The sequence below is a fragment of the Girardinichthys multiradiatus genome, chromosome 3 (genome assembly GCF_021462225.1).
Source record: "Girardinichthys multiradiatus isolate DD_20200921_A chromosome 3, DD_fGirMul_XY1, whole genome shotgun sequence".
Lineage (NCBI taxonomy): Eukaryota > Metazoa > Chordata > Actinopteri > Cyprinodontiformes > Goodeidae > Girardinichthys > Girardinichthys multiradiatus.
Window position 1 is genome coordinate 12,181,523 of NC_061796.1, and position 60,948 is coordinate 12,242,470.

Sequence of the window (60,948 nt, forward strand, 5' to 3'; positions counted from 1 at the left end):
ACTGGTTTGTCCCCTTTTCATGTTGTGTTTGGTTTCCAGCCACCCATGTTTTCGGTTCAGGAGAGAGAGGCTAATGTTCAGTTCGCCCAAGCGGCTGCTCTAATGTGCCAAAGAATATGGAGAAAGGCCAGGAGGTCGATGATCAGAATGTCACTGGTTCAGTCAAGAACAGCCAACCGGAGACGGACCCCTGCCCCTAAGTACCAGGTGGGGCAGAAAGTTTGGCTCTCCGCCAAGGACCTTCCATTAAGGGTAGAATCCCGGAAATTGGCACCCCGATTTGTTGGACCTTTCCCAATCTCCAAGATCATCAACCCTGTCGCTGTACGACTGAGATTACCCAACTCCATGAGGATTCACCCCACGTTCCACGTTTCTCAGGTCAAGCCCTTCGTGGAGCCCCGACTTGGCACTTCTTACCTGTACTGTGGAGCTCACCGCCTGCCGCCCACTGAGGTTTCCCCTCTGGGTTTCAAGTTCCACTCAAGACAAAAGCAGGTTAGTGACTTTTCTGATCCCTGCAAAATCTGGAGAGACTACAAGTCACTAATCCCTCTTTCTGCCTCAGTGATTCCTGGAAGCTGTGAGGAGTGTTACCTGTGTGACGTTTTCCTGTGGCTGAATAAACCTTTTAAACTTTCAGTACTGTGTCTGGCTGAATCTTGGGTCCGCCTTTTTCTGATTCATAGCAGTTTCTTATGATTATTTCCACTCACAGATAATACAAACACATTTAAAACTAGAATATTACATCAGACCAATTACAAACATTTTTAAACAGAAAAGAGAAAGTATGTTTAATACTTGATTAAAGGTTATTATTGTTACTAGTACTTTTAATCTGACAAACAAGCCTAACGGAACGCATACTCTAAATGATTCAATTTATCTGTATTTAATAGACCTACAAACTGTTGCGTTCTGAGGTTTAGAGTGACCAAAGCACAGACAAGAGTTCGGCAGCTGTATGTTTAAAGGAGTCTTCTTCTTTTATTCAAAGATAAGTTAAAAAAGGTTATCCAAACATAGCAAGAACGTAGCAAAATCACTGCAGATACAAGAAATCCAAAAAACTGCAGTTGATACTGCAAGAACATAGTAGGCAAAGTACATAGACGAAGGTAGGTGAACGGAGATATGAACGGGGATTCGAACGGAAGGAACCAGCGAGGAACAAACAAGAACAGAGAGCTTATGAACAGAGCGAAGTGGAGTATGGACCAATGAGAATGAGAGATAGAAAATCTGGGGAGATGAAATTCAGGTGTGGACTAGGCTGTAGAGAACTGAGGGAATGTGAATAGTTGCTAAGGTGACATGGCTAGAAACAAAACGAAACACGAGAGCTAAACCATAATGTAAATCCAGAGGGGAAAACCTGAGGGAAGCTAGACAAAAACATAACCAAAGGAACCTGACTACAAAAACAAAACTATAAATGACAAAACGAATATAATAAACCAAAATAAACATAAGAACCTAGAATAATCATTAACTAAAGCAAACTGAGAAACTAAAGGGAATAGAAGAAACACCAAAACCTAATAATTAACAAAGAATCCATAAAGGAACCCTGACTGTAAATAAACAAAACATAAACCACAGAAAGGGAACCAGGACGAGGAGGAACAGAGAAAATAAACTAATAAACAAAGAGCGCAGGTGAACAAATACCAAAACATAAATAAACACAGATATACTAAATGGGAAACTAAACTAGAAACTACAAGGAAGACAAGGGAACTTGAAAAACAACAAACATAATAATAGTCATAATCATAAGAAAACCATAAAAAGTAATAGAAAAGAAACCACTAAAGGAACTAGGAGCGAAGGGAGAGAAAACAACAAACACTAGGAGGCAGGAAATAAACAATCATAACTACAAAACCAAACTAAAGTCAAAACATAAAACCACAACAAAGTCCACAGATGTCGCCTCACAACACAGTTAAGCAGTGCATTTTAATATGCAACAATTTGTACAACCACCCTTTTTCTGCAGTTATAAGTGTATGTATTGTGGGGTATGTCTATCAGCTTTGAACATTTAGGAACTAAAAGTTTTCCCCATTTACCAGAAGTTTTCAAAATAAATGGCCGACCAGCACTCCTTTTGTGAAGTTTCCAATTGATAGAGTGTCTGTAAACAATAAACATGAACTTAAATTGACCTAGCAATTCAAAAAAGATAAATTTTACATAAAAATCTCCTATCATAAAATATCTCATTCTGTTCAACTGTTGTGTGTCAATATCTCAAGTTCTGTCAAATTAAGTGGATGGCATATGTGAATGCATTATTTTAAGTCTTTGCCATGTCAATTTTATTAAGTCCTGAACTCTCAACTTTGACTGGGCAAACTATAAACAATACATCTAATGATTTCCTTTCAATAGTGGCTTTTTTCTTTTCCCTCTTTGAATAAGGTGAGATTTGTAGACAGCATGACTAATGGCTCTGTCAGGTCCCTGGTAACTGTGCAGGAGTAAGTTACCACGGTCACAGGTAGACTCTGATTAGGTGATTTTTGAAGGCAAATGCTTGTACAGGATTTTATTTAGGGGTCAGTTAACAGAGAGGGCTAAATGCAAAGACATGTTTCATATGTTATTTGTAGAAATGTGAAAATCATGCTTACTTTCCCTCTACTTAATAACTATATACAAACACCTTTGTGTTGGTCTATCCCAAAAGAATTGAAGTTTGTAGTTGCAACTTTAATAAAGCATGAAACGGTTCCATTTGTACATTCGCAAGACACTGTCAGAATCACATGGGCACAAGTCTGACCAAAAAACAAGGCTTAAACCAAAAACCAGCAGCAGAAGAATGATTCGGTCACTGTGAGATCATGAAGAAAACGTCGTTCTTCATGTGCCAGGGAGCATCAAATGTCCCAGCGAGTAACTCCGCTCTCAGAAGCACAAGAATTAGGGAAATTCCATCATAACACAGCTACGTAAAAACTCATTAGTTTATCATATGTACTGATGTGTAAGCCTCACTGGGCTTCCCCTCACTGCTGTTGCAGGAGCTTCTTTTTTGATCAAGGTTATATGTGATCAAGTCTGTTATTAATGCACTGCCAAGGTTATGGTTCTACTGCCATCATTGTGTCCACACGTCCTATTCCCATTGGAATTTTATATGAAAGACCAACATAAACTGGTATTTAATTGTGAAGTGGAAAGAAAATTATAAATAAACAGAAAACTGAAAAGGGCATTGTGCAAACGAGACACACCAATAATTTCAAAGACCCACTTTGTGCAAGCCACTTATCAAGGTGGAATTTAAAGAAACAGAATCCTTAACAGCAGTGTTTTACAAAAATGGGACAATGCACAACCACCACCTCTGCCACCAAATTGACATCTAATGCCCAAGGCATCACGGAACATACATGGATGTCTACTGTCCTTGCTGACATTAATGGGATGATTTCCCTCCACAAAGCAGACCTACGAAATGTAGCTTCACATGTAGCTGTCACAGCTACTTCTTTCCTTAGATCTTACAGTCTGACAAGACTTGAAAATCTAAATAAAATATTTATAGTTGGAAAATTAAGCATGTGTACAGAGTATTTTTTTTTTGTTTTGTTTTTTAACGAAGGATGGGTTGTGAAGGTAACCGTTAAACCAAAACATTTTTCTCCCCAGAAACATTCTGCAGTTCATCCTGGTGGGTCCTAGAGCCTTTCCGGGACGCTTTGTTCAACAAATTCTAAGTATTTCACTGAGACTTCTCACTTCCAGAAATCCTTTAAAGGAAGGTTTCAACAAAACATTCTAATCAGATGCCTGAACCATCTCAGCTGACTCCTTTTATTGTGGAGGGGCCAGCAGCTTCTCCAACAGGAAGTTGGAGCGAAACTGCACAGAGGCAGCTGCTTAAGTAATGCTAACTTTGGGGTAATTAAAGATTCTAAGACCGTCTAAAATGTCAACTTGTTCATTTGTTTTTTGTTTGTTTTGTTTTACAAAAGCAAAATCTTGTTTTCCAATAAATGATTTCACATGGGATGTGCAGCTATATATATATATATATATATATATATATATATATATATATATATATTATATGTAAATAATAAATGCAGGCTAGAAAAAATATTTTGTCGTTCTTAGATTAAAACGGATATATAGAATACAAGCTTCTTTTTCCTTATCAGGGGAGTCTTGCACAGCGAGTGTATAAAGGCCTTTGTTTTTGAGTGTATTACTTATTGTTTTCATGGTAAACACTGTAACTGCTATCTTCATATTTCGGAAGCTGTGGGAGTGCTCCTTGGCTCTTGGGCAACTCTTTAAATGATTATTTTTGACTTCTCTGTCAGACATTTTATGAGGGGCACCAGAAATTGACTGGTTTCCACTTCCAGACTGACTTCAATGGTGCTCATTGAAACATTTAAAAGTTTAGAAATGCAGCTGTATCCATTGCTATTAGAATGTTCTGCAACAGAAATATATTTCTACCATTGTGTTCATATAAAACCAGAAAATATTGATTTGCACATAGCAGCAGGAATGCTTTCTAAATGGTGACAGATTTCAACTGGCTTCTTGGCTTTCTATGCCACATCCCTTTCTTCATGTTTTCAATACTTATACCCTGTGTCATTTGTGGACTAACGTGTTTAGATTTTTTATGTGTGTATTGCATCTAGTGTGAATTTTATTTCAATGGCCCTATTAAAAATATATGACTGAAAAAACATTAACATGTTCAAATCTTATTTTACCCATTGTAATTGCTGTGGATGAAATGTTATTGTTAAGGACATTTAATAATAACTAAGCTTGAAGTAATTTAAAATTAAACAGTCCTTGCCTGAAAGATAAATAACTGGATCGACACCCACCCACACAGAGAGAAATCAGTGAAGCCAAGACAGACATCTTACTTCTGCTGACATCACCACACAAGACTGAGGATGTCTCTGCACCGTTATCACGCTGTCAAACTGTCAAGAAGAGATAGAGGAAGACAGACAGGCAAGAGTGGAGAGATCAAGGGTGCTTGACGGACTGGGAGAGAAAAGCTATGACTTTTTCCTGAGATAAAAATGGCAACAGCATGTGATCTTCAGAAGGCAGTCATATTATACTGGCTGTTTGATGTTTTTGACAATGAACAAGGATATGCTGATCACCAACTGGCTTCATCAGTTAATCAGCACAACTGCTTCAATACAAGTGTTCAACTTGAGATCAAAAGATGAGCACCAATAAACCAGTTTGTGGACCAGTCTTTTTGGAGGTGTCTCATTTGTTTTATCTGTTTCTATTTTTATATGAACTTACCTCTCCTTACCTGTTCTGATTCACACCCACCTTGCTGTTTTTCAGTAGCCTATCTAATGGGTCAGTTTATTGCGGTCCTCAGAAATCCTGGTCTTAATCTGTGGCAAAGAGCAATTTTCAGTTATTTAGTGTTTTATGCCTACATGTAATAAGGGTTTCTTTCGTGTTTATGACATTACTGCTAGAATAAAAACAATAATACCAAACCCAACCATAGGAGGGCAGTGGTTAAGGTGTGAATCCTAACATACCAGATTTATTGACAGAAAAACTCAAGGCAAACACTAGGAAATTCAGCTTTCCAGAGGCTTAGGATTTCAAATGATCAATATCAATATTTCAGAACTGAAGTATCAGAACTTGTTTGAATTTTGACACATTTATGGTGATCATTTCATAGTAGAAATTTGCAAGCTTTATAAAAACACACTAAATTTAATAAATACGAATATCATTGAAAAGTGCATTTATTTCAGTGATTCCATTTACTAGGGGAAACACATAATAGAGATTAATTACACACAGATGTTTTCAAGCCTTTATTTCTATTAATTATGATGACTTTCCACTTACACATAATGAACACGCAATATTTAACAGTAAAATATTACATTAGACCAATGAAAAGTGCAATACCTACTTAAACGTTGGTATTTCGGAAAGGTACTTTTTAATCTGAGGAGTCTCATTGGAATGCATATTGTAATTTTTTTAATTGTGACCACACAGCCTAACATCATCTTCCTAGCACTTTCAAATACAAAAAAACATGCAATGTCCACCATGATCTGGATTTGTAAAATCTAAAATACATTAATCTAAAATACATCTATGCTATCGCAGTAGTATAAAAAAAATTATAACATGAAAAACAATTTAAAAACCTATCCTTTAACTTCAGTAAATGTGTTCAGTGGTTATAAAAAAAAAAAAAATCCTTTGAGTAAGAAATAATTGTTTTAACAGGCGGTATAATTATTATTTCCAAACAATACCTTTAAAATATATTAATGAATTAGCATATGCATGCTGATGAGGCTTGTTTGTCAAATTAAAAGTACCCTTTGAAAATAACAACCTCAAAGCAGGTATTAAAAATATCTTTCATTGTTCTAAAGTTATATTCTAATCTTAAATTATGTTTTCATTAGCTGTAAATGGAAGATTATCACAATTATCAGAAATAAAGGCGTATAAACATTAGTCTGTGTGTAATTAATCTACAGTGTATAATGTCTTTCCCTTGGTGAAACTCTTCAGTAATATTCTAATTGATCAAATGGGTCTGTATATTACATGACACTAGACACAAAATCTCCACCTAATTCAAAAGAAAACCTGTATGGTGAGCTGAAGAGAAGACAGCTTGTGAGCAGAACGAGGACTCTCAAGGATCTGGAAATATTGTGAAAAAGGATAATTCCAAACTTTACCAAAGCTAGCAATAAATGTGGCCGGCACTATATGCGCCCAAAACAGTCAAACACATAAAAAGATAACAACGTTTTTCAGGAGCTTATTCATCACTTCTTAAGTAATTAGGAATAAACTCTTAAAACAGAGCAGTGAAAGTCAAGTTGAGCATTTGAAAGCCCTTTAAAGTATTCACTGTAATACTGAAAAAATAAAGTGCTTTAGAAGAACCTATATTTTCAGCATTTGCTTTGAAAATCTCAAAGGAAACAAGCACTGAAATAACATTGGGGCAAACAACACTGCCCAATCTTTAAAGCAGCGGAAGGTTTTTTATAAGATGGTTAAGCTCACAGAGTGTTGTTAGGACGTCATTATGATGGAAAAGAAAGAACAGCGAGGAAAATGTGAGATAATCACAACCAATATTGTCACTGCAAAATTTAACAACAGTTGCATGTTTCCTAACACAACAGCCCTTGTTTCTGTAATGAATACATTAGCAAATCTCCAACCTAGAGAGGAAAAAACAGCCCAACAATGAACTCCTAAAGAATGTGTAAAGCACACTGATACAAAGGATGGATGGATGGATGGATGGATGGATGGATGGATGGATGGATGGATGGATGGATGGATGGATGGATGGATGGATAGATAGATAGATAAGATAGATAGATAGATAGATAGATAGATAGATAGATAGATAGATAGATAGATAGATAGATAGATAGATAGATAGATAGATAGATAGATAGATAGATAGATAGATAGATAGATAGATAGATAGATAGATAGATAGATAGATAGATAGATAGATAGATAGATAGATAGATAGATAGATAGATAGATAGATAGATAGATAGATAGATAGATAGATAGATAGATAGATAGATAGATAGATAGATAGATAGATAGATAGATAGATAGATAGATAGATAGATAGATAGATAGATAGATAGATAGATAGATAGATAGATAGATAGATAGATAGATAGATAGATAGATAGATAGATAGATAGATAGATAGATAGATAGATAGATAGATAGATAGATAGATAGATAGATAGATAGATAGATAGATAGATAGATAGATGGATGAAAAGTGGACTCAAATACACTATTTCTCTGATGCTAACGAAAGACAAAAGGTGATATTCTTGGAGCCTTTACACCCAAAACGTTGACTGCAGTCAGTTATTCACAGCATTTCAGAGGTGAAGTTAAGGCCTCAAGCAGTGTCTCTGCAACCTGCAAGGGCAATCTTAATGAATAGTGAGATACATGATAAATGTGGCCATATGGTGGAGCCGGCTGGTCAAGACAGGGGTGCTAGCAAGCTCAGTCACACAGATACACACACACAACAAACACACACAATGTAACTGTTGTTTCACAATGCGCAGTCGTCAAACTCTCCATAGCTAAAGACAGCGGCAGGTAGAGGTCAATGGCCCCTGGGTCATTTAGATGAAGCATAATGGACAACTGTGAAATCACAACTGCACTTCCTGTCAAAAGGTTTCACGGAAATTTAAATGAGGGCTTAAACTGATTCGACGTTGTCCAGATTGCCACTTAACAGCAGCGACTTTTTATTTCAAGACACTGCATATGCCTTGCTCATGAATGTAAAAAGTCTTCCTAATTTATATTTTGTCTCCCTGTTATCTCACAGCAGATGAAGCCATATGTTGCCTTGTCGTCTTCCTGCCTCCTCATCCTCTGCCTTGTGCAAGGCTCCTATCTATTATTGCTATTCAACACACACACTCCATATGCTGTGGCGACAGAAACACGCAGAGTATCACTAACTAGCCTGGAGACACACCCACGCAAACTTGATGCGTATTTACACGCTGATAGCTGTGACTAAAACACACAGCGAACAAGCCACTGTTCTTCTCTCACAGCAGATGCTATCTTTCTCTAATTGGCTCCAGAAAAACAAAGGAAAGGCCATGGATGCACCGCCGCAGCCACGTTCTTTTGGTCTACAGGGATGCCCTCTGTTGTGGTGAGGCCCATAACAGGGTCCTTGGAATATAGCTGACCTTTCTGTTGTATAAAGGCCAGTTCTTGATTACATGGCACAGTTTCAGGGCCTGTAATGAATCAGATAGCAGAAAACAGACTTCATTTCAGAGCAGTTTTGAAGCATGGTATAAAAAGAGAACAGAATGACCTGTAAATGTTTCCTGAACTCTACATGTAAAGATTGTTTTCAGGCTAGTGCAATACAGTGTTTAGTTGAGCCGTCTATGTCCCTCGTCAAAAATAGTCCTTTAAAATCCACCTCAAACAAAAGTTTATGACACCGCTCCTCCTTTTGCACCTTCACACTGCAGTTGATGGGCAATAAGCCTTCACAGCCTGCGATTTGCAGCTGTCAAACATCCCCGGTGCCTGGAAACTGAGAGTGAGAAATTCAACTGTAGGTGTAATTTTGTTGGCACAGTTTAGTTCAGCAGTGTGAAACAACTCTGAGACAGCAGTGTGATATATGATCCTACCACAGGCATCATTGATCTTAACTTTAACTGCAGTGGTGTGGTGGTACTTGATGGAGTGTTATATTGCAGAGAAAGAGACTGTAGAGGGTACACGCTGACCTCGCCATCCATACGTGTCTCGATGGTGATTAATAATATGCGAATAAGTTCTACTTTAACAACGTAAATAATTCCATTTGCTCAGTCAGTCTAGTCTGTCCCATAATTTCATAATGTTCAGGATTTTTATAAGACATGTATTTTAGATTGCAACGTTGAGTTACAATATCTCTAAATCTGAATCTGATATGCCTTACAGTATCTAATGTCATCCTTTGGTGTTGTTTAGTCTCGTATGATTCATTCAAACAACACAAAACAGCACCCTCTCCTGGTAGAAAATGCTCATAAGAGCCTCCTTCTGATAGTCTAATCCTGGTTCCATGAGTCTAAACTCATTGGCAATAGAAAAACACCACTCAGTGCTGAAAGTAGTTGACTGCTGCATCCAAATTCACACTCCTCCCCACCAGACGTTTTCTAAGATGATAAGGGCCAACTCACGGAATAGTGCTTGAGTTTTCCATGTCCGCCAACATGTAATTACAGGGGTGCAAACATAAATAATTCATGCCACACTTTGGCAAAAAAACATGACAATCAACAGTCGATCCGCACCTTCAGTCATCTTTAATTCAGCACCCGCTGATTGCTTTACAACCACTCAGGCTGATTGCATGGTGCTTATTATGAATCTACTAAGAACGTGTCTGACTCTGAACGTTACATGTCCAAACAATTAATTTTTAAATCCTTTCCCCTTATTCTCATAAGGAAGAAGGCCATTTATCTCCATGGCTTTGAATGGTTGCTTATTTAGATTCAGCCCTTCTTTGCGTTCCAGTGACTATGGCTTGCGGCTTAACTAATTAGATTTTTTCAAGTGACCATTATTTCTGTAATATATTATCAAAGAGCTCACTCTTGAAAACATATCCCAAGTGCCCCTAACAATCACTTAATTTAGACTCTGAACAAGCACATGCATTAAAACAAATTTATTTGCATACATCATGTCTGTTTAGCATGTTAATGCTTATTAAGTTCTGGCTTTAATTGTTCATCCAATGTTCTAATTGGGACTTTGTTAATTGTTACACTGATGTTTTGACACTTGATTAGCCCTCTGGCAGCTCTCATTTGTTGTTCTCAGAACCAAACAGTTTACAGGACCTTTGACTGAAGACAAGCTGAGATTCGCTGTGGCAGAACTGATTCATTCAAATAAAGCTACTATGTATGTTTTTGTTTAATTCCCTGTCAAACAAATGATGCAATTCATGCATGAATACATTAAATGTGTGATTGAATAGTACAGCAATGCTGTAAAACCATTGGTTCCTAAACTGTGGAACAAGTATATATGGTGGTACATGGGCTGCCTTTTATGGTACTCAGAAGAAATTCTGGCATCAATTATTTTTAAGGTAAATATGAATAAGAGCTAATAAGCAACAGTCATGTCATGATCTATTGGACCTGTTAGGTTCTTGTGTTTTATTTCAGAGCACCCTTGTGATTTGTGTTTAGTTATAATCCATCTATAATCCTATGTTTATCTTGTTTAGTACTTTCCCCCTTGTCTTTGTAGTGTTTACTTGCCATCTCTAGCCATTCTTCTTCTGTACATCATCACGTCATGCTCTGCCTCAGCTGCAGCACATTCCATTATTTAGACTCGCCTGTTCATTGTTCCACTAATCATACCTCCCAGTACAGTCATGTAAAAGAATGGGACATAACAGTACATAAAGGTGCACAAATCGATTTCTAATCGTATCCATCTCTGGAACAAAAAGTAATTTAATTGCACTCAAACATAAATCTTGTTTTACTCATTAAATAAATCATGTCAACCAAAAATGTATTTTCTATCTAGAGTTAGGACACTTTATGTAGTGTTACCTGCTTTAGCCGAAATAAATTCAGTGAGGTGCTTCTGTTAACCATTTACCACTCTCACATCAGTCTGAGGAATGTTTGACCCACACCTCTCGGCTGTAAGATGTTTTTTGGGTTTCTTGCATGATCAGACTGTTTAAGTCTCCCAAGAGCATCAATCTTCATCAGATTGAATGGAGGTAATGTGTATGCAAAATTTAGGTTTTGCCACAGATGTTCAGTTGAATTTATCTCTGGTATTTGACTGGGCCATTCTGACTCATGAATATTCATTGATCTAACTAATTCCCTTGTAGCTCTTGCTTAAGGTTTAAGGTTAACATGCAACCAGGGGTGGACCTCCACTCCAGAGTCAAGTCTTTCAAAACGTTCAGCAGGTTCTTTCCTGCATTGGCCTGTGTTTAGCTTAATCCATGTTTCCATCTGCGCTGACCAGCTTCACCTGTCCAGTCTGAACAAAATGCATTCCTACAGCATGAAGCCGCCTCTACTTTGTTTCACTGCTGTTTCAACTGTTTAAGTTGAAATTGGTAAAAAAAAACTATAAAAAACATGCATATTTTTTTTCCACTTCACAATATGTGCTACTTTGTGTTGGTCTATCACATAAATTCCCAATAAAATACATAGAAGTATGTGAATCGGGCTTCAAAAAAATGTGAAAAAAGTGGTATAAAAACATTTGCAAGGTACTGGATGTCTTTATACTATCAAAGTTTTATCTGAACCCCCCTAAATTTGTGCCATTTGCCACTATTTTACATAAATAATAAAAACAGGCCAGGCCAGTATTTTATGAAGGTAATTTCTTTCATACAAGGAGAAAGAAAAAGGTTTTATTGCAACCATAAGATTTACTGGGCTAGTAACAGTAATAACAGATGCCTACACAGCATTTGTCTCTTAATAGCTGCAGTATCACAACAATACAACATGAAAAAGAGTAACCAGTAACAGAGGTTTGCAGATAAATCTTTAAAAAAAAGGCCAAATCCATATCTGAAATACATGACAGAGCAAAGAAAAGTACAAAAAAAAAAAAAAAAAAAATAGCAAAAACACATTTAACATTTCATTTTAATGCAATAAAACTGTGGTTAGGATTTCAAAAAGTTTTAATTGTAGGTTGATTATGATGAAAAAGTGTTCATCATCAACACCAAATTAGAAGGTAAGTACAAAGTACTTACAAAATTGTTCCAAACAGTTGAGTTGTAGATTCAAAATGGTGTCACAACACAAAAATACATTTCTCAGTTGGATGATTTAGAATAATAATGCAAAGTCATTTTTGTAAACCTAAACAATGAAATACTAACTGTAAGATAAAATAATCCAACCTGAATAGAGTATTAGAAATGAAACAACACGGAGCAAAATATGAGATCAAATTCCGACTGATAAGTTCAAAGATTTGAAACAAGGTAAACTCAGCTCTATAATAACCAAGTAGTAACTCAATTGATCACAAATCTCAAAAACAGTTTAACCAATCATGTAGTACACTTCAGCTTAATTCCTTACCTTGTTTCACAAAGAGTTATACATGACACAGGGTAACCCTATTTCTAGCATTATGTTACTTTTTGTATCATCTGAGCCTGACGATGCTGTGGATCTGGTGTTTATTTCACTCCAGCCTGTGAAATCAGCTTCTGCAGGCCCTCTTGGCTTGCTGCGTCCACAAACCTGAAGCCCTCTATGACCAAGGTGTCTCCGTCCCCCTTTATGTCTGCCTGACCGTCCTGCAGAATGCATCAGAGCAATAACATAGGCACAACAGACACGATACATTATGCCTCAGCACATAAAATAATGAGGTCATTTCTATAATCACCATGCTGACCTCCAAATCATCAACAGTATGGATTCATCTGCATACAGCAACATGCAACCTGAAATGTTCTGGCCTCAATAAAGACTGAATTTAATCATCTGATATTGTGTGGAAGCAAAATAAAATTAAATAACATGCACCTCTCTTAGTGACCCATAGTGTAAGAGCAGCAGACAAAACAGATGACAACTATAAATTCCCTGAAGTTTATCTGATTGAGCAAAACTACTTGATCAAGATTAATAATTGCCTGCATCACGTTCAAGTCATTCTGCAAGGTTTTACTATGTATTTATATTCCTGGAATTAAGCATACCACTGCATGCCATCTGCGCCTGGAGGGGGTGGGTTTTGTAAACCATACGAGCATCTCCTCTATGTTTTTCAGAAGCGACTCGGCCTCTAACAACACTGCAACGACAATGACACAGAAACCTTGTAGTAGTACTCCTACAATTCTTCTTTTTCAACACTCCCACTTAAATCTTTCAGCGCTTTGAGAGGCATGCAACCACTCCGCAGCAAAGCACACAAGGACACTCAGAACTTTCCAGATTGTTTCAAAGCTGTCAACAGCCGCTTTTCCACCGAAAGCCGCAGGATGTAACGCCTCATATGTTTTGTGATTTTAAAATGTAAATTCCAGCATTGTTGCACTTTTGAAATAAATGCAAAACAATGTGTGTACAAGTCAGCATCATTCTTTTCTTAGTGCAAGCTAGGCTAGGCTTTGACATTCAAAAACAGGTTTGAAAAAAAGAGAACAGCGTCAAAGATCAAGAATGATATGTGCTTAAGTTTAACTTACATTGCTGTGTGTTTGAGAGGCACATCTCCGGTTCCTCCTGACATGTGTCATTGATCTCTGTAGCTTCTTTCAGAGAAAAACATTAATATTACCACATGTCCCACTCTGTTATTTTAGCACCATATGTTAATGGTTATGAGTGGGAACTTCTCAAAGAAACACAGTTGTGCAGGAAAGACTTTACCATCAATGAATTCTTTTATTTTATCCACATATAAAATCCCACACATTAACTGTCTGTCTGGTACAGCCCCTTCATATTTCTGATTGATATTAGCAATGACAATTGTTTTTTAAATTTGACTGAATTGCATCTAGTTAACACCTGTATGACATTTATTCCCAGTGTAAAGTGGGATTTATTTAAAATGGACTCTAAATATATGTAAAAGTTATATTAATCATAATTACTGTTTCAGGTTCTAACATACTGAAGGCCAAAAGTGCCACAGTCCAATACATAAGGAAGTATTATATGTGATAGCAGAAATAAAAATGGCCACATACAGATTAAGTAAATGTACCTATAATAACATCTGAATACAGTTTTTGATTAAATACATAGTAAAATAAGGTAATCTTATTGAAATGAAAGCAGGATAACAAGATAAATTTGGGGGCAAAAAGTCAAAAGATGTGAGTAAGAGCCAATAGTAGTTTCTGCTTTTGTTTAGTTATTTTGCACTATTAGTGTCATGAAAGGTGACGTTTGTTATGTAACAAAGTGCAGACAAGGTCTAATGCTCACCTTTTACCAATAATATACTTGGTCCTGTCTTTCAGTGTTAACCCTGTCTCTCTCCTAGACATAGCTACTGGCTGAGCTTCTAATGTGACTAACTGTATGTGCTCTCTTTCAAACTATAGCCTTGTAAACTGGCTCAGAGTTCAACTGCTTAGCTGTCTTTCTCTCCTAGATGAAGCCACTAAAGAACATACAACCATTCTTTCCCATGAATCAGTGCTTCTGTGTTCTTTTTCTTTATCTGCTCTGTTCTCTCAAACCTCCAGTTGGTCATAGCAAATGGTCTTACTTTTCCTTCAGTGCTTCTTTGTTCTCTTTGTGTCTCCGCTCTTTTCTCTAAATCCCCCAGTCGGTTGTGGCAGATGGCCGCTCACACTGAGCTTGGTTCTGCTGGAGGTTTCTTCCTGTTAAAAGGGAGTTTTTCCTCTCCACTGTCTCTACATGCTCCTCCAGGAGGAGTGAATGCTGCAAGTCACTGACTCGATGCAATCTGTTGGGTTTCCTTAAATAGCACAACTAGCACTGTAGGATTACCAAAATTGGCTTGACTTTTTGCAAAAAGTTGCATTTCAAATTAGATTTCTCAGTTCTCTAGAACTGGTATCATTTTCTGCAGTTTAAATGTTTGGAAGTTAAGTTTGTAGATAAACTGCAAATATATAGTTGGTTAATAATAATAATTATGTTTTACTAGCCTAAAATCTTTGTCATGTGTTTCATTGAGAAGGTATTTGTTATCGGTAACAATATTGACAATAGTGACCCAGTATTTACTTGGGAATGGATTTGATCTTGATACCAAAAGTTGTAGTAGCACCCGCCCCACAAGGATGGATGGATCAATCAAACTTCTTTGTAGCGGCACATCAAGAATTTATCTATCAGCCCTACTACATCAAAGTAAATGGGCAGAGCTAACACTGGAAGATGATTGGTCTACAATTAAATTGTTGTGCAGGTTAAAAAATCAGACTTTAAGAGGTTTTAGCAATAGTTTAAATTTTTTAATGGACTGCAGCATAGAAAGCATGAAATAATTAAAGAAATATTGAAATAATTATACATTAAATTACCCTAAAATGTCATTCTAAATTGAATCAATGAACAAATTAGTGATACTTTTAAAGTTTTTCAATGTAATTTATTCATTACAATTTAATTTGGACTAACATATATTTATGTAGGTCCTGCGTTCGACTCCCGGCCGGGGGTCTTTCTGGATGGAGTTTGCAAGTTCTCCCCGTGCATGTGTGGGCTCTCACTGGGTACTCCAGCTTCTTCCCACAGTCTAAAAACATGACTGTTAGGTTAATTGGTCTCTCTAAATTACTCTTAGGTGTGACTGAGTGTGTGCATGGTTGTTTGTCCTGTATGTCTCTGTGTTGCCCTGTCCAGGTTTTGCCTCTCGCCCATAGACTGCTGGAGATAGACACCACCACCCCACCACCCAGTCGCCCACTATGGAATAAGCAGTATAGAAGATGAATGAATTAATTAATAAATGATATACAAGGGTTGGACAATGAAACTGAAACACCTGTCATTTTAGTGTGGGAGGTTTCATGACTAAATTGGACCAGCCTGGTAGCCAGTCTTCATTGATTGCACATTGCACCAGTAAGAGCAGAGTGTGAAGGTTCAATTAGCAGGGTAAGAGCACAGTTTTGCTCAAAATATTGAAATGCACACAACATTATGGGTGACATACCAGAGTTCAAAAGAGGACAAATTGTTGGTGCATGTCTTGCTGGCGCATCTGTGACCAAGACAGCAAGTCTTTGTGATGTATCAAGAGCCACGGTATCCAGGGTAATGTCAGCATACCACCAAGAAGGACGAACCACATCCAACAGGATTAACTGTGGACGCAAGAGGAAGCTGTCTGAAAGGGATGTTCGGGTGCTAACCCGGATTGTTTCCAAAAAACAGAAAACCACGGCTGCCCAAATCACGGCAGAATTAAATGTGCACCTCAACTCTCCTGTTTCCACCAGAACTGTCCGTCGGGAGCTCCACAGGGTCAATATACACGGCCGGGCTGCTATAGCCAAACCTTTGGTCACTCATGCCAATGCCAAACGTTGGTTTCAATGGTGCAAGGAGCGCAAATCTTGGGGTGTGGACAATGTGAAACATGTATTGTTCTCTGATGAGTCCACCTTTACTGTTTTCCCCACATCCGGGAGAGTTACGGTGTGGAGAAGCCCCAAAGAAGCGTACCACCCAGACTGTTGCATGCCCAGAGTGAAGCATGGGGGTGGATCAGTGATGGTTTGGGCTGCCATATCATGGCATTCCCTTGGCCCAATACTTGTGCTAGATGGGTGCATCACTGCCAAGGACTACCAAACCATTCTTGAGGACCATGTGCATCCAATGGTTCAAACATTGTATCCTGAAGGCGGTGCCGTGTATCAGGATGACAATGCACCAATACACACAGCAAGACTGGTGAAAGATTGGTTTGATGAACATGAAAGTGAAGTTGAACATCTCCCATGACCTGCACAGTCACCAGATCTAAATATTATTGAGCCACTTTGGGTTGTTTTGGAGGAGCGAGTCAGGAAACGTTTTCCTCCACCAGTATCACGTAGTGACATGGTCACTATCCTGCAAGAATGGCTTAAAATTCCCAAACCTTCACAAAATGATTTTATATTTCCCATTCCCAAGACGAATTGACGCTGTATTGGCTGCAAAATGAGGCCCTGCACCATACTAATAAATTATTGTGGTCTAAAACCAGGTGTTTCAGTTTCATTGTCCAACCCCTGTATAAGTATTTATTAGACAAATGATGTATTTCATAGATTGTGTCACTTTTGGCCTTCTATGCTAATACACTGGTAGTGAATGAACCCGATCCAAACTTCAGTTTTTATCAGGACTTTTCAAATGTTGATGCTAAAGCATATTAATTTCTAAAATATAAACAACCTTTTGAAGAATGCAGTTTTTTTTTTTTTAGCTTTAATGGTTAATGCTAGCAGCTAGCTGCTTTAATATTTCTTTAAGCTGTTTTAAAGCCAGAAACATGTCTTGCATATGATATGATAAAAAAAATGATTACTTTTTTTGTGTGTTAATTAAAACTAAACTCACCCTTAGGCATATTGAACTTCTACATTAGACGTCCACTTTAACGTAGAGAAGTATGAAAAAAATAGTCAACAGCCTCGGGGACCTACATTTGTTTAATACTTTTATTTTGAAAGAATCTGGCCAGCCAAGTGACTCCCGGAAGTTTTTGTTTCCTCACCTGTCAGCTCGGACAGGCACTTGCGAGTGTCAAACCAGCCCCGTCCTTTTGTTTTTCGCTTACATAGAGGCTCTCCTTTTTTGAGCATAAATGGTAGCTCTATGTGGCCAGCTGACATTTAACTGAGGACAGCTTCTAACACGGTTAGTACGAGTCGAGAATGTAAAAATATTGGGCTCATTTTTCATTCACCTAGCCAAGACTTTAGCAGAGCTTAGCTAGCCGTTATTAGCACAACCGATCGGCCACGTTTATTAGTGAGAAATGTAATGTGTTCTTGAGACTCGTCATTACATGATTGCGTTATATTGTTCCGCATCATGTTGTGACGCTGTCTATGTTATATGTGTGTTTTTTTTTTTTTTTTTCGGTTTGTTTTTTGAGTGTTAAACCAAAGCTAACATTATAACGTTAGCAACATCATTTGTAGACGAGTTTTACTGATTGTTTACATCAAGATCGAGTCAGCTGTTCGTTACCTTTGTTATGAAGATGTCCTTATTTTTTAGTGAATAAAATGTTTTCCGTTTGCTCTTCTGTTTCATTAAATGAAGTCTGACAAAATGACGCCTCCTTTCTAGTCACGGATCACTAACGTTTACTTTCGTTTTCTCTGCTTGTTGGATTTGCTTTCTGTTTATAACCTCTGGGTCGAATATGAAAAGTAAGGCTCTGCTTCTGTGTTTTGCTTTCCACTTTTTAGCTGCAATATCCTGTTCATTTATCATGCTGAAACGTATTTCAACGTAAACAGTTGACTTTATTTGATAAACAACTTGGTCCATTTGTGTTTGCTGCATCATAGCGTGGTGACATCATCAGCTAACATTAGCTGCAGTCTGTCTGTTGCTGAAGATAACTGCTTTGAACTGCTGCAGATCTTGGTCAGCTCCTGTTGAAACATTCAGACAGCATCTTTGGGTAGATATTCCCCTGGTTTGATGTGTGTGATTTTCTGAAGCAAACCACTAAGTGATGACACTGTTTCTGCTGGGTATCAAAACTATGATTACTGTGTTTTTATACTGCAACAAATGAGAGATTTCTAGAGATGCACCGATCAATCGGTAAGAGATAAGATAATCTGCTTGTTTTATTTTTTTCTGATCGAGTCTTATGATCAGCAGGTCAAATACTGAAAAATCGAATTATTATTATTATCTTTTTTCAATGAAAGCATTAAAACGAAGAACTCACATTGATTGGCCTCTAAATACATCTACCTACAGCATGCTTTATTGCAGTTCTTTGAATTAAAATCAACTAAGAATAATTTAAAACAGCAGACATATGATCTGATGCATATAATTGTATGGGCCCAGATCAGTTTCTCTCTGTAGACTATAAAGCGTATAAAATTGAGGCTTGTCCAAACGGGTATGAAACATCCTGAGGAAGACTGCACCATTTCATACCTGAAAAGGTCAGGTACAAAACAACTAACACTGTAAATGTATTAAATGGTGAAAGGGCAAAATGCCAAGAACTCCTGTAAATGATTCACTTTTCTGTTGGATTTAAAACTACTTCTATCAGAGAACTTGCTGCACCTTTTTCTCTTTGTGTGTTTTAGTTCTTAGGGAAAAAAGTCTAAATCAGCAGGGCAGAGCACAGTGAAAATAAAAATAAACGAAAACTCTGTCTGCCATCTTTCTCAGGTCTTCCCCTCTAAGGATTAGACCTCTGTCAAGACATGGAGACCTTGGCAGTAGACGATGACATTTGCATCCTTAAACACGAGACAGCCTTCACGTCCGCCGGAGAGAACCCTGTGTCGGTGTGTGCCGGTGATGAGTCCGTCGCTTCTCATTTCGCTTTGGTCACAGCCTACGAGGACATAAAGAAGAGGCTCAGAGACACAGAGCGGGAAAACACTTTGCTGAAGAAAAGGGTGAAGCAGTTAGAGGAAAAGGTACAAGATATACAGTATCTAACAAAGGTGACTACACCCCTCATGTTGTAAATATTTTATTTTCTCTTTTCATGGGACAACATTGAAGATAGGACACTTGCAATGTAGAGTACAACTTGTATAACAGTGTACATTTGGTCTCCCCTCAAACTAACTCAACACACAGTTGTTGTTTCTTTGTGCTGCTACGTCAAATCTATGTATCTATCTTTCTATGAACCACTGACAACAAAAGTGAGTACAACTCTAAATGTCAATATTTTATTTGGCCACTCTTATTTTCCACTGCTGCCTTAACTTTCTTGGCCAAGGAGTTCACTAGAGTTTTACAGGTTGCCACTGAAATCCTCCATGACAACATTATGGAGCAGGTGGATGTTCGAGACCTTGCGCCCCTCCACCTTCCGTTTAAAGATGCCCCACAGATGCTCGACGGGGTTCAGGTCTGGAGACATGCTTGGCCAGTCCTGCATCTTTTCGCTTAGTTTCTTTAGCAAGGCAGTGGTGGTCTTGGAGGTGTGCGGCCCAGAGGATGATGCTCTGCTCCAGGAAGTCACAGTACATGTTGGCATTTATGGTTCCCTCTGTGAACAGTAGCTCCCCGCAGCCGGCAGCACTCATTCAACCTGACATCACGACCTCCCACCACCATGCTTGACTGTAGGCAAGACACACTTGTCTTTGTGCTCCACCCCTGTTTGCTGCCACACACACTTGACACCACCTGAACCAAATAGGTTTATCTTGGTCTGTTCAGACCACCTCTTCAAGCTCTGCAGCAATGCCAGCAACACTCACGTGTCTGTTTTCAAAAGACAACCTCTGGATATGAGGTCGAGCACCTGCACTTTGATCGACCATGACGAGGTCTGTTCTGAGAGGAACCTGTCCTGTTAAGCCGCCGTATGGTCTTGGCCACCGTGCTGCAGCTCAGTTTCAGAGTGCTGGGGGTGTGTTTACTTTTGTTGCCAGTGGTTTAGACATTAATGGATGTGTGTTGGGCTTTTTGAGGGGACAGCAATTTTTCACTGTTATACAAGCTGTACACTGACTACTTTACATTGTATCAAAGTGTCATATCTCCAGTATTGTTCCATGAAAAGATATAATAAAATATTTACAAAAATGTGAGGGCTGTTAGCACTTTTGTGAGATACTGTGGATGTTACAAAATATGGTTTAAGATGATAGTTAACAAGAAATCAGTCAACAAACTCAACACCACACAGCCTATTATAATTTGTTGGAGTCTAAACAGCATCTATATGAAGTGTGAAGTAAAGCAAGTATTTATAGCCCTTGAGTTTTTACACATTTTGCCGCATCACTACTACAAACCTCAATGTATTTTATTAGGATTTTATGGTATGGAACAACAGAAAGTATTTTGTATTTGTAAAGCAGTAGGAAAATGATACATTGTTTTAAAAATGTTTTACCACTAATAACCAGTGTGGGGGGCATTTATATTCAGCCCCCCTTAGTCAGTCCTTCGTAGGAGCACCTTTCTCTGCAGTTACAGCTGTATGTCTCTAATAGCTTTGCACATCCAAACACTGAATTTCTTCCCCTATTCGTCTTCAAGAAATAGCTCAAATAGCTCAAACTTCTAAAAGGCTTTCTTCTAGGATGGCCCTGTCTTTAACTCCTTTCATCTTGCCCTCAACTCTTACAGCCTCACTATCCCTGCTGAAGAGATACAACCCCACAACATGATGGTGCCACTATCGTGTTCTACCACAGTAAGGGTGCGTTCATGGTGAGGTTCAATGATCGTTTTCTGCCACAACCAGTACCCAGGTCTCAAATGAGCAGAGCACCTTCCTCCATGTTTGCTGTGCCCCCATACATGGCAAACTTTAAGCAGGACGTCTCGTGTCTTTCTTCCATAAGACCAGATTTGTGATTACGGTAATAGTTATACCTCAACACGCCATCCGACCAGCGCTGTAGATTTCTGCAGCCCCTCCAGAGTTTCCACCGGCCACTTGCCTGCTTCTGTGATTAATGGTCTCCTTGCCTGACCTTAAATTTTCCTACTCTGACCTTAAATTAAGTTTCTTGGTAGCTGTGCCATACCCTTTTCATTGTTGAACCATTGATTCAACAATGCTCCATGAGATGCTGAAAGCTTGGGATCTAACCTAACTCCTAAACTGCTCCACAATTTTATCCCTGACTTGCCGGGTGTGTTCCTTGGTCTTCACGCTGCTGTGTATCATTTTCCATCCAAAATATGTACTTACTGTTGGTCTGTGAAAAGAAATACTTTAAAGTACCATGACATTTGTGGTTGTGACTTATCTTCCCCAAAATCAACTTAAAGTCATGCTACAGAGATGGTATTATACATCCGAGCTGAGAGAGGACAAAAACAGTCAATGTCATCACAAACGCAACAAAGGATTAGGATAGATTAAAAACTAAGATGAATGTAGGACAAAACACAGACAGGAGCAGCAGTAGAAAGTCTAAACACACTTAGTATCTGTATCTGTAGTAAAGTAAAGCCACAGGACCATTTCTTAAGAATGCATTTTGTTTTTCTTCACTGTAGCTCTTCAGGCCAGAGGCTCCTCCGTCAGAGGGTCCCCATTATGTAAACAAGGCCTTCAGTGCTTACAGAGGAATCTACATCGAGAAGGAGGACCTGCAGATGGAGCTTAATAAACTGGTCTATTTACTTTCTAATTATAAACCTTCACAAAATGATTTTATATTTCATTTTTGTTTTACATAAAGAAAGTCAAACATTACTTACTCTTACATTTACATAGATTTAAATACTTCTTTTCCTCGTGACTTACTTGTAATATGATGTGCCAAAACAGTGAGAACAGATAACTCTATATATACTAGACAACAAGTCTTTACTTCTGACTGAGAGAGAGACTTTGGTGCACTGGTATCGATACTGACTCCTTCCACCTCACCGCCCTTTTTCATTCTGTATCAGAAAAAGGAGAAGAGCGAGAGTGAGAGGTTGCTGACGGAGCAGCTCCAAGCCAAAGAGTTAGAGCTGTTTCAGCTGAGGACAGAGATGGAGACCACCCAAGGTACAGGTAGAGGACACAGGCATGCTTTCTGCTCCACATACACAACAGAAGAGAACTGTATAAAAAATTCCAACTTTTTTTACGCAATGAAAAACAGTGATTTGCACTTTGTATACCTTTGTGTGGCGTTGAAGATGAGATTATATGAGGCACACAAAGGTATACAAAGTTGTCTGCCATAAGATAATATAATGCATTTCTGCTCTGAATTTACCAGTTGGGTTGGTGAGGGCCCAGTGCACGCCAGAGGTCACAATACGATGACGCCATCAGAACCACATTTTTTGCAGAACTGGGCTCTGTCCTAGTGGACACCATACTAAAGTTACACAGTGCATTTTTAGTACGCTTGGAGGCTGTTTGTTTTCTTCCAATCAGAAAAAGAACTTTGTGATTTGAATTTAAAATTAGAGTTAACTTTTTTATTTTATTTTTCATTAAAACTACTTTTGATTCTAAAAGTTGATTTCAATTTTATTGGATTGTTTTTATGATGTCAAGGGTTTTTTATTTTAGTTAGTTAAAATCAAATAAACGTTTAACACTTACCATAAGTAATGAAATACATAAACATACCAGATGGCTTACTTTATTAAAAACACCCTTAAAATGTTTTTATTTAGTTACTTAGTTACTAGCTTCTGTGTTGTACTTTATCAAGTGATGAAGAGTCTGAATAGCCCTCAAGACTGCAGGCAGGTAGAGAGAGTCGACACTGATCTGGAGATCCGCAAACTGCAGGTGGATCTCGAGAGGGTGATGCTGGAGAACAGCCGACTGCTGGAGAGAAGCACGGTGAGTGAGGTTGGGGCAGAAGGTACTGGAGAGAAGAGGGTGCTGAGGTAAGACAAGGGAAGTAAATAAAGTAGAAAAAACACCTCTATGGTGAGTAACACTGGAAGGCAGTGTAGGTTTTACAGTAAAGACAGGGTGAATGTGATTAAAAAGTTAAATGCTGAAGAAAAGACTGAGGGGGTAGAAGATCTAGACTGACGCGGCTTAAGAAGGCCAAGGGATGTTATGCTAAACGTTGGAAAAATAGATACCTTTAAAAGTCCATTTTTGCCCTACAGTGGGTAGGAGGATGAGCTTGGAGAGTTAAGGCTCTGAGCAGCTCCTTCAGTGGCAGATTGATACATCCCGAGTGTAGCAACAAACTTTATTCCCACTTCTGTAGGACTGTACAGCTCAACAGTTTAGTTCTGCTTTGGTATCTTCTATCTGTACACAGGAACTGTACAAAACACAATGTTATTCTATTTTTTTATATTCCGTAGCATATTGTGATAGATTTCCTTCCTTCCTTGATTTCTCAAAGCTGCTTTAAAATTGTATTTTCTCTGCATCTTCTCTAACTTACCTCTGTTTCAGGAGGAATCACAAGACCTTAATGGACCAATCATGAACCAGACATGTGACGGAAAGCATAGTGCAAGGTAGAGTGTTTTTGGAATAATATGAAAAAAGTGCTGAGTGCACTCGTGTGGACGTACATTTCTTATAGTTCATTTTTGACACGATACCGTTTTCGTCTTCGTGCGTACTATATGTATGTATGCGTTTTTGGGGGATTTTATGTGATAGACCAACACAAAGTAAACCATTGTGAAGTGGAGGCAAAATTATACATTGTTTTCAAAACCTATGGATTCAGATTAAGCCCAGACCTCCCTCTGCCGAAGAAGCATGATGCTGCTACCACCATGTAAATAGTGTGAGATGCATGTCAACTCTGACCCCATATTCTATTGGTTTTCTACCTGCACATAAACTGAATGATTGTAGCACTCATAAAACCTCACCCGCTCGAAGTTTAGGTACTGTGGAAACATTGTACTTTGTTGCTCAAGTCTGAAATAATATTTCAAATGACACCACTATTACTGTGTAGAATATAAATAACTCATTCATTCACTGCTTTTGGCTAAAGTCCAACTCATTCTTTAAAATATATATAGTAAATAAAGGAATCAACCACTAATGCAGTACAATCTGTAAGCTCTCTCCCGCTGTGCTTTCACAATAGAGTGTACTTGTCCTGTTTGGCCACTAGAGGAGGGTGCAGCGTAATTCTACACCTCATCACATTCTGCAAAGCAGTCTGTGTTATGTACATAAGCACTAAAGCAGCTAAGTGTTTAATTAGATCATAACAAGCATGGTACCAAAGGTTAAGCTTTGATTTAAATGTGCTTCTGAGTTTTGTTTTTTTTATATAAAAATCCACAATATCTCAGGATTTTACATTTTATGTCCGTCTAAATTGGACTCATGGGAGCTTTAAGAAATTTCCCAATTTCTTCCTAAATAACAAAAAACACCCGTGTTGGCGTGACTTTGAAAAGACAAACATACATTTTTAATTTTTATTAGTTTGGAACCTTTTTTTCTAAAAAAAACAAAATTCAGATTCCTTGTGATTTAATTTTGAAAAAGTTCAAATGAAATTTGGATATCCTGTAGTGTATCCATGGAAACGTGTCTTGTATTATATATAAAACCAACAGGCTGACCCTGAAAGCTGAGGACAGACATGCAAACTAATTGACTTTATTGTATATGAATTGATTTTTATTTATTTATTGCCAGTTTGATTGCTTTTGCTCTCTGTTGTCAAAGATCAGGAAAGCATAAGAACTTAATTCAGTTATGCAGTTTTCATGTGTGTACTCATGCATTTGTTTTTGATATTTAAGGTTGTTAACTTTGTAAACTGAGGTGATCAGATGCTGATATATAGTTCTTCTGTCATCTTTACATTTACTAGAGATAAGACAGTAATTATTCTATATTAATATAGTTGTTTTTTTCCCCATATTTTCATCAGTTTTTGTCTAAGTAAAAAACATCTATATATATATATATAATATAGATGATTTAACAGATTGATTCAGTCAGTTTTCTTTAAATAACCATCATTCTTAGTGTTTAAAAAATTTAAATGAATTTCTGTTCTCAAACTGGCATGTGTTGAAATCATTATTTGACTTTATTAGTGGCACACAATCTTGGTTTTCTCCACAGGCATTAGTAGCTAAATGTGCTTCTGTCTGAAGAACAGTAGTACTGCAGGGCTGCGGTACTATAAAACGCACCATAATTGTTTTCGTTATTTAGGCTTTTTGTTTTGTTTTTGTTTTTTTATTCATGTTTTGTGGCTAAATAAATTAGCATTAAATCCATCAGTACAATTTAACCATGGCATGTCTGTTGTTGGTGAGGAATCGTTTTATTTCTCAACTGTTTCTCATTAAATTGAACTTATGTTGTGAGGTGATTATCCTCTGTGCCATCCTCAGCACCGTCGGTGATGGTGTTAAATATGTCAGCGGAGATACAGTTATCACAAAGAGGGCTCCCCAGCAGCAGGACATTTCATGAATAAATTAATTAGGCTTTCTTTACAGGTTTTTTAACCATATTCCTTTACCAGGAGCCAGTTTAAATCATATGAAGGCATTTTTGTTTCTACACTTAAGGACAGGGTTTTTTTCTGGCAAAGGGCTGTCCCTTTAATATCACCAAACAGTGCACAAGATGCTTCCCGAATCTGGATATTGCGAACCCCACAGTGCGGCTTAAACTAAACGTCCCATTCGATCCGTAGGGAGAGGACCGTCCAGCAAACATACGCAGCTTTGTGCTATGAGGTCACCCGTCTCCATTCAAAGCTGAAGCACCAGACGACCCTGATTAAGAAGCTCAGGCCACTGATCAGCGAGACAAGACAAGGTAAGCAACTAACACCCAAAAGCAGAAGGCATATTTTATCCAGATCATTCCATGTTTGATTTTTTTTTTCTGCATATTGTATGTGATATCCTACATCTCTGCTCCCCTCGTTCATTTTCACACCACCTGCAGTGTTGGAAGCTTCCCTCTGAGAGAGAATTAGCTCAGCCTTGAAGCTGTTGACATTCAACCTGTTTACTTTTTTATCAAATACCCAAAGTTTTACTCACACACAGAAAAATCTGTGGGCAGTGATAGAAAACAAGAAGAATTAAATTATTCATTTAAATGTTATTTGTTTTCAGTCAATGATGATATAGCATCATTGGAAAGTGAGATGATCTGACATTTTATGTATTTTATGTCACCTCTCAGGTAATGTTTTTTTGTATTTAGGCACTCACATTTTAAACCCTGCATCTCGACACAGAAACTAAGAGAAGAAGAAAAATTGAAGGAGCCTGGTCACTGCTGCGTCTGAATTTCCAACAGGTTCTGCCTAGCTAAAATGCAGGCTGTGTCTTGTTTCAGTTTCTGCAGAGGTGTCATAAGACATGCAATACCACTCAAACTACTGAAACATTTTCTAAAAGACATTTTGAAAGGGTTTATTTTTCCGTTCCTCTCCTTCCACAGCCATGCACGCCGCCGGCTGTCATTACCTCTGTTGTCAAGTGTCAGAAGAGGAGAACATGAGGTGACATTTAGAACGAAATACAGCAGGAACATAAACCTTGCTCTATTTATTCCACTGAATAACAGAGTAATCCTGTGGCTCAGATGAGGCAGAGGTAGTAAAAGATGCAAAACAAAAACGACAGAAGGGGGAGGAGAGTGTGCAATGTTATTTATTCACTCGTTCTGTGCATCTGTATTCTTCTAATGTTCCGCCTTTGGAATCACTTTTATTCAAATCCTAGACTCAGGAGACCATCTCATGGAAGCATAGCAGGGCAGAGATGGATGGATATATGATGTGTGGATGGAGAGAGGTATGGTAAAATTAATAACAGAGAAAAATGCAGCACAGAGTCTCATTTAAAATTCACTATTTGCCCATGTTGGTGATTTTGAAATTAAAGCAGTGGTGTGTGTTTCAGATTAGGATCTGATTTGTGTATGTCAATGCTTTTTCTGTACAGAAAAAGCATTTGGTTGTGTTGCAGAGAGGTTAGTTTACCAAAAAAAAAATACTTTATATATATTTTAATATTTACTTACTGTGTTCAACATTGTACAGATATTTCACAGTAAATTCTCTAGTATTGTACATGATGCAATTATTTACCTTCCCTCCTAGATTTACATCCAATAGTTACAGGATACATTTTCTTTTATAAGCACTTCTTAGCAGTTAGTCCAAAAAAAGATAGGAAACTTGCTTATGAAAATCAAAGAAACAACATTTTAAGTGAAGCCCATTCTACAGTTAAAGATCTTGGTAAAATTACCATCCTATGTGGATGCGTTTCTTTTTTTTTTTTACTTTTATTATTGTTTGTCTCTCTTAAACAAGTTGCTTAAACCAGATTTTTTAGATCTTAAAATGCCACAGATTCAGGAACTCTTTTTAAGTCGTACCTGAGTGTTGATCCCTTGTTAAGATGTTCACCAGCATTAAAATGTCTGCATCCACTCATCATTTGCATGAATTCTTACATTTTTGGATTCAGGTGAATTGGGACCATTGCAAGCAATTTTAATGGCTTTTAACAGCAAGAATCGGAGGAGATATTTGTAGATTTTCTCTACAACAAATGGGCTAAAATATAGACATACACCCACACTGATATTTTACATTTCCTTTAGCAAGTTCTACAGAAATTACACAGTTTTGGTAGCCATCCATAATTCATTTTGGATGGTTGTTTGACCAGTCTGATTATCAGAAAGGGTACAGTACATTTAAATTTGTGGGTTCCCTAACATGGACACTGCTGATCCCCAAAGTTGCAATAGCATTGAGGTCAGGGTTGTTCCAGACGCTTGTTGTTAATCTGCTTTACTCCAAACCCAGTTTTGATGTGTGTGTTGGTGTGTGTTTTACTTTGTTGGGAGGCAAAGTTGGGCTCAAGTTTTAATGTTCTTCCTGTTGATTTGGAGTGAAGAATCTAGAGAGGGTCCACCTTTATTATTCCATCCACTTTGTGCAGTAATACACTTTTATCACTGGCAGCACAGCAGATTCTCAGCATAATGCAGCCATCTCCGTGTTTGACAGGGTGTATGTTTATATTTCACCCTTTCTGTAGACTTTTGACATTTCAAAAGCACTGTTAAAGCCTTCAATTAAAATGACATAAATGTTTGCATATTAATTTTGACAGATATACTGTCTTAAAGTGGGTAAAACTAGAGATCTCAGTATAATACACTAAAACTATCCCAAAACATTAAACTGTTAGATTTTTAGTTCTGATGGTAGAGTAGCTCCGTAGTATATTTATATCAATATTAGAGCTAAATGTGTTCAATTTAAACATTTTAATGAATAAAGAGGAGTGCCAATGTTTTAAAAAGAGCTCACGGAACATTATTGCAGCAGGTTTTTTGTATCCATTACTGACATTGCCACCATCACAGTGTTTCATTTTATCATTTCTCATATGAGAATCTCTTATTATGAGTCTTTTATTCTTTATTGTTTTTGTCATCCCTTTTTTCCTCACAATCTTTATCTCTCTCGGCCTTTAGCTGCCTCAACTGTCCCAGTCCAGTGTCTCGACGATGTGGAAAAGAACAACAACCTCCCAGTTATTCGGGCGCCAGTGCCTCGCCCCCCTAGTGCCCCGCCGGTCCCCTCATGTTCTGGCCGTCCTTGTCCCGCTGTCGGCGTCCCGACAGGCCCCCCTCTGCCAGATAGCTTGAGGGAGGACTGCTGGTACAACGGGCCCTGGCCCTCTCAGAACTGTCTGGTGGAGGCGCTGGTCGGCAGTGAGACCGGTGCCATCATGCTGCCCCCGCCACCCCTTAATCAGGCCTCTCTGGATGACAGTTCGCGCTCCTTCCCCAGCCCCCCCAAGCCCACCGATGCCATGTTCTGGGAGGGACACTCCAATGCATCCAATTTGTCATCCTCACTGGGAAACTTCACTCCAATGAGCCCTCCCAATGCTGAGTGGGCCAAGCCGTATTGATTACACTGATGAGTGATAACTGGGTGGAAACAAAAGAAATATAAAACCAGATGAAGTCTCCAGCTCGGCCACATAACTACCACCTAACCTGCCTTAAGCTAATTCATTAGAGGTGAACTTGATTGGACCTGCTTCTTGTGGGAACTACGGCCAAAGGAGGCCTTTTTAAGGTGAAAACTCTCATCTCGCACGCCACATCAGTGAACATATCCGACTTTACAGAGAAATGGCTGACCCTTAAGAAACTCCAACTCATATCTCCATTCATATGTATCCTTGTGTGCACATGCATTTATGTGTGCAATTTTGCATACAGGCAGTTAAATCTGAGTGTTTATGGTTGCAAATGCACATAAAGCAATGTGCCTGTGAATCCAGAAACGATGTGTGGGCATCTTCCGCCTGCCTTTATTTGTATCTCATCATAATAGGGCTCAGAGGGGCCTCTTTCTTCATACATTGTGGCTCCAGATCACTAGAGCCACAACACTGTAGAAGAGTTTGTATAACTATAACTCTGCGATGCAATTCTTTTTATTTTATGTTTTTTTTTTTACATTGGATCAATGTAAATTGTATAAGGTGTGTAGCCCCTGTTCATCTCATCATGTTAGGGAGGATATATGTCGGAATGAAGACTGTACAGTAATGCAGATGGATATACAGGAGCAAATGTAGATTTTTGTTTCAGCAGTTACCAAATTAAAACTGACCTTTTTGCCTCCGAAAATCATTTTTATTTAAGACCTTATAGACATATTTTGAAGTACTACTCATACATACTGGATCTGTCTGAAGATTTTAAGTATCAAGAGCAAAAATGTTCTTAAAATCCAACCTGCCTCCTTGAATCTGCCTGTGATTATATTATTTAAGGAGTTGTTAGGGTGGAGTTATCAGCCATACCGTGAATGTGCAGCTCTGTTTGGTTGGCCACCTACGACTCTGAACAAGGACCCATACACTCCTCTTCAGTTTTAAAGGGTATATATCATCATTTTTACAGCTTCTTCTTTTTAGTTGTCTTCAGGTTTGTAGCTCGTGTTAGTTAGTGATGGACGAACATAAGTAGCTGAGCTCACACATTGTCCACCTAAGACAAACGTAGTGAAAGTGAAGGCCCCAGCACAATTTTGAGTGCATGGAGTGATGTATATGATGATTTATCCAGTTTTATCTGAGAGAAATAGCTTGGAAATCTATCAAACCAGCACCCTACCCAGGAATTTACAAGCTTGGTCTGCTTGTATTTCACCACAGTGGCATATGACCACTTGTGACAAAAAAATGAAATTCAAAATACTAACCTCCTGGCAGCATTAAGATAAATTTGTTAACTAATAGTTAGATATTGTAATCTTTGCTCTGGTTTATGTGAGCATGCCACATAAGCCACTGCATGGTTATCCAGATCTCCTTTTTCTCCACATAATCAGTCTGTTTTACTAGTGAGGGTTTACCAGCACTACGTGTAGCAGGCAGAACGTTATTCCAAGGACACAGTTGCAGCTAAAGCTAATTATCATGGCTAAAGATGCTAGGAGATATCTTTGGACAAAATGTAAAATCTCTTTAAGAAAGCATTTCCCGACTTTCCAATAAACTTTATGCTCACAAATAACAGTTGTGGTCACTTTCTTGATCTGGCTGTTTACTCTATTTTCTATTATCAGGTTTGAGTTTTTTTCCTTACCCTAAATCCTTTCCACTAAGCTCATCCATAGATCCATAGATGGATGATCTTTGTAGCAGAAATGCTCACTTAATTCTCTTTTTCTGTGTTGCAAATACGCAATCACACATCCATTCCACATAGTCCTTATTGAAAAGTATTTTGGTATCAAGAAAACACTCCGTTTTCTATGCCCAACAACAGTCCATCAGACACGATGGATCCAGGAAGACATCAATGTATGGTTCTCACTTCCTGTTTATAAGAGGCAAAACTACAATGGCTTTTTTCGTTTCAAAAAGTGCTTTTAAAGTGATCTTTGAAAAACTGAAAAGGCTGAACGTGGTTTATTTTGTTTTACTTTCAATATTTCTCAGTTTTACAACTCTTAAATGTGATGATATTTGCCCTTTAACATCTGATGAAAGCTGAGACAAGCTTTGTGAATATTTTGAAGTGTATCTAATCTTTGCACTGTGCTCTTTTCAATGTTGCTGTTAAATTAAGAGAGAAGTATAGAGGTGATTTCTATGGGACAGATGAGCCTAAAAAAGGTGTACAAATGCAGAACTGTGGAAATATAAGAAACAGAATGTGCATATCTGTACAAATGTAAATGGTGGGTTTCATTACTTTGACAAATGTGATTCTGCACTTCATCCATTTTGTAGTTTTTTCCTCCTTGGACACCAAGACCTCTGATTTGATTGAGAGCCATCTGTGATGGCAGATAGACAGTAATATAATAACCTTAAGAAGTGTGAGCTGGGACTTGGGAAATAAGGTGCACAACAGCCTGTGGTTGTTAAAATGATTGCTTTTATTTTATTTTTGCAATTTTCTTTAATCAGTTTCCAGGTTTTTTTTTTCTTAATTTGTACTGAAATGTTGTTTTACAGCTGTACTTTCATACTTCTGGAAACGATTTGCAAACCAAAATGCAATGTATAGTAGATATGGATTCTATTTTAGACTTACCGCTCTTCAGACTGTTTGTAAATATGATTAAATAAATAAATGAATGAAAGTGAGTTGAGCTACTACAATGCTGATGACATTTTAGAGACATTAAGGGTCTAAAGAATTGCATGCTGCTCTTAAAATAATGTTTTATGTTTATGTCGTTCTGTCTGTCAAAGAAATTCAATTTGCAAACACTTCTAAATTGTGACTATGAAAGGCAAACTCTGCACACATTACGTGCATCGCATCCTATTTCCTAAACTCACATGGAGCCACTGGCAGTTCTCTGCCCAGAAACAACACCGACCCGCCACTTTTGAAGATTTTACACCTATTTACCATAACTGTTATGACGTGTTCTTGAACTACTCGCTTTGTACTCGTGATAAGGCGCCTGAAAAAAGATTAGAGATTTACAGTGCCTTGCAAAAGTATTAAAACCCAATGAATTAAACATGCTGTAACCACAAACATCAGTGTATTGGGATTGTAAGATGGACCAACACAAAGTAGCACAGAATTGTAGTAGAAGGAAAACTATTCATGGTTTTCCAAATTTTTTACAAATAAAAACTTGAAAAGTGTGGCATGCATTTGTTTTCAAAACCCCCCTTGGGTCCATACCAGAATCAGCTTTTGCTGCAATTATAGCTGCGGGTTGTTTGAGGGAATATACAGTGGGGAGAACAAGTATTTGATACACTGCCGATTTTGCAGGTTTTCCCACTTGCAAAGCATGTAGAAATCTTTCATTTTTATCATAGATATTCTTCAACTGTGAGTGATGGAATATAAAACAACAATCCAGAAAATCACATTGTGTGATTTTGAAGTAATTAATTAGCATTTTATTGCATGACATAAGTATTTGATACATCAGAAAAACACACTGCAGCAGGGATTTTGGACCACTCCTCCATAGATTTTTTAGGGTTGGGGCTGTCGCTGGGCAATACGGACTTTCAGCTCCCTCCAAAGGTTTTCAGTTGGGTTCTTCTATATGCTACACAGTGAATCAAATACTTGTTCTCCCCACTGTATATCTGCTAGCTTTACAAATGTTTTTCCATCCACAGCTCCACTCCTCTCTGCCTCTCTACTCTGAACAGAACCTGTTCTGTTCCATTGGCTTATTGACAGCTGGAGGTATGGCATGAAGCCCCACCTCCAGTCGTTGTTGTGTGCCGCGCCGCTGTTAACCGTTACTGTTTTATGGTTCAAAGCCTATAAAAACTAACACAGCAGGTCCTCCAAAAGTGACTTTTAACCATTGATTGTTTTGCTTTGATTCGCTCTAGCCACTTTGGTCCTTAATGTTTTTGTGGTAGCTCTTGAGGTTTTGTTTAGCTTTTCCAGCACTGCGGCATGCAATAAAATCTGTGGTTTGTCATTCTCTTTACTTGCTCAGCCCCAATGGGACATACTGTCGACCAGGTACCAAGAAAGCCAGTACCGACCAGAATAGGCAGCAAAGAAAACGGTCGCAAAACGGGTGAAGTGGTGCCAGCCAAAGTGGAGCCCAGGTTAAGAGACAAAAGAGACTGAAATTTTGCCCGTTCATCTTTGTAAAATAGCTTTATCTCTGTAAGCAGTTTTTAACTCTAGACACAGATTCTTATTTGACTACCACCTGAACATGCTTTGACCTAAACTATTTTATTGTAACTGGCTACTTACGAGTAATCTGATGCTGGAAATGGCACATTTGCCCCTGTCTCAGATCTTCTGTACCCACTGACAGGTTTTAGAAATTTTGAGTTCGCAACTAACAGTCATGTAGACATGTTCGCCCACCAAAAACCTCTTAGCTGCCTCTCTGATTGTTCACATTGCCAAGCATGTCAATATAGTTGGACATCTAAGTCTTGGTAGGTTTATAATTGTGGCATTCTTTCCAGTGTTGGACAACAGATTGAACAGTGCTTGCTGAGATGTTGAAAAGTTTGACCTATTGCTTTATATCCCAACTCTACTATAAACTTCATCACAACTCATAGCTCGACCTGTCTGCTGTGTACCTTGATCTTCAGATGCTGTGTGTTCAAAAATGTTTTCTAAAAACTGCTGAGGCCTTCACAGAACAGATGGTTAAAAGTTTTTAAACCCAGTTTTATTTACCTTCCACTTTACTATGTGCTACTTTGCGTTGGTCTGACAAAATCTTTGGTTGTAAGGCTGATAAAACACAACACCTACAGCCAGGGAAGTTAATACACGTTACAGTGATATTTTTGGGAAGAATCAGTCCATTAAAACCTTAGCTCTTCCACTCATAGTCTAGGTAAGATGTAGCCAACATGTTCAGTCATTTTTACTCATTTTTCCTAAAGGTTTTGTTTTCCCAACTTCACTTCAGTCCATCTTGGGTCAAGAAATGTTTAGAGCTTTGGTGTATCTTATTTCCAAATGTTTTACTTTAAGTAGCATTTGGGTGTACTTTTTTAAAATATCCTGAATCTCATTCTAGGCGTTGGTTCACAGTAAAGCCTTGTGCAATACCAAAAATAATTCTCTTTAATCAGTGATTTTTTTTTTTTATAGTAATCCAGGGAATCATCATCTTCTCTGTGATCTTCCCTCTTTTTGCCCAATCAGGTCATGAACTGGTTTAGACCACCATCCCAACATTTGTTTTTAAACACATCGGCACGCCAAATACATCGGTTAAATTGTCATATTTCTATTTATTTTTATTGACATTTCACGCAACAATCAGAGCAAATCTAAAATACTTGATTTCAAAGTAATGGCAGATAATCAGTCAAACTTTGTTTCCTTCAAGCAAGTTGCTCAGAATGCAGCACCAACTAAAAATCACAAAAAGATATTTAATGAATTCAATCGTAACATTTATGAAACTGAAAAAAACCGATTATGTGGAATCTCTTCTCTTTCTGAATGTGTTGAATTTACAAATAGTTGCAGCTGTATAAAGTCAATTCTTTTTCCCAAATTGTGGAAAATCCAAACATTTCTACAATGTTCTGTTTAGATTCTGAAGCAGATCTTATTTATTTCTCTTAAACAAATTAGAAATACATCAAATCTGCTGACATTATTTTTTGGAGCACAATCAGTGGCCATAGTATATTTTTATTTATTTTTATTTCTGGCAAACACACCTTTTGTTCATGTATTGAGGATACATCACAACATCATATAATTACATGGGGTTGTTTCAGGCGTTTTGCTTTGTAACATTCACATATTTTTCCGGATCTCACATAAGTGACACCATTTCTTGTACCGACTACAAGGCAAAAGCAACAAAGCAGAAACTCCAATACCACTGATGCAGTTAAATTAAGTCCCTCATATTAAGAGTTTGCAACATCGACTGCAGTCCCTGAAATTCTTCAGGAGTGACGCTAAAGCCATTTTTTTTATGACTTTACAATGCAACACCCGTGGCCTATTTTACACATGGACTGGACATTTAATAGAATAATTTGAATATCAGCCACTTACAAACCAAAAGAAATTGTATCTATTCCAAATATCTTCACATAACACAATCTTGTAGCTTTCTGAACAATTAACTTAGCCAAACTGCCTCCATATTTTATGCAGTCTGAGTCTGGACACTCAAAAGAAAGACATTTGGTTATCATTTCGATTATTACATGCTGGTTGGAAGTTTCTGGGTCCTGTTCTTGGTAGGGATCCCCGTCCTCTCAAATTCCAGTTTCTCTTGAATGTACAATCGCTTGCACTCTTCAAAAAACGCAGGATCCTGGTAGCTGGTGGAGGACAGAAGGTACAGTATCACCAGACTGATAAGCGATCGGACAAGTTCTTGGAATGCTGAGATTTGAACAGGAACAGTGGTTAGTAGAAGAAAGTAGGAAAGCCTCAGTCAGAGCTATTGGTGGGGTTGCACGTGGTGCTATGACACCTTAACGTGCGAAAGCTGAGTGTTGGAGAGACCTGTGCAAAATACTCACTGTTGGGTCAGGCATTCCTTCAGGGCTGCGTTTTCCTCTCGACACCTAAACACCATTAGGAAGCCGGACTCTTTGCAGCAGCTGCTGAAGGCTGGATGGAAAGGAAGGAAATGTTTACCAAAACTGTGAGTAACTAAAAACGGGCCAATTTTTTTCCTCAGACCAGCTTGGATCGGTGCATCGGCAGGCAAGAGGTTATTCAATAAAAGCATCAGAACCAATCAACCAATGGCATATACATATATTATACTGGCTAATGCAGTATTATAAAAATCATATAAAGGTTAGGGGTGTATACTTTGATCTGTAAATAGGAAAAATCATGTAGTTCCTGCATTTGACTTAAAACAACTACCTCTGTCGAACAATCTGCAGCACATTTTTTTTTCTCTTTCATGTGTTACACGCCTTAGAAATAATTTCAAAAACCCAGAATCAACTGCTCTGACTTGAACGAAAACCGTAAATCGCTATTGACCATGAAAAGTCTACTCTGTGCATCTCTAATCAAAATATGAAGGCAAGCTGCTTCGATTAAAAAAGCCACTTTTTAGTGATTAGATGTGATCAGTGAGATCTAGAAGGTAACACGCAAAGGGCTAATGTGAGGTAGAGCAGCAGTCAATCCAATTTTACTTGTTTGCAACTCTGTTGAAATCTGTAATTGTGAGGCCACACTTTTTAGACTAAATTAAACCATGTTTTGTTTTAACCCCTGGTGAGGCCGTTTAGAAAGAGAAAAATCCGCCCTGACTTGTATCCCAAAAACATTTTCAATTTCAAGGTCATCCCCAAATGATCACAAAAATAACATCAATTAAAAAAAATTGTTTACACACAATTCACCATAAACAACATGTGTTTTAGGTGGAGTGTTCATACTGGATCAGAGAAGAAGATTCTGCACAAAACTGCCCTGGGAACAAAACACCAATCGCTAATGTTAAAAAAAGAGACAGGAGCGAATGTTCAAGTGTTGTGTGAAGATTATTGGTGAGTCCGAATGAAACGCTACCACACTTTGTAACCCACATAAACCTGATGAAATGTCATGGGAAACCAGGTTACTGGCCTGTACATGAACATGCCATTTTTGGCATTTGCAGCTACAAGAACTTCAACCTTTCTGGGAAAGCTGTCTGCAAGAGTGTTTTTACTCTTCCAGGAGCATATTTGTGAGGTCAGACACTGATGTTGGACAAGTTGGCCTGGCCCAAAGTGTCCACTCTAATTCATCCCTAAGATGACTATGTAGACCAGTTATGTTTTCCCACACCAAACTCACTAACTCATGCCCTTAGACCTACATAAGGCTGTAAAATACTACATACATATTGTGGTGATGATAATCTTCACAATTAACCATAGCTACAACTTACGTCAGATGTGGGTGTTAATGACAGAGAATTTTAGTCCAACAGACCAAATGTAATGGCAAGCAAAGACTGAATGCATGAAACCCACTCAGATCTACGGCTACAACTCCTGCTTTCAGCACCGCTAGCATGCCTGCATCCGTTAGCAACTCGTCAAACAGCTGGATGTTGTTTTGAGATTTTATCATTAAACGAATTATCATTTATTACCAAATAAACACACACAAAAGTAATGAAAACTGGTAGCATTGAGTACCGATACTACTTCCCAGGTACCGGGCATCAGTACCATATCGGTTCAAATGTGAAAGGTACCCGTCCCTAATAATAGCCAACCAAATATTGCTCCAAGCAGTCCTTTGCAATGGGGATATTGCACATTTAAAACTGTGATGATTATGATTCAAAATATTGTACAGGTCTGACTTTTTGCCATAATCAAGCAGCCCTAGATGACACTTAAGCGGGTCCTTAAGGGATGCACCACAGCTAATGTCACCCGACTCTCGACACATGAAGGTGTGGAAGACCGAGTCTTCACCTTGTTAGCAAGTTCTTTCTCAGAGGTTTAATTGAAAGGACTGCCCTCACATGGCATCAGTATGGTTATCACAGATGCTTTCATCAGGATGCAAATGTAAAACAAAACAAAAAAAAACAACTGAAAAAGCAATTTAGAGAAGCAGAAGAGCGAGACTAATCTAATCAAGCGATGCCTTGATGCCTTATTCCTGTCCCATGGTACTGATGGAGACTGGAGAGGGTTGCCTCTCTGACCATACAGCAGCAGCTCTACTATTGCAAAGCTATGTGGCCAGCTTCTTGTCAGAGGAAGCTGATCTGAACAAATGTGTGATGACACCTTTACTTTAGGCTGCTGGGGTTTACATTTTTGTAGACAAAAATAGAATTGTAAAGATTAAGCAAAATATATTTGGGAGCTCTTAAAAAATGCAGTGTAGATTAAACTAAGCCCTATAATAAAAATAAAAATGTTAAACTATGATTTCTGTAGATTAATTCAGCAGGGAATTAAGGTAGAGGATGTGTGATGCTGTGGATCTGGTTCTCTTTCAAAGGCCATGGGACTCATGAGCTATTCAAAGAGCCTCATGATGCCCCGTTTTCAGTTTACTGGTGGATGCATTTCAAAGAGGACCTGATGCCATGCACTCCAACAAGATTCCCAACAATTTTGGACGCGAAACAGGCCCACAGCATCACACATTCTCTACCTTTTTTCCCCTCACTGAATAAATGAAGTCAAATTAAATGGGAGATTTTTTTCTAAAAATGCAGGTGTGAAAAAATATGAATACTACATGAATTTATATTTTAGGGAACTACTTCCTAAATCTTTAAATAATTTTCTTCACCTGGGGTTCCAATAGATGTAAAAGAAGCTATAGGGCTCACATTACAAAATGTGGTATTTTAAGGTGTATTTACCCTTCTGAAACATTATGATTATTTTAACCAACTTTCTTTTCTTTAATTATAACATTTGAGGCAAAATGTGAACGCAAGATACATTCAGTTTAGAAACAGTAATGTCAATCTTGAAAGAAGCAATAATCATGTAATTTAGATGGTTTTTGACATAAGAGAGAACTGACATGAATCATCTGCTGTGGGAACAATCATGTCACGTTAAACTAGAAAGAATCTGTACAGGTCAGTGAGACTTGTCTGAAGTGCAAGCTGCAGAGGGACACATGCAGAGACACATAACACAGGAAAACATACTTGTTAGTTGTGTTTTTAGCTTTTTTTTTCTTTGTATATCTTGCACAGACACATTTCGAGGCTCAACGAAGACAAAAAAAACGAGCACGAGAGGGCGGGGGATGAAGGTGTGAAAAATGAGTGAGAAGAGAAGCCTGTAACGTAATGGGGGTTTCCACTACACACGCAGCCACTGTCTGTCCCATCACCTCTGCCTGTGCATGTGCACGGACTCCCTCTGAGAACAGCACCACGCCGGCTCATGCAGGCTGTCGTCGGATTTCTGCAAACCACAACTTAGTGCCTATCCTGCTGATGTGTTGCTGCAGTCGAGAGGACAAGGCTGCGGCCACTGCCTCTGTGCAGATGCAGTGATAACAACTGCTAAGTCAACTTGGTAAGCTCTCGACAGAAAGAACTGAAGACAACCCGGGATGCAGGTGCAGACACCGCCAGGAAGGAAAGAGTCAAAAGTTCAACCAACAGGGGAAAAAAACGAGACTAAGAAGATTATATTGGAGGGGGGACATAATGAAGTAGTATGAAACCCTGCTGAGTGAGAAGTGATAATCTGATAACTATTTTTTAAAGAACGGGTAATGAATAAAGTCAGACATCCCAAAGGTAGCCTAATCCTAAAAAGTAGAGATTAACATGTTTTACTGCGAAATGTGCAGCTCAACCCCAGAACAAAAGCAAAAGAGCATTTGATAATGCTGGCTGAAGATGGCAAGAGGTTATCAATGCTCAAAGTGAAACGGGTCCTGTACCAACATGGGCTGAAAGGCCGCTCATCCAGGAAGAAACCATCACTTCAAAAGTAACAGAAAATATCAGAAAACAGCTTGCAAATACACTTAACAAGAAAGGTACATTTTGATACAGGTCTTTTGGTCTGATGAAACTAAAATACACGTATTTGGCCATGAGCTTGGATACAAATGGGTCTTCCAAATGGAGGAAGACTCTAAGCATACTTCAGAAATAGTTACAAAATGGTTTAAATACAACAAAGTCAGCGGCCCTCACAAAGCCCTGATCTCAGGCCCATAAAGAATTTGAAAAGGAGGCACAGTGCGTGGTGTAGAGATGGAACCTGCAACCCAAACACAGACGCCTCAGTCCTCAATGCAGCTGTCCTGGGTCTGACTCCTGACCCCGGAGACCTATAATACATGTCTTCCCCCTCTTTCCACCCCACTTCCTGTCTGCCTACTTTGAAAAAAAAGTAAATAAAAGCATTTGAGAGGTGCATTCAAGCAATGCAGTCTGCAAACCAGACTCGGTTACACCAGCTCTGTCGGGAGGAATGGGCCAAATTTCCAGCAAACTATAGTGAGACATTGTTGAGGGAGAACCAAAAGGTTTGACTCCAGTCACACAATTTAAAGGGCAATTCTTCAATTAAAAAAGGAAATGTATGTAAACTTCAGGAGCAGTTTATTCGACTCTAAAGTCAAGACAGTGACAAAAAAGCAACATTCTTATACAGTGTATGTAAATATCTGATTCCACCTGAATATGATATAAAACGAAATATGACCAAATGCGATATATCATATCATGTTTTAAAATGTCATAAATGATTTATTATATGATGGCTTTATAAGGCGGGAACCTGACTCTCTAATAAAGTTTGTTTTTTAACAGTAAAAATCAGGCCAACAAATTTTAAGCTTAAAGCTAAAGAAGAGGTGCTTGGAGGTAATAATCATAACTTGTTCTTTAGAGTTCATGAAAATATATTCTTGCTTAACTTAACACTTAATTTACATAATTAAATTTCTCCACTGGTAGTAATTTTAATGTTTTTGCGAGAAGCTGCATGGTGAAGCTTAACCTACACTTACTTAAACTTGTCAGTTCGGGTCTCCATCACATGTCTAAGCTTCCTTAAAGAAGACTTTATCCATTCAAAATGAATTGTCGCAGCAGCAAGACGGAGCAAAAGGTGCACATCTAGGAAGATCGTTTAAAGAAAATTTTAATCACAAATAGTGCAAGCAATGCAACAAAAGAACTAAACCAAAAATTAACCCTATATCTAAAATGAAGTTACAACAAATATATACACTATTTAAAGAAGACATCGAACCTCACATTGCCCGCAAACCTAAATAACTGTATCTAGGCGCATGTGTGCATTCAGTTTATAATGTGAAACAGCACTGAGTGGTCAGTTAAACTAGAAAAGTAATTTACAAGGTTTAATTAATTAACGCCAGCTCCATGTCAATTTGCTTTCTAGCCATTTTGTACAACAGTTTCATCCGCTCCTTCTTTAAATTTGTGTCCATCAATAAATCATTTGCTTAACATGCACCTACCGTTTATTTTTCCTACTAAAGCGTTAAATAATGCTAAAATCTCAAATTGTTCATTTTAATCGTGAGGTATTTTTTTTGTAGATTTAGCATTACAGCTTATTTCCATTGATTAACGTTCCGATCCCCGTTTGACCCAGTTGATCCCAGATCAGACCAGAATAACTCTGAACAACCTCCAGCAGGTGGACATCATTTACTGGAGTCTCATAATCACATTTCCCTAAACTGAACTATAAAGAGATTATAGAAAAGTGTTTTAAATCATCGGTTGTTAAAGTAGGTATGAAATGCCTGCAGATGAAAACTGACAGACAAATGTTGCATTGGTTTAAATGAATGCTATTGTATAGATTTGCCTGCCTGGCTTTTCTAATAGGTTAGTTATTCTGACAGGAAATGCTTGACATGTGCCATTTCCAGCTTGTGTTTCATACAGGAAGACCATTGATGGTGCACCACCTCCAACCTCCAATTTCTTTGCAAAACAAAAATGTAATAAACCAGCGGCTATGAACGTTTACTGAGATTGTTGTTGTTTTATTAAAAGTGGATGTCCGCTTTGGAGTCCTCTCGCACTACGTGTCAACTTCAGTCTCCGGGTCCAACTAATCTGGTTTTATATTAATTGATCCCTAGAGAGTTAAACAATACATGTAAGATACAAACTGGTAATACCTTTTAACAGAACTTTATTTCATAAATTCTGAACTATTCATTTAAGGTTTTAGATTTAGCAACAAAACACCAAGAAGCCCTGGCAGTAAGGATGCAGGTGTTTATTTCAATTTAGAAACAAACTTCCTAGCTGAAAGTAAATAATTTAAAATCCCAAGTCTCCCAGGGGTATTCATAATTTTGAGCCAAATTGTATGTAAATCAGATAACAATATCCGTAGTTATTTCCTGACCTACTCTGATGGTTATAAGAACGAGTTCTTTTTGGTTTAAAAGTACTCGATGTAATACATTTTTTTCAGGTGTAACGAGAACACATGTGTTCCACCAACACCACACTGCCATATGATGATGACTACTGACTTTGGTTTTAGTGCAGAAAGAATTTCTCTCACTCAGGAAAACACACCTTCAACACGGTCTACGCAGCGCTCCTTGGCTTTCTCCCGCATCAGCTTGGGGATCAGGACGTCCTTCTCCACATGCCTTAGAGGGATTTCCTCTGATAATGCAGTTAAAAACAAAGAAAGGCACACAGGTCATATCAAGGTGCAGTGGTTGTTAGTTGTCACTTTCTGCTCAATACATGACAAACTAGAGCCCCATTCTCGTTAAAGGAATGAGTGATAAATTCAAGATAAAGTTACTAAAAAGAACGTTAAAAAAAAAATACCTAATAGGGTGGACACAGCGTCGTATGCACATCAGTGGTCATATTTAACACATTTGCTATGCTAACGTAGCTGTTATACAGAACGTCACGTATTATTGTCTAAAAAGGACACGTAACGTCAGTACTTATCAACAACTGCCAATACGCACTTAAACAAATAAGTGGAGTTCAGGAGAGTAAGAATATTACCTGTATTTGTTGACTCCATGGTGGCAGAGTTTCTCAAAACATTACAAAAACTGCACCAATATGACCTAGCTCGCGTACGTTCGAACACTTCCGCTGACGTCGATTTGTAGTTTCAGCGGAACCGTTGGATCGTGTGCCAACTACAAATCCCAAAAACACACTGGGGCTGGGACTCTTAACCGAAGGTTCACTGAGAGTGCAGTAATTTTAACTAAATAAATGAAATAATTCATTCATAATTTATTTTATTAATTTGTAAATTGTCTCTCCTTCATTACTTCAGTCTGTCAAAACAACTGATACTATTGTAATTTAAATAAATAAATATAATTTAAAACATATATGAAGAATATTACTAATTTATTTAAGCAGTTTGTCCATTTTTATTTTATATTTATTTTAATTAGTACAATCAAGCTAATTAAAAGTAGGTAAATCTATGACAAAACATGTTCTATTTAATCAATTTGTTAACGTAAAAAGTTTTTTCAATTCAATTCAAAAGTACTTTATCAAACCTAAAGGGAAGCTGGATGTTGTTGTAACTAAGTTCCCAAGTTTCTTGGATTGTTGTACATGCTGATGGATGTGGATAGGAATGATCTCCTGTAGCGGCTGTCTTACAGCAGATCTGAAGAAGCCTCCCCCTGAAACACTTGTTGTATCATAGTCTCCTAAAGAGGATGCTTAGGGTTGTTCTTAAAGTTCTTCATTTTATGAAGAATCCTTCTTTGCAGAATTACCTATAGAGGTTCCAGAGCAGTCCTCAGAACAGGGCCAACCTTCTTTTTTAGCCTTTTAGCCTTTGAGCTTCTTTTTTTTTGAGCTTTTTTTTTAAGTCAGTGACTCTGATAATGCTGCCCCAACATTTGATGACAGAAGAGATCACACTCTCCACAACAGGCCTATAGAACATATGGAAGTACAGTCTGGGGCGGGTCACGGGACACAAATGGCGGAGTAGTAGCCCCATGTTTGGGCTCCCCCAGCTTAGTATCCTTAAGCTTTTTCTTGAACAGAGGAAGTGCCGTTAATGTGAGCCGAAGTTGTAGTTTATGACTAACAAAATGCCCAGCATTTCAACAAAACCTGCTAAACTAGGCAACAATCTGCACTCCCAGTGCAGCCAAGCTAACATGGCGGACTTGCGGCCAAGCAGACGCAGACAGCTTGGTTGAGAGAATCGTGCTCAAAGGTGTGGAGGACTCATTTGGCAGAAAGATCGACCTGGTGCTGAAAAAGCTTGAGGCTTGTTCGTTTAAACTCACAACTTTGGATAAATGAATTTCTGAAGCCAAAGGCCGTATTTCAAACATTGAGGATTCAGTAGCAATTCATGCTAACTGGATGTCAGAGGTCACGGGGAAGCTGGAAGCGGCCCTGGACAAGATTGATGACTTGGAAAATAGAAGTCGGCGGTGCAACATACGTGTTATTGGGCTTCCCGAGGGCAGCGAAGGTACTAACCTGATTGCCTTCTTCAGGGCCTGGCTGCTGGAGCTACTACAGATTAGCTTCAAAGGAGGGGCTGTTAAACTGGACCGCTGCCACTGCGTTCTTGCACGCCGTTCGGGCCCAGACCAGCGACCCAGGGCAGTCGTATTAAGCTCCACAATTTTCAAAATAAAGCTCGGATTATGCAGGCAGCAAGGAAGATACAGTCTCTGTTCTACAAAAGTGCCCGGGTCAAGATATTTGAGGACTTTTCTGCGGCTGTGGTAAGAAAGCGGCAGGAGTTTCACACAGTGAAGCCACAGCTTAGGGAGAGAGGGATTGTGTTTGCAATGCTGTATCCTGCTGTGCTCAAAATTAAACACAATGGTCAGGAAAAGATCTTTAAACATCCTGAAGATGTAGCTGCCTTCTTGGAGGGAGCCTCGCGGCGCAGAGGATCTCCCCCCGGGACCCCAGATGACTGAGCACCCCTCTCCAGGTTTAAATGGCTAAGAAACAGATTTGCTAGCCACACACGTCCCAAGGTGCTGTGTATATATCAGTCTATTGGGCTTTATTTGGGATTTAGCATGTTGCGGACTTTATAATCCTCTTTTTTTTTGTTGCCAGCTGGAGTGCGCTGCACACTTTAAGTTTCCAGGTGTGTTAGGTATTATTTAGTCAACTCAAAGGTAAGAATGATACAGTCAGAGTTACTTGCAGCAAGGGTAGCCCACTTTGCAGTGAAACTACAAAGTTTTTGACACCCTATCTCTTTATTTATATGCACAGTTCAACAGACAGTTCAGACAGGGTGTGTGTGTGTGTGACAGAAAGGAGGCTGGTTCACACAGAGATAACAATGATCTCACACACACAGGGAGGAAGGCATAGTGCAGGTGCCTTGCAACACAAAGTTTTTACATGAGTGATAGCAAGTTTTTGCACCCATCCAACAGTCCCTCCTTTTATCACAAATAAAAACATTAAATATAAAAACGAGTAAGAAAAAATACTCTGTATGAGCGAAAACCCACGGACGGTAAACAGATTATATTTTGTGGGAAATACTCATACCATGGTCGCCGCCCTCGGCAACCATTAAAAGTTAAATGTAGATTAATACTTGAAATCATAAAAATAAAAGAATAATACTTGAAATCATAAAAATAAAAGAATAATACTTGAAATCATAAAAATAAAAGAATAATACTTGAAATCATAAAAATAAAAGAATAATACTTGAAATCATAAAAATAAAAGAATTAAAAAATCTGCCCTGTTTATGTCATCATTGTACTTTTTCTCATTTCACTTAAGCAACAACTTCTTTCGATTTTCTGCTGTAAGGTCATTTTATGAAATACAATGTATGAGTACACTCAGGCTTTTGATGTGATTTATTTACAACATGTCATCATAATCGTCCCCTTCATTTTCGTGCATTTCTACCTGGTTCAGTGTTGCATATGCTACAGTGACTGACTGAGTTACTATTCTTTGTACCATGCATTTGCAACATGGGATAATACATATTGACAGGAGACACAGAAGGCCCATGCATGTTATTACTGCAACTAGGAGAACCTTAAACAGATTTATCCATCCCCCTGTGAGCATCCAATCTAACCAAGAAGAGTTAGGATCTGGGTGGTCATGTGCCATGACATTTTGCAGATTCCGTAGGTTGTTTAATGCTCCCGTTATGTTTGCAGAGTGTATATTATCTGGGATATATGTGCAACAGGTGTTATTCAATAGAACACAAACGCCCCCCGTTGATGCTGTTAGAATATCCAAAGCCATGCGGTTCTGACTTATCATGGCTCGCATAGCGCTCATTTCTGTGTTTTGACCCTCTTCTACTATTATGGAGTTATTTAGAAACAATCCAAATTGATAACTTAAAGTTTCCACGCGCAGCATTAATTTGCCCACACCTAACCAGGGTAAGAGAGATAATAATGTTTTATCATCTTTAGACCAAAGTTTAAATTCATCTGGGACATTTGTTCCCCAAATGGGGTCATGTGGTTTAACATCTATTTCCCTTGTTGATCTCCTATGTGGTATAACTATAGTCTGCTTACTAAGTACCACAGTGTGATCTGATGTGAAAACTGGGGCACATACACCATACCAACTGGGTGGAAGTACATAAGCGTTATAATCACATAACCATGCCACCCCTTCTATCCAGTATGTGCCGTTTCCGGGATTATTCCTGTAAGTGTAGAAGTAGTTACATTTCGTAGTATTCCCTACAAAATTAGTATGATTCCCTGTAATATTTTGTCTTATGCAGTGTCGATGGTTTCCGGGGTCTGTTACATATGCTTTGAATGGTTCTGATTTCCCTGTAATGTTGAGAGGTTGCCATTGTTTTCTGTCGCAAGTGCAGTTTTCTGGGTCACAACTGTAATTTAATCTCTGGTTACTGAAAGATTGGTCTGGCATAAGAAAGAACTTTTTATTTGTATATCCTATCAGGCCCATTGATATGGCGCAACTTGTCTCGGTGAGGTTCATAGCTTTGACATATATGGTGGGGCCTTGGGAATGCACGGGCATTATAGAACACACATAACAATCAGTTTCATTTTGAGTTTTAGCTGTGTCATACACATAACGATACCAGTAATTTTGCAGAAATGGGTGTGTGTCATGTCCTTCCGTCAGTGGTCTGAGATGGGTCCCATCTGATGTCCATCTCTTCTGGTTCGGTATCACCTCCTGTGGATCCTGCTTTAGATAGAGAAAGAGTCCTGCTACCAGAATTAAGCTCAGGCTTATCAGTCCTGTCCACATGTTACAGAGAGCCATTTTATAATTGGGCACAGATCAGCTGTTTTCTTCACCGGTTTGAGACGCTGGGCCATATGGGTCCTCCAACTCCTTTGAACCCGGACTTCCTCTGCTACCCCGTCGGTTGGTTTGGCTCCTGTAACGGCAAAACTGGCTTACAGTGGCTTTTATGGATCCAGGAAGGCCTCTCTGCTATTTTCAGAGCTGTGGGCGTTGTCAGGAGTATTTGAAACGGCCCTTTCCACCGAGGAGTGCTCCAATCCTTCCGGTGGAGTGTCTTAATCAGGACCAGGTCTCCAGGCCTCAGGTTGTTCTGTGGGATAGGAGCAGAGATTATCGGCAGACCACTGGACATTTGTGTTTCTTTTGTCTGCAACATTTTATTCATCCACTCAGCTAATTAAGTTTCCTGTTGTGCTTTCTCTATTTCATTCATGTCAGAGGGCAGAGAAAACGGTCTGCCATGTACTATTTCTTTGAGAATACAAATTCACATCAGCAACCTGGTGTCATGTGATCTCAGACTCAGAATATAGCGGGTGGAGTTATACAATGATGTACAGTAGGTGGCAAATGGAGTAAGACCAGTTTGATTTGGAGTTATTCTCATCCATAATTTAACCAGGGATAGGCATTCGGGCCATGGCCTCCCTGTTTCTTCCATTGTTTTCCTTAATCTTTAACTGAAATCCTAATGCTCTAGAACTTAGTTCTATTAATTTATTTACAAAATGAGTTCCATTATCTGACCTTATAATCTGTGGGATACCATATGTGGGGAAGAAATGTGTCACTAGGTTCATCTATTACAACTAGGCAATATTTCTTCCCCCGTGTTTGCAACAAATTATACATGATCTGCAAAAATTCTTTGCATAGTCAGAAAAATTTATAGTGTAGCATTAATGCTTTACCAGATGTGACATATTCCCCCCTTGACACGTGGGTCTTCCCAATGTGTCACTGTAGCCGCTGTGTTATATAAATGTTTTTGGGAGGATTGGTTTATCTTCTATCTGATAGATGTCATCTTTTCTCTGTGCTCCTCTCTTTAGCCAGGCCTTTATTTCTGTCTCGGGTGCTGACTGTTGGGCGTCTTTCAGCACGTCTGTGTCTATAAATAGCAGATCTGACATTTTCTCTTTAATAGGTTGAAATGAGTTAGTTCTGTCCCTGATGATGTTTTAAAACCTCTATTTTGCCAAATCTTAGCATGGTGATGTACTGATCCGAAAACATATTGGCTGTCTGTGTATATAGTAAGTATTTGTCCCTCATGTAATTCACATGCTCTTACTACAGCATATAATTCTGCTGTTTGGGCTGAGCATGTATTGGGTAGAGATTTAGCTTCTATTATTCTGTCGATGGTTGTTACTGCATAACCAACTCTATTCTTTCCATATTCATCTTTAGATGCTGAGCCATCTACAAACACAACACATGAATCTGGTATTAGGGTTTGAGAAATGTCTTGTCTGGGTTTTGTGTCTTCTTCAACTTTTGCTTTATAAGAATGTGGTTTTCCATCTTCTGCAGTAGGTATTAGAGTACTTGGATTTAAAGGGCACATCTTTTTAGAGTTATGTTTGGCTGTGAAAATAATAGCGATGTCAGTGTGATATGTCTTGCATGTAGCGTCAGGTGCTTCTCTTAATATTCCTGACTTCAACATATCTTGTATTACTGGCTTAGTACCTTCTTCAGCTTCTGGCTTTAAGGGGTATTGGCGGACTGATAGCCTTTTTTCAGATATTAGTTTAACCTTGTATGGTGGGAACCCCTTTATAAGCCCTACATCAGTTGATGATTGGGACCACAGTTCAGGTGGGACAGCAGCTAAGGCAGGATACATGTTGCTCTCTTTGCTCTCAGCTAAACCCTGTATTTGTCCCTCTGCCTCATCTAAATGTATCCTTGGATGGACTTTGACTATCCACGCCAGAATGAGCTTCCAGATTCCTGTATTAGGATCTACCTTTGACAGTGTCAGTGCTGTTCCTGCAGAGGTTTAAAGCCTCTGTTTTTCCAAATTCTTATTATTCTTTTTTATCATATTTTATAAAGTAAGTCCTTATTACATGTAAAAATGAGATCAATATTTTTGGTAGTTGCTATTATTATAAATAATGCTTGGTTTAGTTCTTATTAAAAATAAAAAATAAAAACTCACTCACTGATGAACACAAAAAATGAAGGGCATATTATATCTTATAATCTTAGTTTATCTTACCCAGTTTTATAGATACAACATACAGTTTCAGTCAGCTTTGTATTTAGTTCAAGTAACTAAAGTTTGTTTCAAATAACTCAAGTTTTCTCTATTTCAGTCCAGTCCAGTAATTCTGTTAAGGTTCATTTCATCTTATGTTAAGTTTGAGTCTAATTCAATCATTTTGAACCTGACTGGAAAAAGTCTAAACATCTGTTAAAATCTTTTTGTTTTATCATAGAGAACTGACCTAATATTATTATGGTACTGTTGAGGACTCTAATTTTTACATAACATGAAACAGACATTTATTTCACAAAAACAGAAAGTCAAACACAGACATTTGGCCACATGAAAGTTTAAATAACCTGTTTGTGAAAGAATTATGAAAAATTGAAGACGGGTCTATGAACTTTCTTATGGTTATCAGTATTTTCAATACAGGTAGAACCTTTGCCATCTTTATATGATTTTTTGAAAAAGATTCTGGAAACCTTATTAAGATATAAATTTGGCAAAGATCATCAGAACATCAGACCTTTATTAGCGCTTTTAAGGTCCCTCAAAGATGCATTACAATGAAATCAGTCATTCCCATTCACACACATTCACACACTACTTACTTATTTCTCTGTCAGTCATTTTATTTGCAAAAATTTGAACATAATTTGACTTCTATTATTCTTAAAATGCACAGTGTTTCCTCATAACCCCTTTTGTTTCCACAAGGTCTGTTTTGAACGCTTCAATTCTTTTTTTTTTATTCACCAAGAATCAATAAGGTGGTCTTAGTGGGTCCACCTTAAAGGTGTTGTCTGTTGGGTGTCATGTTATCATTGTCAGGTCAGTGAGGTTCATAAGTCAGTCAGAACCTTGGTCATTTGGTCTGTGCTCATAATGTTTCATAGATCCAGCCTATGATTAGTCAGCAAAACTTCCACCTATAGGAGAAAAATTGATTGTTAATGAACTTTCATCATTGTTTGTTTCACATATTCAATCAGATCTTTATATTATACCAGTAGGTGAAGTTGTTAGTATCGCATGTAGACTGACATATACTGTTGCATTTGGAGAGGATCTCAGATTAAATAAACATAGTTAGAGCTTCAATCCAGGTTCATTTTGTGTCTGCAGACTTTAGCCAATTTTTCTTTTTTTTTTTTTTTTTACATAAAGAGCAAGATTCAAAACATTTTCAAAAGGCAGATTGTGGTAGAATGTAAACAAAACTGCTTATTGATTGACAAAATAACATTCAAGCACACAATCACCATATTAAAAGGCTCTACTTGTCGCCTGTCCTCAGCAGTGGTTTCCTAGCAGCTATTTTACCATGAAGGCCTGAATCACACAGTCTCCTCTTAACAGTTGTTGTAGAGATGTGTCTGCTGCTAGAACTCTGTGTGGCATTGACCTGTTCTCTAATCTGAGCTGCTGTTAACCTGCGATTTCTGAGGCTGGTGACTCGGATGAACTTATCGTCCACAGCAGAGGTGACTCTTGGTCTTCCTTTCCTCGGGCGGTTCTCATGTGAGCCAGTTTCTTTGTAGCACTTGATAGTTTTTGCAACTGTACCTGGGGACACTTTCAAAGTTTTCCCAAATGTTCGGACTGACTGACCTTCATTTTTTAAAGTAATGACGGCCACTCGTTTTTCTTTACTTAGCTGCTTTTTTCTTGCCATAATACAAATTCTAACAGTCTACTCAATAGGACTATCAGCTGTGTACTGTATCCACCTCCTGCACAACACAACTGATGGTCCCAACCCCATTTATAAGGCTTGAAATCCCACTTATTAAACCTGACAGGGAACACCTGTGACGTAAAAACCATTTCAGGTGACTACCTCTTGAAGCTCATCAACAGAATGCCAAGAGTGTGCGGAGCAGTAATAAAAAGCAAAATGTGGCTACTTTGAAGAACCTAGAATATAAGACATATTTTCAGTTGTTTCACACTTTTTTGTTCAGTATATAATTCCACATGTGTTAATTCATAATTTTGATGCCTTCTGTGTGAAGCTGCAATATTCATAGTCATGAAAATAAAGACAACTCTTTGAATGAGAAGGTGTGTCCAAACCTTTGGTCTGTACTGTACATAGTCCTATTAAGCCGAAGAAGATTTAACGCTTTTTGAAAAAGGAACAGATTCATGTAGCGCTCCTACAGGAAACACACCTGATTATCGATGAACACCTGAAGCTGAGATGCGACTGGGTGGGGTGGGTATTTGGCTCATCTTTTACCAGCAAAAGCAGAGGTGTTGAAATATTAGTACATAAGCACCTCCTCCTTTCTGATGTTGAAACAGTTTCTGATAAGTGTGTAGATATGTCATGTTCAAAGGCAATATCAATGGACAATAATTGTCCCTGTTAAATATTTATCTTCCCCCAGTACATTCAAATTTTCTTCTCATTCGCAGACTGGATTTGTGATAATACAGTTGAAGCTGGTGATTTCAAATGCTACTTTTCCTCCGTGTTGGATAAATCGTCCTCTGTACTTAACCCAATGTCCAGAAGAGATAGGGCAATACTCGACACCTGTGGTGAACTTGACCTAGTGGATACAGGTGGTGTGGTCTGCCTCTATCCCATCTGGGTCACATCCATCTGATCAAGGTGAACATTGTCCCCCGACTCCTGCATTACTTTCAGATGCTGTCTATAAGGCTGTCAAAGAAGGTTAGTGCAACTCTAAATTGTTCGTTTATATTGTTTATTTGGTGCAACAAAAAACCCAGATTAAAATACAGCTTTCTCTGTTTACCGGTTAAAAGGGGAGGAACGGCCGCACCTTCATTTTCTCTTTACCTATGGGCTGGCAGTGTAGGTTTCTTTTGGAATGGTACATAGATGACCCTGACTCTGCCTGGCTCTTGGTACACATCTGTCCAGGTAAAGGTGCAGTGTTAGTAAAAGATAATATGCTTTTAAAGAATATGTTGAACATCTGGCGTAAAGTCAGGAAATTAGAAGGGTATGACAGTTGTTTTTCTCTGAAAACTCCTATTCATGAGAATAAGTAAATGACTTCGATCTGGTCTCGCTGACTGGGAGCTCAAAGGAATAAATGTTGTGGGAGACTTGATTAAGGAAGGCTCAATTCTCACATTTCAACAAATTAAAATAAATTTGACATTCCCAAAGAGGATTTCTTTAAATTCTTGCAAGTTAGAAACTTTATTCAATGTAAGTTGAAGGAGTTTACTGGTGGTAGTAGAGCCATCTCTCCAATAGAATCTATTAGTGAATGACACTCAACACTTTCACTCAGAAAGTGTATAAGGCCCTCAGTAATCTCAATGTAGATAATTATGTTAAAGTAAAGAGCAAATGGGAAACGGATGTGGGTATGACAGGGACTGAAGACTGGGAGGCTCGTGCAGCCACCCCTCCAATGTGCTAGTGTCTAACTTCTTTTAGGAGAGACAATTAAAGATCTTGTATAGGCTATATATCACTCCTGAGCACAGATACAGGATTAATCCATTGCTGTTGGAACTCTGTATTAAATGTCAATCTGTTGTCGGTTCATTTCTTCACTGTTTGTGGTCCTGCCCCTATATTCAACAGTTCTGGGATGTAATAGCTCAACAGTTGGATATAATTTTTATCTGTAATTTACATCTAAGCACAAGGACTTGCTTGTTGGCACTGACTGAGGAGCTTCCTGCTGACCTTAGTAACAACAACCTTCTACACATTTTACTCCATTGTGTTCAAAAATGCAGTCTGGCCATATGGATCAGTGATAAAGCCCCAACCCTCAGTCAGTAAAGCAGACTGTGACTCGTATCATTCCATGTGAAGCATTCTCTACAGCACTGAAGGATAAACCCTTTTTATTTTATCAGACTTTGGATCCATTCCTTACCTATTTGCGGCCACTTCATCCTGCAGATTGAGGTCAGGGCTTATAGACCTGGCTTGGGGTAAACGGAGTTATAGTTTGTTATTCAGTCGATCACAAAGTTCTATATCTAAGACATTCTACCTTCCTAGTCTCCCTGAACTATTGTTTATACCCCCTTTGTGTATGTGTGTTTTCTTGTTTGTTTTTTTGTTGGATTCTGTACATTCTTACGGGTGTTGTATGGTGTCTCTGTTATACCTGCTTTGCAAAAAAGTTCAATAAATATATGTAATAAAAAAAGAAGTACAGTCTGCTCTGTCCCTTCTGGTAGAAGACTTCACAGTTGCATCTCCAATCCAGTCTGTTGTCCAGGTGAACACCAAGGTATTTCTACTCTTCACCATCTCCACTTCTTCCTTCATGATGGAAATAGTGTTTGACCTATTCATTTCATTTTTGCCAAACTGAATGTTTTACAGTAACAATTGGTTTTATTTATTTTTATTTTCTTAAAACAATAGTTATTTGTATCAATGAGTGAAAATTGTAGAAATGTAGAAATGCCTTTTTCTAAATGTCAAATGCTTTTCCTTGTGTCGTTCTCAGAATCTCACATTAAGTGTGCCTTAATAATAGGGAAATACAAGTTGCACAGCCTGTCAGAAAATACACAGAGTATTTGCAGGCAAAGCCTTATAGCGACAAATTAAATCCTAGCCGTCAACTAGCCCAATATGAGGCCACTGTTTGCAACACAAGTAGATGTATTTGTACAGCATTTACAGATTATGTACTGAGCAAAGATTTTGATAAATTTTACAGGTACAATGAAGGTAGAGTATTTCCATACTCAGCCACATTACCTTTTGAATGTTTAAGTTAGGCAGCCAATTTTTCATTGAGTGTTTTAAGCTTTATTCATTGTTCATCCACTGCAAAAAAATCTAATTTGGATCCCTATTTTTTGAGTAATTGCAGACCAATCTTCATGTTGCCTCTTGTGTCTAATTTTCTGGAAAAAAGGAACTTCTCCATAATTTATATTATTTATTAATGACAAATGCATTTTTACCACCTTCCAGTCTGATTATAAATCACTTCAAAGAAAATAGACAGCTCCTTTTTTATTTATTTCAGACTTAAGTACCCCCTTAAATGCAGTCGTTCACAGCTTCTTCTTATATTGTCTAGAACAATGGGTTGATATTAGGGACTTATCTGATCTTTTTGAGCTCATACATTTTAAACCTAACTTACATTGATGTTTTTAATTGACCTATGTCGTCAAGTGCTCAGCTATATTTAGTTTTACCTCATACATCTGTCCTCCACCTCCTTTCTTTGGCCATATTTTGCTATTTACAAAATACTCAACTGAAAATGCTTTTTTTTTTTAAATGTGTCCTGTCAGCCTACATGTGCCAGGGCAGTTTTGATCTACAAAAAGAATTTCTCAAGACAGTATCCTAATTGCGTGATTAAGTTTATTAATTCCAGATTCTATCCAGCATCAGAGTAGGCAGGCCACTTTCCTCTTATAGTAACCCGTGTTTGTATGACCTTCGACCATTTCAGTACACACTCACCCCAACACCAATTGTGTCTTGGGAGTGGGAGTGTGAATGTGTGTGTAGGTGGGTGAGTGAGTGAGCATATGTGTAGAAATAGGTGTTTGTGTTGAGTGGGTGTGTATGAGTGCAAGTATGTCACCGGGAAGTGCACATTTGTAAGTGTAGCAAGAACAGCCTGCAAGCCACAGCACCTAAGAGCAACAAAAGAACTTGCTTCAGAGGTCCACAGCAGTCCCAGACAACTAGACATAAAGCATCACCGCAGGGCAGCCATACGCCTGGCATACCCCCCCAGAGCCCCCAACATGTCAGGCAGGCACCATCTCACCACAGCAGTCGGAACCTGGAGGGACCATGGTTGGCTGGAGCACACTGTATTTCGCTCTGGAGGGCCAGTCTCCGAGAGGTTTAGAGGGAGGCATACAAACCAGCACCCAGCACAGCGCCCAGCACAGAGCCTAGCGGAGCCCCTGTAGCCTTCAACTAGCCCAACACACCTTTGGGAGCCATAGGACGTGGCCTGAGCACCCTCACAGACGGCACCCTACCAAGGTAAGCAGCCCCTTGCTAGCCACCCCCTGCCACACAGCACCGTCAGAAACCCTCTGGCTATCCCCACAGCCCCAGTCCACGGCAAGTTGGCACAGGCCCTGTGGCAGGAACCAGGGGACCACGTTGAGCCCCCTGAGTGGAGCCTCCAGTCTGTGGTGTTTGTGTGTGTGTCTGTGGTAATGTTAAATGTGATGAATTTAGATGTGTATGTCTAAAGTGCATTAAAATTGGGGTTGTGGCTTGGGTGTTTTCAAGACCCACTGCTTACTGACGGCAGAGTCTCTCCCACCCCAATCTCAAAACCCTAAGTGTCTCTAGTGCATTAAAATTTAGATGCAGGATGAGGCCAAATATGGAAGAGAGGGAGCTGCCTTTTGGTGTCTCCCCCATACCCACAAGGCCCATTTTGATCTCTACAACCACCGAGCAGAGATCCACTTCTCTCCTGAGCACGATGAAAGCTTCAACATTGGACCATATCATCCGTCTTCCCCTGACCTCTTCTCACCATCCACCTCAACATCCTCATTCTCAGAGAACCACTTCAGTCCTGCATCACCTACAGGATACAACATGAAATATCTACCGCTTTCTCCAGACCTCTGCTCACCATCGCCGCTATTCATGGCTGAGTCTGTAGACGCGAATGTCCTGCCAGAAGACATGGAGGTGGTCGTGGAGGAGGAGGTAGCCACCGGCTACTCACCCTCTACCGAAGCCCCTACGCAAACCCTGGAACCGATGGAGGACCCTCAGCCTTCAGCAGAGGATGAGAGTAACCAGGAGGACGAAATTGACGGTTGGTTCTCAACCACCCTCATCAATACGGTGACAACAGCGATACTTCATTTATTCAACATAACCTCTTTGAACTATCTCAGAGAAACCTGCTATGGATGTATAACGAACCACCCGAGCCAGCGTCAACACCATTGCTTGGAGGTATTGGGGGAGGATTATTACCAAGTCAACTTTCAACGCATCGTACGACGACTCGTAACCCCCAAACTCGTTCCTGCTATTCAGAATCTTCTGGTACTTTGACGCATACAAGCGGATGACTTCAGAGTGAAGACGATTGCCAAGACGGTTTTATATTAACTGAAATCGGTACAAGGCATCCACAGTGCAATAGCGCACGTTTATGATCGCATGGTCGAAGAGAAACACCTCAAACAACTTAACTCTGTTTCAGAGTGCTATGGACTGACAAACTGATCTCACATGTTTGATGACTTGTTGTATCATTTTTTTTTTTTTTTTAGTATTCCAGTACTTTAATTAATCTGCATTATATGATTTTTCTTCTTTTTTCTTTTTACTATTAAATACAATTAAAGTAGGAACATAGTAACATTTCCCAAAAGTGTTGTTTAAAAGCTAGTAGTGTTTGAATTCATCTGCATTAATCTGCATTTTATCTAATTTTGTTTTCTGGTTGTTTTTTTTTTAATATATATTAAATACAAAAATAAATAAAAAATAAGGATAAATCTACCCTCCTGTGTGTTTTTTCTCATTATTTAACAAGTAATCGGCAGAGTGAGCATAAGGCAGAGATGGCAGGAAGACGGCTGATGAAGAAAGTATATTATAGCCCTTCAAATCCGGGAAGTTTTGGGGGTGTAGATAGGCTGAGGAGGGTTATGCAAGATGAAACGGGAAAGAAGGTTGCGGTTGAAAAAGTTAAAGATTTTTTATCAGGAGAAGATACCTATACTCTACATAAACCTGCAAGAATAATGTTCCCGAGAAACAGAGTTTTTGTCACCAGACCATTGAGGCAGTTCCAGGCTGATCTCTGTGACATGCAAGCTCTGGCCATGGAAAATGATGGTTATAATTATTTATTAACAGTCATTGACATCTTTTCAAAAAGGGCGTATGTACGAGTTTTGAAGAGGAAAACAGCCGCTGAGGTGGTAAAGGCATTTGAATCAGTTTTTACAGAAAGTCAGATCCCCAAAAAACTTCAGACTGATGCCGGTAAATAATTTTTTAACAAGAAATTTAAGGTTTTAATGGAGAAACACGGTATTGAACATTTTGCCACAGCGAGTGAAGCAAAAGCTTCAGTGGTCGAGAGATTTAACCGCACATTAAAAACAAGGATGTGGAGATATTTTACAGCTAACAATACCCGGCGGTACGTCGATGTACTGCAAAACCTAGCTAGAAGCTACAACCATTCCTACCACTCCAGCATTAAAACGAGCCCTATGGAAGTGACCCCAGAAAATGCCTTTCAAGTGTTTCAGAATCTATATGATGTCAAGTCCAACAGATATTGCAAGGACTCAGTGACAACGTTTAAACAAGGGGATCTTGTCAGAATATCCAAGGTCCATGGAGTGTTTGACAAAAAATACGAACAGAGTTTTACGGATGAAGTGTTTACAGTGTATGAGCGGATACCCCGTTCTCCTCCTGTATACAAACTCAAAGATTTGGATGGAGAACCTATCGAGGGTTCCTTTTACGCTGAGGAACTTCAAAAAGTAAAAATATTTAACGACAAGATGTATCAAGTGGAAAAAATATTAAAACGACGTACGGTCAAGGGAGTCAAACAGGTTTTTGTAAGCTGGAAAAACTGGCTGGAGAAATTCAACAGTTGGATCAAGTTTGATGAACTTCGAAACGTATAAAAAAGGTTTGCACTAAACCTCACAGTTGACACAGCATCATGAACCGTCAGGTAGAGGATGATGGCTTTTATGTTACTCTTCCATCTAATGCTAGCATGGAAGTGTTTAAAAATAATACCAGTTCAAGTTTCCGTGTAAATTTAGCTCAACATATTGATTTAGAAGGCCAATGGATGGTTGCATTAGCCGAGATTTCATATCCTCATACATGGCATAATTTACCGGATTATGATGCCTACTTTGAATGGAGGAAGGTTGGTGATGTGGAGATCAATACGCAAAGGATCAGAAGTGGCAACTATAACAGCGTTATTCAACTCGAGACAGAGATGGAAATGTTTTTCAAAAAATTGAAATCGGGTTTACGCATTAAATTCAGCAAAGTTCAAAAGAGATTTGCATTTCAAGCAAACAGTCCATATGAAATACGCTTCTTCAGCACTCTAGCTTATATGATGGGCGTGAAATCAGGGGAATGGATTCATGTTTCTGAACCAAAACTGGCTCCTTTTCCGGCGGATATAAAGGCTGGTTTCTATCACCTATACTGTTACAGCGACGTGGTCAGCCCTCAAATAGTAGGCGACACTTTTGCACCTTTACTGCGGACCGTCAAAGTACAAGGCACATTCAGTGATATGATTACTCAGACGTTTAACCCCGCCCACTACCTTCCAGTCTCCAGAAGACATATTGAAAATATCAATATAGAAATTAAATCGGACCAAAACGTTCCTGTAAATTTCGTCTATGGAAAGACCGTCATAAGACTACACTTCAGACCGGTGATATCACAACGTAGCCTGAGATAAATTTTATTTGTATAAACTATTCCAGAGATATGTATATAACCTCTAAGATTGATTGGTTATCATTCATATTACGCTGGTTATTCAACACTGCATCAAGCAGGCAAGAGAGAACATGGCACAGCTAAGTCTGAGACGTGATCCAAATCGCTTTGTAAATTACTATGTAAGTCAATCAGGCGGTAATCTGCCAGGGTTTTATGGGGCCCCGGTCATGTACGGACGCGGAATTGGATCATTATTTTCAAAATTATTCCGCTTCGTATCCCCTCTGGTTAAAAAAGGATTTGCAATTGCAAAACCCCATCTTAAAACGGCTGCATCAAATATCGCTTCGGATGTCATCGGTAGAGCCGTGAGTAAAATGAGTGGTTCTACACACACCGACGGTCAAGAAGGTTCAGGAATTATGGTTTTATCCAAAAGACCCAGAACAAGACCCCCTGGTGATCATTTAAGGACGGTTAAAAAACAACGACAAACGCGAAAAAGGAGATCAGTCGCAGCTGACAAACGAAGAGGAAGGAAGTCATCCGCAAGTTTTGATATATTTAAATAATGGCTCTTTTACATAACAAATCATCAGAGTGCATGCTGGCAGAGTTGGACTTATTTTCTGCCCCGATGACGCAGCTATCGATCGAAGATAAAATTTACACCGAGATCCAGCCTTTATCAGCAATCACTGATGGAGGGCCGATCGAGTTTTTCATTCCGGGAGACGGAGAAAAGTATCTGGATCTCAACGATACGCTGTTGCATCTCAGAGTGAAAATTACTAACGAGAATGGAACAAACCTGCCAGATGATGCACCTGTAGGGCTCATCAACTACCCGTTAAACACCATCTTCAGTCAGTGTGACGTCACTCTCGGAGATTGAATGATTTCACAATCCAGCGCTACACATCCATATAGAGCCATGATTGAGACATTGTTAAACTTTTCTGAGGATTCTTTAAAAACCCAGTTTAGCTCTGGTCTTTTTTATAAAGACACTGCAGGTGCTCTGAACTCTATTGTTACAACTAACGGCCCTAACCACGGTCTTAACAGCAGAGCAGGCTTTACGGCAAATTCCAGGGAGGTACATCTCCTAGGCCCCCTGCATGCAGACATATTTTTCTGCGAGAGACTTCTTTTAAACTCTGTTGACCTTAAAATTAAACTTACAAGAGCCAACGATGCCTTTTGTCTCATGGCAGCAAGAGACTCCACTTACAAACTCAGGATATTAGGAGCATCTCTTTTTATCAAAAAAGTTACTGTCTCTCCAGCTGTACGACTGGGGCACGCTTCAGCTTTAATGAAGGCAAATGCTCTGTATCCACTTTCACGTGTGAATGTAAAAACATATTCCATCCCTGAAAATTCAAGGGTATGCAACCAAGAGAATCTTTTCTTAGGCGTCTTTCCCAAGTATGTGGTGATTGCGTTACTGGATCATGACGCTTTTACAGGAACACGCAATCTCAATCCGTTTGACTTTAATCATTTTGATATGGAATATTTAGCTTTATGTAAGGATGGCAGACAAATTCCTGCTAAAGCTTTCCAGCCCAATTTTAACCAAGGTCATTCAGTGAGAGAGTATTACAACTTGTTTACGGCTACAGGACGACATCTAAAAGATCTTCCACTGAGTATAACACGTCAGGAATTTAATCAAGGATACTCTCTATTCACATTTAATCTTAACCCGGGCGAGGACACAGATGCTCTATCTCCAGTTTCCAGTGGGAATTTAAGATTGGAAATGCGCTTCAGAAACCCGTTGCCTCATACCACCACGCTGATCATCTACGCTTGTTATGACTCTATTTTAGAGATTGATTCAAA

At 38.7% G+C, this 60,948-nt stretch overlaps 2 protein-coding genes across 4 annotated transcripts; one reads left to right on the forward strand and one right to left on the reverse strand.

Annotated features, from left to right (window-relative positions):
- The first annotated feature begins 17,826 nt into the window (after nucleotides 1-17,826).
- Nucleotides 17,827-32,372, forward strand: azi2 (5-azacytidine induced 2). 3 transcript variants are annotated; one of them, XM_047360886.1, is made up of 8 exons: nucleotides 17,827-17,975; nucleotides 19,491-19,744; nucleotides 22,302-22,418; nucleotides 22,701-22,806; nucleotides 23,462-23,595; nucleotides 24,172-24,236; nucleotides 26,408-26,532; nucleotides 29,227-32,372. In XM_047360886.1, the coding sequence occupies exons 2-8, from the start codon at nucleotides 19,526-19,528 to the stop codon at nucleotides 29,667-29,669; spliced, it is 1,209 nt and encodes a 402-aa protein (XP_047216842.1). In that variant the 5' UTR covers nucleotides 17,827-17,975; nucleotides 19,491-19,525; the 3' UTR covers nucleotides 29,670-32,372. The 3 variants fall into 3 exon arrangements, with proteins under 3 accessions (XP_047216842.1, XP_047216844.1, XP_047216843.1); XM_047360888.1 differs by having other exon boundaries at nucleotides 22,701-22,800; XM_047360887.1 differs by lacking the exon at nucleotides 17,827-17,975 and adding an exon at nucleotides 18,627-18,753.
- Nucleotides 32,373-34,968: 2,596 nt separating this feature from the next.
- Nucleotides 34,969-43,354, reverse strand: cmc1 (C-x(9)-C motif containing 1). The gene is made up of 4 exons (XM_047356925.1): nucleotides 43,214-43,354; nucleotides 42,761-42,853; nucleotides 36,249-36,339; nucleotides 34,969-36,044 (listed from the first exon to the last, which is right to left on the reverse strand). Exons 1-4 carry the CDS (start codon nucleotides 43,230-43,232, stop codon nucleotides 35,924-35,926), a joined length of 324 nt encoding a protein of 107 aa, XP_047212881.1. The 5' UTR covers nucleotides 43,233-43,354; the 3' UTR covers nucleotides 34,969-35,923.
- Nucleotides 43,355-60,948: the final 17,594 nt, after the last annotated feature.

What these genes read in the sequence shown, in the direction of transcription:
- azi2 (XM_047360886.1), top strand. Translation starts at nt 19,526, where the DNA reads ATGGAGACCTTGGCAGTAGACGATGACATTTGCATCCTTAAACACGAG. An exon ending in TGAAGCAGTTAGAGGAAAAG is followed by an intron (nt 19,745 to 22,301) that starts GTACAAGATATA and finishes TCTTCACTGTAG; the next exon opens with CTCTTCAGGCCAGAGGCTCC. An exon ending in GGAGACCACCCAAGGTACAG is followed by an intron (nt 22,807 to 23,461) that starts GTAGAGGACACA and finishes TACTTTATCAAG; the next exon opens with TGATGAAGAGTCTGAATAGC.
- cmc1 (XM_047356925.1), bottom strand. An exon ending in CTGCGTAGACCGTGTTGAAG is followed by an intron (nt 36,340 to 42,760) that starts GTGTGTTTTCCT and finishes CTTTCCATCCAG; the next exon opens with CCTTCAGCAGCTGCTGCAAA. An exon ending in AAGGAATGCCTGACCCAACA is followed by an intron (nt 36,045 to 36,248) that starts GTGAGTATTTTG and finishes GTCCTCCACCAG; the next exon opens with CTACCAGGATCCTGCGTTTT.